We start from the raw sequence: 65,677 nt of genomic DNA on the forward strand, positions 1-65,677 counted from the left end.
CTGGAAATGTAAACATTGATCCTATTTTTGCAAGAAAGCCACGACCGGAGGATAATTTGTACAAAACGATCCCGCTGTGCTAAAAATCGCTGGGGCAGAGTTTGCCGTACCCAGAGTGCGTATTTGTCCATGTGGCGAAAATTCCTTTTCAGTGTCTAGCAAACACAAGCAGGTAAGCGGGCGTATTTGTGCATTATTGAAAGGAATGCAAAAGCTGGTTTCAAGTGTGCTTAAAGAAATCCTAAACTGCGGACACCAGCAGAAAACCACCAGAGCCCGACAACGTAATACACCCATTGCAGCGGCAACAATAGCCGGCTTGTAACGTTTATTAAAGCCTGTTAAGTACGATGTACAGATACACAGAGCCGGTTGCATACACACTTACATGGCAAGGTGAACATCAATGAACATGTGCTAATGTTAACCGCAATAATAATCATCGACAGCATAAGATTGCACTACTATCATTTTGAACCCCTATTACACCATACGGTTTCCTCGTACAAGCGGTCATTTGAGGAGAGACGATATGATTATCGGGTGTAAACATCGTGTTCGGTGTACGAGTAGAGTACACTGCTGTCTGATTGATGCTGAACGAGATTCGGTACGGTTTTCCACGAACTAACTGTCTGCGTGATGGGCTATTAGCGGCGCTCGTTATCGTTATGGCAACCCGCAAAACTGCCGACAGAAGATGGTTGCATGTAATTTACACTGTCCGTGCACGTCAGTGTTGATGTTTGTTGCGACGGCACAATTTTTTTTCTTCTCTCTCTCTTCCGTTCACTATCTGTATGCTCTTCCCTTTGTATAAATAACCACAATTACCATAATGCGTGCTGATCGATCGCGGATAATCTGAGCGAAAGGTAAGCGGGACATATGTAACACGCAGGCACTTGCGGTAATGGAACAGATGAGCACATATTTTTCAAGCCTGTTCCACTTTTTCTCCGTGATTATCATGCATTTCAATGGTACTACAAATGGCACTCTGGGAACTCCCTCTCTATCTGGACATTGTGCCGGGAATAAATTCTATCGAACGCGACGGGCGCCAGAGCATTGTTGCTGGACCGGCGAAGCGTTGTTTGCACAAAATAATCCATAGAGGAAAATTGCCAGAGAGCGAGTGCGAGCGCATACAGTGGAAAAAGTCTATCAACAGCAGAAACTTTGCCAGTAAATGCAGTTCATTGTAAACAGAGAGTGTGGCTGTAGTGTGTATGCTCAAGGGCTCTGCCGAGACAGCTCAGTGTGTGTGTGTGTATGCAGCGTCTGACCAGACAGATGGAATGAGACTGTTATGTGTGTCGCGTCCAAGGTACAAACGTTTTCCCACAAACCGCGCGCTATCGATCTCAACCGCCGCAGACGCGCTCACAGCATCCTAGTTAATGTTTCCGTCTGCCGCTCCGCGTCACGGCGTTAATTTGATTGCTAATTTTCCGCTTGGTGGCGCGGCGTGTGTAACCGTTTAAAAAAATACCACTGTGCGTGTCGATTGTTGTTGATGTCTTCATTTACAGTGGATTGAGAATGTGGACAGTGGGCTGTGTGGAGCGATTAATCTGCCGACGGAGTATACTGCGCTGTCTGGGTGTTGTGGAGATTCTGGCCGGATTAGCGGTGGTGTGTATCAATCTTCTCGGTAAGGATGCAAATACCGGCTTTTTCTTTCACCTGGCGTCCGACATACAAGATGCCGGCAATTGATTTGGGGCGGTTTTTACACGCGCGACTTTTGTTGCGGGGAGTAAATTGAATTTTGTACGAATACCTCAATGTACTAAATTGACACCTCGCGTAGTCCTGGCATGTGGCCTGCCAAAGACTTATTAGCGGATGATTGATGAGGGATGATGTAACCACGTTTTAAGACTGTCTTTCTTAAAAATCTCTTATCGGCCGACGCACGCTGCAGACTGATAACGGCCGGCGGAAAATTTGCATGCAGGGAAATTAGTGCATTCACTTGATTACCAACGTGCTTGGCATTATGAAAGGATATAAAGGTGAAAGCCGGTTATGGCAGTGGCATGGTAATTTCGAACTGTCATCTGACGATTTTATTGCCAATTTTACAAGAGCGGTAAATGTCCGAAAAGTAAATTGTGACGGCGTTTAATCGTCGCCTGCAGGTTGAGCGCGGTTAAAGGGGGGAAATGGTGGCAAATTTTATTGAGGCCTAGCATCGATCCGTATAAATTTATACCGCGCTGTATAACTGCGTCTGACCTTGTATATTGCAGTGGGCCGTCGCGGCACTATGGTGTTCACTTGAGCTAGTTTTTCTCGTTCGCTGAATATAATACAACCGTGTTCGTTATTGTCGGCGCTCGGCGCGTACAAGGAGTCGTAGCGGAAAAACTATCAGACATGTCTTCGCTTCGTTGAAGCGATGATTTACGAGTTTTTAAACATGGCTGCCCAGACAGAAAATGCTCAGGCCGAAACTACACCGCTGCCGAAATAGTTTCCAAGCTGTTATCAACGTAGGCGGTGGGTACAAGTGGCCATTCAATTATCAATAATAATTATCAATTAACATAAATGATTTTTCGTTTAGACACAGTTAACGATCGCACCGCGGTGTATATCGCGGCGTTGGCGTGTCGCTGCCGGCAAGAGTTTCCCTCCGATTTTCTATCGCAAATGTGTTGTCTGATCAGTGTAATCGATAGGGCTTTGTCCCGTGCCGGCCCGGGACGATTCAGTGCCGGAAAGTGGCAATAAAAAAAATCTTGAGTAAGATGTAGTGATACTTAAGAGATCGGCAGGCTAAGCAGAGCTACCGCCTTTTTATTGCAAGAAAACCGCCTACAATTTTGATTATACAGAGTATGTGCTATAAATATTTTAAATCAGTGGAGTGTGGTAACTTTGCAAGCTGATGCTGATCTAATTAATAATTTTATTATAAATATTCATATTAAAGGTGCCACTTTCCATTTGTGCGTATTCACTGGAATCTAGTTATTTAATTCTGAAAGTCTTTTGACTTGCAATAGTGCAGTTATCGTATATGAACAAGCGGGCAGTACTTGTTCCAGCAAACAAATCCCAATAATCGAAGTGAAAATCGAGCGAGTACTGGTACAAAGATTTCATTGCTTATGTATGAACATGGTAACCGGCATATTTTAAAAGTACCGTTCGCTAGGTAGGTACTCCATAAGGTTGTCTAAATACAAAAATGATGTGCAAGCACCGACTGCGGAGCATAGACATTTTTCTATTTTTGTTCAGTTCAGCAATATGCCGAATCGAGCGCTGCAGAGCTGCAGTATTTCTGCTCCACTGCAGTCAAAGCACTTTACTTTAAATGACGTCGATACTTCGGTGCTACTAATATTCAGAAACTTTACGCAAGCCTTTTTATTTAATTTTTGAGTTTTTTAAAATAGTTTTTAGGTGTCGATTACGCATCCATTAATTGTGACAATGTTTTACGGCAAATTTGGAGTGGAGCTGATATGCGGTTGATATACTCTGTATATTTGTTTTCAAATAACAAAGATTTCTGTTTATGAATTCATCATGAGCCATGAGGTTGTTCCAATACAGCATATATTAAAGAAATCGTAATCCTGACTCTATAATTTTGAAAAATGTGAGCGATGAAGTCTTTACTCAAATAATAGTACTGTTAGTAATTGAATCAGGATGTTATCGTGAATGTGCGAGCATAAAAACGTACCATCTTGAGCAAAATAATATTTTGAATTTGTTGTCCTTTTACAGTTGTATATATGATTCCGTACATGGACTTCGCCATCGTCCACTCCGCCATCTTCTTCCTCTGTCTGTTGACCCTCATTTCCGGCATCCTGGCCGTCGTCGGCACCCGCCCCGTGACCTCCCCGACGACCCTCTCCACCTGTCTAGCTATGCACACCGTGGCGGCCTGTATCGGCGTCATTGAGCTGTTGTTTCTCGTCTGCCTCCTGATCTTCAGCCATGGCTCCTTGTCCCTTTCACGCTACATGCTGGCCCTCATAAAAAAAGACCACGCGCCGGATGCCGGGCAGGAGGGGATCCTGGCGGCCTTCTATCTCAGTATCTCCGTCTCCCTGGGGATCACCGGGCTCCTGCTCATCGCCAGTGCCGTGCTGGGCTTTTGTTTATTGCAGAATAAATCAAGCAGCAAAACATCACGCAGTGATATCCACGCTGATGTCCGGCTGCTGGGTGCGACGGTGCGGCAGGAGACGCCGTATTTCTCGGTGGCCCCGCCCACGCGGGTTTGTCCCAAAACGGAGGAGGCCTCGCTCGTTCCCATGGTATAGACGCGTGGGAACCGGGCTACGCGCCAGTTCTTCGGGTTGTTTTCTTTTTTTTTTGTTTCTATGTCGTCTGTGATACACGCACAAGTGTAACTGGTGTTGTAATCAGCTCTATATACGTGCTTCGTTACGTTGTTATTAATTATTATTATGCTTTTTGATCGGCTTCTTCATTTTGCTGTGATTTATGTTGGCAATTTCGGATTATATTATGGTTACACTGTATGCCAATTTTGATGGAAAGTGCTGCGATTCTTTAGAGCGTTTTATTACGGGAATGGGAAGTGAAAGGCAAGGTTGGTGTATCCTGCGTAGTCCATCACATCCTGATTTTTCTTGGGCCAGATGACGGCATTAAATTGAACAAAACTGGTGCTGATTAATGTCAATCTGTTTGAAAAACTGCAACATTGGTCGAAAATTTGAGACACGAAAATCGAAAAAAAATAATATTTTATAAAGATGAAAGAACTAAGATTAGTTGCTACAAGTTTTAAAGGCTTAGAAACCATACAGTATTCATAGTAATTTTCTTAACCATCCCTTTTTGGTTTCATAGATTGCTTGACCCTTTATGCAGCAAAGCTATCATAAGAAGCAGCAAAGCTTTACAGCTCGCTTGAATTTTACAGTACACTGCACTAATTAAATACTTGTTTTTAGCATGCGCATTTTTAATACCACATTTTTTTCATTAACTATCTGTTATTTTAAATTGTACTTGGCCTAATGTATATTTTGTCCGTTTCTGTTCGAACAAGCTGGAAATCATTCCCACAAAGTTTAATAAATAATCCGCTTAGTTATATTCGGCTTTGTGGAGTATTAAGTACTAAATCCAATATAAACCCATATACGAGTTACATACATAAGACTCGTAAATCTTAATTGCTATGAGTTTCACGGTGATTATTCAACACATCCTCGGTGTTACGTATGCGGTTTTCGGGTCAGTGAACTACACGTTATAGATCGCATCCGTACTTAACCTACGCTAAGGTTAAGTACGGATGTGACGTAGCGCATATTGCGTATGCGTAATACGAGCTCATCATCCATGTTGGAAAGCCATGGGGTGAAGTTGCCGGCAATCCATTTTTAATGAGCTCACCATCCTCGATTGCAGTTTAAGCAGTGGTATTACATCGTGAGCATACAAACCATTCGCCGTACGTAGAACAAAAGTGCCCCACCCCTGACCCCCTCACGCAACGCAACCCATCGGCAACAGCTACAACATTAGCTTAATAATTAATTAAGAGAACATTCGCATCGGCATGAATTAAAAACTGTCTGTATTTGAATTGATGGGACGGCGACAATACGTTTATTTATGTTGATTTACTGATTACGTACGAAGACTGTGCCAGTTTTTGTAAGTACAGTAGTTAAGCAGATTTTTTATGTGCATAATTATGCTCGTAGATGCAGGCAAACTGAGCACCGTCCGTCACGGTTTCTATGTGACTTCAGCACTTTAGCTTGTAAAATACAGTAGCTTATGCTCTCATACTCGCAACAAATCCTAATTAATTAGCGAAAAATATTTACAATGACTCAGTTTTCATGCTCTTCTGAGCAATTTTTAACTACTACATAATTAATACCACGCGGTCTGCAGCCTTTACCGGCGAAAGGCTGCCCGACTACGTTACCGTATATCGCCTGCTTTTTGGATCGTGAAGGTCAAGTTTCTTAATTTTGCTCATACGGCGAAACACGTGTTTTCTACGTGTATATATAATTTCAACCAAAGTTACCAAACACACGCCTGTTATTAAAATTTATTTACGTTTGTGGCAGGATTACATATTTATAACTACTCAAGCGTCAATGAAATCACCAGACCAACTGATAATATTATTTTTCCAGTGTATCTTAAAGACAATCGATAACAGGCTCGTCATCAACTTTTTCATATGTGCATACTGCACTGATTCTAAGAATAATTTATTCAGTCCATGCAGATTGCCCAAATCTTATCGTCCAAATATATATTGGTATTGTTGCGATATAATTATAGCTCCCGCAATGAATAATCGCTCGTTCTTCAAGCGTTGCAATGCACACTCGCGTGCGAATGCGTGTGATCCTGTCCATTGTGACCGGAAACAATGCCACGCCATGAAAGAATTCGGATAACCCCAAGAATGTCGTACGAACCGGCACGGTATCTGTATGCACCGGAAGTGTAGGAGCCTCCACGACCTTGTACATGATTACACCGGAGCTGATAAGATTGGTTATAGTTTCGCGTCACAATCGGGATTCCTGTTTAATCCCGCAGGTATAAAAACTTTGGGCTTGACCTGGAATAAACATCAGCAAATCTCCTTTCCAGTCTTGTAGAAGTCGTTAGCGTGGCAATACAAACTAATCTGTATATTCACTGTCCTTTTTTAAAGCGATTGCTGAATTATTCTTCTAAAAATGAAACTCGTTATTTTGGCTGCAGCTCTATTACTCGGTAAGTCAAAATACCTGACTGGAATTTATCGAATTCGACGCACTCGATTTCTTTTAATTCATTCACGTTGTAGCTTTCTGTAACCTTAAGCCTAATTTAAGAAAAGTTTACATTGTCAGCTATTCTCTCGCTTCTTAAAAATATTTTTTGCTTGTATAAATTTACAATAACAGATAAACTGAATACAGTATTCTGTATGATAATTACATGTACAAAAGAATTTGAAATATTAGTTGGCAAAAATTAGAGAGCATAAAATTTTTCAGGTACGGTGTCATACGCCGCCCCGCCGAAAATCGTCGGTGGTAGCCATGTGAGCAAAGGTGACCATCCCTACCAGATCCACCTCCGCCGCACCATCACCTACTTTGGCAGTTTTGAGTCGTCCAGCTGGGGCTGCGGCGGCTCCATCATCAGCGCCACCTACATCCTGACCGCGGCCCACTGTGTCAAAGGAAACGACCGCGTCACCGATCTCCCGGCGTCCAAACTCCTGGTCCGTGTCGGCCAGCACAATTCCGGGCAGTTCGAAGCGCACGCCGCCAACTACCAAGTCAAACGCGTCGCCTCCCACGCCCTCTACAACCCCAATACCTACGCTCACGACATCGCCCTCCTTGAACTGGTTGACCCCATCGTCTTCACCGATCTGGTGCAGCCCATCGATTTGGCCACGGTCACGCCGCCGGCCGGTGCGGAGCTGACGGTCAGCGGCTGGGGTACCACCTCGTCGGGGGGATCCTCCAGCCAGATCCTGCAGTCGGTCAACGTGCATGTTGTCAGCCGGGCGGCGTGTAATGCGGCCAATTCCTACTACGGACAGATTGTCGATGGGATGTTGTGTGCGGCGGCCGACGGGCGCGACAGCTGCCAGGGTGACAGCGGTGGACCGCTGGTCTGCTCCGATGCCAGTGGGGTGGACACCCTGGTCGGGGTGGTGTCGTGGGGACGAGGCTGTGCTTTTGCCAACTATCCCGGTGTTTATGCTGATGTGGCCTATTATGGCTCGTGGATCCAGCAAAATATGGCTTAAACACGCTTTTTGACCTTTGTGTAAACCACGGCGATCCTTGCCAAGATCTCTTTTAGTTGCATCTGCATGTTCAGTTATGGAAACGTTGATTTTGTACATACAGAAGTTTTTTGTACCCTCCAGTCTCAGCTGAATTTGATTGTTGGGGAAATTGACAGTTCTTTCCTGAATCTGGAGGCAAATTGATATTAAATTTCACGTAAACAACCGCAAACCGACCTCGAAGCTTTGGAGCAATAAAACTTAATTGTTTCATCAGGAACGTGATAAGTCTTATTCAGCACTAGGTCACCGAACATGTTATCGTTTCATTGTGCGTGTATTGTGAGCGTGAATCATTGTTCTGCATATGTGTTGATTAATCATTTCCCAGATATACATTTCACAACAAACAACATTGTCACCAATCGCTCTCACCGCCGGTGTTGACAAAATTGACCAGTTGCACAGTCTTGTCTTAAATGTATACGTAGTTAAAATTGTACGTGCGTACGTATTGGAGAGCTGTGATTGTTCGGTAGCCGTCAGTATATGTACCTGCGGCAAATTTCAAGCTTGTGCAGCACAAAACCGCTTTCCATAAACAATCTGACCACCAAATTAAACATACGTATTATCTTGAGTCTTGACCTTGTTGGAATTCTGTATAACAAACAGTACAAGGTGTGCCAAAATATATCACGCGGCCTTCTCAGCTTTAATCTCAGCTTTAACAGCTTCGTTTATCACGGTCTTCGCATTGGCTTGGTGGACACAGCAGATCTCAGAGATGGGACTACAGGGTGCGCCGTCACTGGCCGCTCCGCTGGGACACTGTCCTTCCTTGTCGTGGTTGATGCAAATGCCGTCTTTTGCACCCAGAACGTTGGAGGCCGACAGCGCTGTACAAGGTCGTCCGGTGCCGCCCAGTGACACTGTATTGGAAGATGCTGTTGAGGTAGTTACCGGTACTGGAGCGCCGGGGGCACCGGGAGCGACGGTGGTAGGATCCTTCGCGCTATGGTCATAAAAGTAGTCGTAGCGGAAGTTGGCAAAACCAGTCGTCTGGTCTTGGGCTACTCCCATGGCGTAAATCGGGGAGATGGCAGATCTACAATTAGAAAAGTTACAGTATATAGGGGGAAATCGATTGCATACTATACACCTTCCCTGTACTGCTCCAGTCATCCGTATGGACTGCCACGTTATGGCTTAACAGGCGTTTTTAAAGCGCTACATTTATACTTGTACCTGCACATTGATGCAGGTATTTGTACAAGTACCGTGTAAGGCGGTAGTGATAAACTGATAATCAACAAAGTGCTGCAGTCAGTGCAGTGACAGTAGAATTTGCATTTTGTTGTGTGTTGCGCAGGCAGAATCGTTTGAGTGTGCACAAATCTGGTTCAAAACGGCACATTTACCACTTAAAATGGTTCCCGTAATTTATTCTTCATTTTGCAACCAAAGTTGCGCAGAAGAAGCCACTTTTTCGCCCGAAAATTGAAAATCAAAAGGATGGAAGATTTCGAAAGCTCTCAAAATGTGAGCCAAATGCCGCCAAATCACGCTGCCGCACCGGGCGGTGTCTCCTGCGTCACGCGCCGGAAGTTCACAAAATTCGTTTTCTATAACGTTTAACTATGAAATCTTTATGAAATCTCCATTTAAAAAACAGGAAAGAGATTTTTAAGGAATACAGGGCAGTCTGAAGGTAATCACTCATACGGATTTCGAGATACGCTTGCTGAAGCGACTTGTAACAATCAATGCGCAGGTATAAATGTAGCGCTTTTAAAAACCCCTGTTTACCCATGACGTGACGATCCATACGGATGACTGGAGCAGTACAGGGAAGATGTATAATATGCATTCGATTTCCCCCTATATAGTATATACTATATACTATCTTGATATAATAAAATTATATGATTTTTGCATAACAAACATCAGAAAAGTCCAGATGTGTTGTACTGTAGAAGTACATTAGATGTAAAGCTGGCGCTGGATCAAGCATTTCAAGATTTAGCAATTAAGTAGGTATAATTATTAGCAACAATTATACCAGTAAGCACTTGATTAATCTCCTGTACAAGCTTGCATAAAAAAATATTTATCACGTGATCAATGTCGAAAAGTGTTTGTCGAAATTATTCCGAACAAAACGTTGCGTGCGTCCATTTGACAGCCTGCATCTATAGTATACTGAGAAAGTACAGACTGTAGTTCTTAATAAAATAAGCAACTATACTATTCGCGACATTAAAATACTCGTATGAAATAGCGTACTGGACACCAGAGAAAACATACTATACTTTCTAACTGCGCTGCTCCACATACTGTACTCAATATATTTATATGACAACAACTTTTCAATAATTGACCCCGGGGTAAATATTTTTTATTCAGGCTTATACACGAGATTAATAAAAAAAATATCAATCCCTGTTATGTGGAACAACGCGGAGAATATTGAATCTCTGTTGTCCGGCACGCGGGTCCATACTGGGAAAGAGGAAAGTGTCCGGAATGCTAAAAACCTCGTCGAAGTATACTAAATTTATACAACTTATATGGACAACTATAGTACGCAGTACTACGCTCGCAGTTCAAAGTTTTTCAAGCATTCTGCAGGTACCTACTGTAAACTACTGAAATGGTTAACAAGTGTAAAATGTATAATTAATGTTTGCCGGTACGTACAAACTGGTTGGCCTGACCATCGCTGAGGAAACGTAAACCACGGAATTGCCGGAAATGCTGGATAACCACCACCGTATCCTCCACCCCCGTAACCTCCGTAGCCGTTGTTGTATGCCAAGCACACAGTGAACAACGCTGAAATGGTTACCAGCAGGAAAGCAATCATGGTCAATTAAAAACTAAATGGACACGCTAAATTTCCAGAGAAACGATGGGCAAAACTGCCGTCACCGCAAGCAATGATACCATATAGCGGAAGCGGCAAAGCGACAAAAAATATCAACTACAGTGTGCAATCTGAAATTGCTATCCTTAACAGGTTTGTCGATGTCAGTATAGTATTCGGCTTCCCGTAATTTCACAAAGATTTAGATCAAGATTTGCATAACGGGGATGTTAATCTTACGACCGTTATTGCACAGTAATTAATGGAGAACTTGTTTCAACTTTAAAAAATTTAGGCAATCGTATGACAAAATTGTGCAATGGGTACAAAAAAAAACTCTAACTAGTTAAGCAAACTGTCTTTTGATGCCGTAGACCACATATCGACTTATTTCTCTGCACAAGCAACAGATAGGACAGCGGCGTTATTTGAAAATAATTAGGACGTTAGAGTCAATTAGTCAGGTCGTTGATACACTTCCGGTATTGAAATGTATTGCAAAGCAATAATAATACGAATATTATCAGCTCCATCAAAGAAGAGTACTTGTATAGGTAATTAAGACACCGTTTTAATCTCTGCGTTTTTTGTACCGGCTTTTACTTATACGCAACCAAGTGAAAAAATTCCATCATTTACTTAGTCAAACAAAAGGTTTTCACAACACAATTCTAGATTCCCTTATATAATTACCTTAATAGGTTTGCAGCTGGATCGGCAGTTAGCCTAAATAACGTTTAAGAACAACTGCATCCCGTAAAGGAATAATCGAAATTTTTATCTGTATGGTGCTCAACGAGTTTGTATAATATACAGCGGAAGACAAAATAATATTTTGATTGTACAATAGGGTTAATCGCTGCGGTATTAGTTGTACTGCAAAAAAAACCACACCCGTCAAACAGGGCCGTAAATCTCAGTTCCACGGAAAGTAATTCGGCTAACATTACGCGTCCTGTTCAATGCTTCTGACATTTCCGCTTCGGATATCGCGGCACGGGCACCAATAGGATAAGGCAGTTGGCAGATTTTTATACACAACAGGAAGTTAGGAACAGATTATTTTCTCTGACGATCCAGATTCCTTTTGAGATTGTCTATTAAAAGATGATAAACAGAATTGTGACCCAGTGGTCATACACAGAAGACTTACAGTAGGTCCATGAAGACGTTTCGAAAATTTCGGCAAGTGTCTGAGCCCACGCCGCAAAATTGACCGCACTTAAACATACGGCAGATGGATATAATATGCTTGCTGCAATGCGATCGGTAAGGCCACACCTTTACAAAAATGTCAAAGTATCAAAATTTTGTAATACTAAAAATTTGTACAATAAATTTTGATCGATCTGCACAGTAAGGAATTAATTATAATTTTTTGTTAAAATCTTATATAATATTTTTTGTGTTTAATTATCTGGAAAGAATAAGGGTGTTCCACTATGAAATATTCAACAAACCTTTACTGCTACTCGTATTCAAACATTGGAGTGTTACCGTGTCACCCCGTGTGTGAACTTGCAGGAGTAAGTCTAATGACTGTGTACGTATAGTTTAAGCTGCATAATATTAATTTACAAGAAATAATTTACAAGGTAGTATGGGCAGTTAAACCTATATGGGATTATCGCATAGAAGTACAATGGACTTCATAAAATTAATGTGGTTACACATAGCCACCCGTATGCATAGCGCTATCGGCTTTAAGTGTAACCACATTTATGAAGTCCATTGTATGTGTAGAAAAGCTAATAAAAACGCAATACATATTATCGTCCGTTCTAAAAATACCATAACTGAAAACGAAAAAACAGCCGCACGGACTCTTTAATTTTTAGCGGACAAACAGAAGAAGTCCTGCCGCCACAAAACGTCTAATACTTAGCTTTTTATTTTCAAGGGCAAAGACAGACGTATTAAACTGTATTTCAAACTAATTAAATCCATTAGTGCAAAATTTCCATTTTCTATAAGCATATAGATACAGTCAAATTTATTATATCCACCCACTACCTACATGCATACTCATAATAAGGTGGTTACTGAATTAAATAAATAATAACCACTTTAATCATGCTTAAGCACACGATGTCAGCTCAGAATAATTTGGGCATGCGCCGCTTTGCATGCTAGTAATTGTTAAAAAATTCTTACGGCAATATTGATCTTAATTTTTCCCAGCAATCCTGACTGTTCCATCCCGAGGGCGTAAATAGCACATACCTGGTTAGTAGAAACAAGATTATCCGTGAATGCGCTCTTTGATTTAATTCATTCGTCATGCTGTTTCTACTGTGCCAGCGCCATCAATTTCCGCAATAGGCACAATACACACAACACTAGAAATCCCAGGTGCGCGGCTTTAGTCGAATCCAGCCCCAACACTCATAAATGTTGGTGATTGATGAAATAATACGCAAAAAATATCCTGAAGTTACTAGTTATTCGAATTTACAAACCACCACATCAGGATAGCTCATCAGGCAAATTAACCTCCGGCTACAAACGCTGAATATAAATTATGTACAAGCACTTACTAATTTTCAGTTGCCAACTTGCCGTCGCGATGTCGCCACAATCATGGATTACAACGGCACAGTTTTCGGTACAATTAGCAACTTAACAAAATTTGTGAAGTTGCAAACTGTAGTGAAAACTGTGTACTAATTGTACCGAAACTTAATATTCCAGTTATAATTAATGAACAGCACAACTATGGCCCGCATCATCTGAGAAGTGCCAGACAAATGTCTTATCCCTGGTGGGTTACCACATTTTGAAAGTTTTTTATTGTCGATGCTGACTGGCAGGATTTCAATTTTTTCACTATGAATGGCAGTCTTTTGCCATTTCTAGTCAAGAAATTGCCACCAGCATGCGGACGTGTATGGACCTGGAGACGTACCTGGATATCTGCAATCAGTACGCGGATACGCCGCTGGATACGTCGCTGTCTGGGTCTGCATGACTCTCCGCCAATGCAGGACGGCCAACAGGCCGAAGAACTGGAACGGCTGGATTCCGGGACCGTCCAGAGTCCAGTCCAGACATGCACTGCCCGTTCTGGCTAGCTGTCTACTTCTCGACGAGAAGTAGACAGCTAGCCAGAACGGGCCCCGCGTAAATTGAGGCACACCTTTTAACTGGGTGGTACACCGTAAACACGTGATTACGCCCTCGAAATACTCTCTTTTTTCTTTTAACGTATATTTAGCGCTCGAATCAGTCTTACCAAAATAGTCTTTAATCTACGTTTAGTTTAATCTACGTATAGTTCTGACAGCGATCGAAATGGCTGAGCAACAAATCAACAATAATGATTACGCTGCCTGGTCCATACTATCACAACAATTAAATGCATACCTGCCGACGAAGCGACTGTTAACGAATGGAACGTCCGCTGATTGGAAGTTCTGCCTCCTTTATATGCAGCCCCGAAGCTGTGTTTGGGTACGATCCGTCGCGCTTTCTGTGTGATATTTTCTTTAAAGCAGGTCATCTGTCAATCTATCCGTGACGGCGCTCGTTGATTTTGATGGTGCGCTGTGCATGTACTGGTTCTACTGTGACAGCGCCAACAATTACCGCAATAAAAACCTCACTGGAAAGTGGAAACCCCAGGTGCGCGACAACAATCCATCACTCGCATCCACCACTAAAAATAATAATTGTTGGTGATCCATGGATGCAATAATACAAGAACAAAATCCTGAAGTTACTAGTTATTCGAATTTACAAACCACCACATCAGGCTACTTAGCTTCCGGCTACAAACGGTGAATATAAATTACGAACAAGCACTTATTAATTTTTGTTATATACAGTATCAAGTACTTACTATAGTCTAGCTATAGTAAGTTTTTGGTTAATTTTATATGATAGGTCTTGGTCTATAGCAGCTTCCTTGGCCATCTTTCCGCTCTAAAAGCTATAATGCAGGAAACGGGAGCCGAATTTTTTCATTTTTTTCCGAAAAATCGCACTGCTTAACGAGAAATAATTATCTTCAGTCTACAATATTTTAAAAATGTTGGACGGTTGAGAATCACCAAGTTAGAAAGGAAGTTAGAAAGGTTGGTCCCTTTCTAACTTCCGTTAAACCACTAACATCTCGTCCAACGCAACCCGCGATCCAGGCAAAAACATTCTTCGAAATGTAGGTTTTAACATAAAAGTCTATGGGAGATACATCTTGTTTTGAACTCACAACGAGCAGTGATCGTGCTAGAATTGGTTGCTAACCGGTAACAAATACCTTTTATATAAAGCACTCGATAGTTTACTAAAAAGGTCACGGAAAAACACCCGTTACTGAATTTCTGAGAGGGGCCATTATAACCATTAAAAAATTGACGGTTACCCCCTCCCTTTTAGCCCCACCTGACTCCTTCCGGTCACACCAACAGATACCAGTTTTGGTATCATTGAATTCGCAATAAAAAGTTACACTAGAAAAAAGCAAAACATATAGCAAAACGATTTACGGCAGTATTTCATAATTTATTTTACGTAGCTGTCCACACATGGCGCGATAATGTACGAGAACATAGATCATACAATCATAGGACAGGAACCTGTACATAGAACAAGAGACTAGGTCAGTATATAATACTTGCGCACCTTTGCTGAGAGCTACTCAGTTTCCCTTTTAATCGTTCAATGTCTGAGCGGATAGTAGACAAGTGACAGATAAAAAACAAATTTTCCAAAGCGATCGTGATTATGAGATGCCAAAATTAATAATTTTTAGTCTTTATATATGTAGTTCTTTGAATAACCAACCTTCTAATTTTTATCTTTCACATCAGTTCAAAAATAGGTTCATATGAATAAAATATTATAATTTCCACACTGTTTCAAATGGCACGAAGATAGCATTCGCAGCATCCGACTATATATCGTAAAGGGCACAACTCACGTCAGCCTCACCATCCAAATATCAACGAACACCTTAATAATTCTTAAAGAATTTGTCTTAAAATTAATATTATTACTTAAGCAAGTTACGGGGCTGTCAGCTTACATTAATCATAAGCCTTGCGGTAATTTCGGTACTCGTATCACGTCAATTGTTGTGTGATTTATGCGTGAGAAAATGCTGACCATGAGTTATAAGCTCCGCACGCTACGCCTCCCTTTATCAGCTGCAAGCTGACAGAGCATCAGCAATTCAGCATCGTAGCGATTTTTCCATTTTCTGCGTTATCGGTTTTATTTGATTCTACTAGAACTGCAGGCTGCAGCCGTCGTCATTTTTATCTGTTGCGTCCCTTGGTAAATACCTTGTCACAAAGAATATTCGGCTGCTTTCCATACTGGTATCGGTGCCGCTGTTGGAGAATTTGGTTTGGTAGTTTGTGCTTTCTTGGTGTTGTGTGCCGCGCTTAAGCATCCAAGCACGTCAACGATGGGTCCACTGCGATGGGGATTCGTAGGAGCAGGAAAGATCAGTAACGATTTTGCATCGTGTCTGCAGATCCTGCCGCCCGATGAGCATCAGGTAGACAGTAGACTGGCTGCCCGGAGTGCACATTTTTGCTGAATGCATCGTGTTTAGATGGTGAGTGTGGCGGCCAGTGATGTCGGGAAAGCCAACGAGTTCGCCAACATCTTCGGCTTCAAGAAGGCCTACGGAACGTACGCGGCCATTGCCGCTGATCCCGATGTCGGTAAGAAATACGAATTACGGGTCATTGAATTTTCCTGTTGCCTGTTGTTCTTGGTCTGTGCGATTGCGGGATTATTGCGGCTTGAAAGTTCTGTTATTCAGTTATTCTGCATTGTAATAATTTATTCCAAAGCGATGACCGAAAATTGGTACCTACCGTAATTTAAAATTATTTTTCTTTTTGAAACTGAAAATGTTGTATCATAGAAATTTAATTTTTTTTGTGAGTTTGTGCTTGCGGATTTATTTTCCTTTCCTGCTTCATTTTCTGGAGTTTCAGTGTGCTTTTGAACTTTGAAAAATTGAATTTTTATTCATATTTAACTTGTTCTGTTTTAGTTCGATTAATTCATTAATCACAATGAATGATTTACGATAGTGTCTGGACGTTTTTCGGTTCTGATTTGTTTGTTACTCAAGAAAAATCAACCGTAACAACCTGAAAGTATTGCGGTTTAATTTGATTTATTTAGATAATTTGCAGATTTTTTACCTGTATTGAATGTGTGCATATAAGTATAGAATTATTTTGTAGATGTGGTGTACATCGGTACCATCAACAGCAACCACTATGAATTGGCCAAACTAATGCTGGAGAACGATAAACACGTCCTGTGCGAGAAGCCCCTGACGCTGATGCTGGAGCACACCCAGGAACTGATTGCGCTGGCTGAGAAGAAGAAAAAATTCTTCCAGGAGGTGCGTTAATTTTTGGAAAAGTTTTTTTCGGGGGACGAAAAATCACCTGAAAAAATAGAAATAGCAATAAATCGTTGTATTTTCGGTAACTTACAATATGAATGCGAATATATTTACTGGAGAATCTCGTTGTTTGCTGTTTGAATTTCATACTCTGTACAAAACTGAAAAATACTGAGGATAGAATACGGGTGATTTTTAGTCTCACGGGAGCGATTAGTATGATCGATGGTTGTGATCGTGCAAATTAATGTTTGTTTATTGTGGCAGGCGGTGTGGAGTCGCTTCTTCCCGTCGTATCACAAACTGCGCGAGACCCTGAAGGCCCGCTCCATCGGGGATGTGCGGCTGGTGTCGGTGCAGTTCGGCTTCAATGCGCCGCACGTCGACCGGCTGGCCCGCAAGGAGCTGGGCGGCGGCAGTCTAGTGGACATTGGCGTCTACTGCATCCAGTTTATCCTGGCCGTCTACGGGCCGGAAATGCCGGACATCGTCAAAGCGATCGGCAAACTCAATCACGAAGGTGAATTATGTCATTTATGTGAACTAAATATGCATGTACTTAAGCGAAATTTACTGTAATTGCGATTTTTAATGTTCTTCTATTTTCTTTACATTATATTAAATGAAATTATTCGTTTGCTGAACGCGTATATCCTTAATAAAACTCGCAGACAGTAGATTGATAATAATATTAATTGACCAATATTCGAAGATGAATTTGATAAGGTGATGGTAAAAAATTTAAAAAACTGCAATGTACAAGTACTGTTTCGGATTTATAGGCTGCGATATGAGCGTGAATGCCGTTCTGCAGTGGAAAGATGGGCGTTCTGCGCAGTTTGCCACGACATTCTTAACTGATTTGCCGAGTGAGGCTTACGTTTACGGCAGCGACGGCTCCATTAAGGTAAACCCGATAACAGGTTTCTCCGTTTAGAAATACATTTTGATATAATTTGCATTACTTCGGCGTGTTGGCGAACGGTGATAAAATTGTTTGCTATCATTTTTACTGAGATAGGATGCATTGTTATCTTTGATTTACCGCGGCCTTCTTCTCCGTGCGCGTAAGCAAATACTGTACAGTACATTCTGGTTGAGCTGGAAGGGGAAATATTTGCAGAATTTCATCGATAAAAAATCAAACCAAAAATAACTTAATTGGGAAATAAATTAATTGTAAGTCAATTAATGTACAGTTATCTGTATTGGAAATAATTGCGTTCTATCTTGGCGAAAACTCTTCTGTTACTTCGATAAAATATTAAAAAAAGGAAAAATCTGCAGAATTCTAATTGAAAATAATTTTTAAAACGATCAAGTAAATAAAGATTTTTAATGGATACTGAATTAGAAGCAGAAAGTGACCACTTTTTGTCCCGGCGAAAAATAAATGCAAAGTTTTTGATGAAAGGTCTAGTATAATACGGATGTAGGAAAAGACAGTTAAAATTTAACACGATAATATAAATTGGGTGATTGTCCCCTAGATGCCGCGTCCCTTTTGGTGCACCACCGACTGCCATGTCACCGAGCTGCGCGATGAATCCAGCGGGCCGAAATCGCACACGGCGCAGAAGACGGCGCACGAGGAGAAGCACAGCTTCCCGCTGCCGGTCACCACGCATCCGCTGGTGTTTGAGAACGGTGCCGGGATGGTGTACGAGGCGCAGGAAGTGCGCCGCTGCATCCAGAACGGTCTGCTGGAGAGCCCGCACATGACACACCAGGAGACACTGCTGATTGCCACCATTCAGGATCAGATTAAGCGGCAGATCGGGTTGTCCTACGATGAGCTGTATGTCGACGGGGGGCTGAAGATTACCAAGGCGGTGCCGTAAAGATTTCCCCGAGAGTATTTGGTAATTTAGTAGCAGCGTTGTCGGTGGTTGGTAGTAGTGATTGATGGTGTAGTTTTGATAGAATTTTCTGTACGGTGATTTTGATGTTCCTGTTTTATTTTGCTACATTTTTCTGCTGTCGGTTTAAGTCTTTTTTACTGGGAAATAATTTAACCGCTAATGTTAAAGCAAGTATGGTGAACTTAAATGATTTGTCGATAGTTATAAAATTGATGTTTTAACATTTGACACAGAACAGCGCTGATCAAATAAAAGTTTCTTTTTATTCGCATTTCAACTAAGGAACGTATTGCATACAAACAGGAATGGCATATCCATTACCAAGCAATGCGCGTCGCATTTCCCATTATAAAAGAGTCACTTGATTAATTATCATGGAAAAAGTAAGATCAGGCAAGCAAAAAAGAAGGTCACTAAAAAACATAAGCTTATAAAAGGTTAAAAACACCTTCGGCTGCTGCGTACAATAGCGCAAGTGAACCGCGTTAGTGTCGCTCAAAATAACCGATCTCGTCCGTGGCGGTGTGATTCTCTTCGATACCACTGAGCTCGTAATGACCCTGGAGATTTTTGTAGATGCGCGCATGGACATACTTGGCATTGGGATCAGCACCGATACGGATCTGTCAATTAAATCGAAGGCACCAGTTAAAAAAATTCAACAAATCCAACGTATCAGAGGCAGCTACAAATATAATCAATGGGCAGTATTAAGCATTATTATATTTTGGCATGGCAGTTTCGATCACAAAACAGCTACTGGTAGTGTATTTTTGCATAGTAAGTTACCGGGAAAATTTACAATTTGGAGTCGCTGCAACGTTAAAAAGATTAATCTGGTTAATAATTTCGCACGAGCGTATATTAAATTAATTTAATTTATATAAGCACAAAAATTAAAAACGTAGAGATACAAAGTCAGATAACAGACAATGTTAATAGGGAAAAAAATCGAAAAATACACCCTATGTGAAACTGCACAAAACGCATTCGTACCTTGACAAAATAGTTCTTCCCAGCGACGACCTGTGTGCCATAGGAAATGGGCGTCAGTTGGCTGTTGGCATCGGCGTTGGCTTGCGAGGCGATAGCACTTTGCACCTGCCAAATCACCATTACTCACTTTCAAGTTTAAATGCAGTACTCGTACTTATTATCGCTAATAATATAATTACTGAAAATGAATTACAGCACTGCAGAACATACACATTAATGAAGCAAATAAATGTCCGCGAGCAACAAAACTAATAAAAACACAGTTACTTATTCAAATTATTTATTAAAAGGATAGCATAATGACAGATATCACGAAAAGGATACAAGAACAACATATTATTACGCTTGGCAAAGATTCTAAAAAAATACAGTCTAAGAATCTGCCAAAAACAAAGGAAGAAACAGGGTGCATGATTTTGCTGCAGAAATTGTTGAACAAATTCCTTCTTAAGGTATTAATTTATTTCTGATTTCAATTACTGTAATAAGTGTAATTTAGTGGCTCTGCAGTCTGCACATGATTGCACGATGTGCGTATATGGACAGCAAACGTCGCACTTACCGCCTTGACAGCCTGCTGCACCTCCTCGTCCGCTGGCTTGGAGGCTCCCAATCCACCAGGTCGCTGCTGGCGATGCTGATCAGCTGCGTCGGCCATGGTCAACACAAAGCACAACAGAGATCTGCAAGCACAGAAGAGAAATTCCCTGTCAACTGCCTTCTGCGGACTGTGAGCTTCACTGGATCACGTTACACTGGAAGACCAGTTGGCGAACTACGGAATTATCACGGCTATTACTCAGTGATGATTAATCATCAGGGAATTACAGAGGCATGCAGAATAGCGAGAAATCAGAAATTGCAGTGTGACTGGTGACATAAAGCGCCCGAAGCGATAATAACACAAAGTATCGTACTCGATTGTTGCTTACAGTATGATAACAGGCTGCTGCATAGTGGAAACTGGAAAGTAGCAGACTGGATTTCGGAACAATGCGATTGAATTACGACAGCGAGGCAGAAAAAGAAACTTACAGAAAAACTGCTTTACAAAACAATCAAAATGTTGTATTCGTATTTATAGAATCACGTACCTTTGGGAAAAGAGAGAAAATCCGATATTCCAGCAACTACTTATAACACGCTTCACAGTCCAGAATGTGAATCAACACACGCAAGATGGCATCGACTGACAAGCAAACTGAATGGAGGGCGCAAATTCTGAATTTCCTGTATTAGTCACTGTGTTTATTTCTTTACTTCCGTTTATCGTTCGTGCAAAGTCTGCAGACGCATCATGTTGCAAAAAGTTATTAGAATTCCTAAACGGATTTCAACACGATAGTGACTTCGGCGTTTTTTTCATGATTACACAGCGGCTACTATAGCTAATTGCCGATAGCATCACGTCATGAACTGGGACATAATTAAATTTTACTAACTGGTAATTAATTAGCACTTATACCAGTGCATATGTTCTCGCACACATAAAAATTAATTAACGATAAGTAATAGATACTTAATTAATTTCTTATTCACGACTGCCGGACTGCGTTCAGCCACGCCTACGCAGCAATGTAAAAATATTCATGTGCGAGGATTTTTATTGGGTTATTCACATTAACATACGCATATGTGCACTTACAAAAAGCGATATAAAAAATAATAATAATATATGATTAAGTTATTTTTGTCAATTACTTAAGAATTTAACGAAATCGGGCGGCTTAAAAGTACAAGCGCGTAATAAAACGCAAATTAAGAAATACATGAGAATAAAAGTATACATAAATAAAAAAATTAAAAAAATAAGCAGCAATATGTAAAATATTCGATACTCACACGTGCTCCTACAAAAAGTACTGTACTGATTTCGCAGCTACGAATACCAGTCGATCGGTTCTTGAATCTTCTGTGTAAAATAAATGTATCTGTAACAAATATTCAGAGTCGACAGGGTAATTAATATCTGTACCACAATGATTGATGATAGCGCAAAACCGGTACCAACCAAATTCAGTTTGTACAAAAGCCCTGAAACTATTTTCAACTTGATACAGAATTAGTAATTGCTACAGTATATAATATGGATTTTGGAGTTTCTATATAAGTCGCAGGATATTCCAGACGGCTTTGATAAGTTCGAGTGTTTGTTATACTGCACAGCAAATCAAGCTACCAGCAGCTGCGTTTTTAACCAACCGACTTTGGCAAAATGTCTCGTGCCCTTTTATACCTGTAAGTCACTGAAATGCATATTTGGATTTTTATTTTTATTTGAAACAATCATTATGTACTTTATGTGACATGACTGTCCGTGCTTTCAGCGTTTCGGCCTTGCTGGTGGTTGGATTCGCTGCAGCACTCGAACCGAAAGGCGGACTCGGAAAACCCAAGGAAGCCGATAAGGAAGTGAAGGACGCCGTCAACGCGGTAAGTGCGAACGAAATGGCTACTGTATCGATCAGCAATAAGCACTGGCGCAGCCGCTTTCCCTTCGACACTATTACTCTTAATCAAAGCTACGACAATATGTTGGCGATCGTTTTTTAATTAATTGTGGATTGCGACTGTATATAGGTTTCCCGCCAAATTATTTCCAAAGCTAGGGTCAGCAGCAATACCATCCTCATTCCGGTGTTATACTCCAAGCAAACCGTTGCCGGCACTAACTACTTCGTCAAGGTAAACCCTTGATGTTATTACACAACCAGCATAAGTACGGGGAGCATTTAACGCTCACGTCTATGTTCATTTATTTATTTAGATAAGACTCGGAGCTGGTCAAGGCGGACAGTACATTCACGCTAAGATTTTCTGGGATCTCAAGGGCAAATACACACTGGTCAGCATTAAAGACGCTAATGGACCGGATCCGATCACATTCTTTTGAGCTACCGTTATTACTCATTGCTAATTGACAAGTTCTGTCCTTAACAATTATAATGCCGATGTTCACTCTCTGACGTTCATTCTCAAGATCCTAATTTCGCACGAACCAAAGTACTACTCGAGACGAATACGGTGCAAGTTTTTGGGTGTAAACTCCGTGCATCTATGTAATTAATGTCGACTTTCTAAAGGGTCCAACCGGAACATAAATTAAAGCTGAAAAAAGAACAGCAAAAAGAATTTAAATGCATCAACCAAATTAGGAAATGCAAAAAGAATTTAAATGCACGTCAATGGCAATCATCAAACTAAGAACATTAATAAATGCAAAAAACAATTGCGAGAAAATATTGGCACATAAACGGCAATTTGATTGATTTACGCTTCCGGTTGACGGGGATTAATCATCGTGCAGACTATAAGCAGATTCCAAATATTGCACGTGCTTAACGTGTGCGATATTAACAATGAGCTATATTTACAGCCTTGTTTACATTAAATTTAGCATAATGGTTTTAGTCTAGAAGCCAGTGGATAACAAGTTTTTTTATTGGCCAGCAAAAATTGTGAGTCAAACCCTCCTAGCGATCGTCAAGTGGTGTCATCGTCGAGTACTCTGTATATCGGCGTGTGCTGATGGTATTAGGCATTTAACCAAACACCAGATATTAAATATTATTCATCTTTACTTTATAGAAACAGAATATAATGATGTATTGTACTGCACAAAGGTTTTTAGTGCGCAGCTTCGTTCAGTTACGGTAAGTACGAACTGTTTTGTCGACTTGAAACGAGCCAGATTGACTGACCCAAGCAAATAACACTATAATTATTTAAACCATCGTACCATCGCTTAAGTTAATCAGAAAAATAAAGCTGATAGGAACAGAACTGCTTAATTATTTGTGTTAAATTTGACTATGCCAAGTCCTTGCAGAGACGTTTTAATTTGCATTTGTATCGTGGTACCGGTTTATAGCCATCATAAATCTATATGTGGTGCCATTATACTGACTCTGCATAAAATTAATCGAGACAGTGTAATTCAATTTGGGCGCGTCTATATATAAGCCGCACAATATTGGTCAATTAGACTGTTTCACTGTAAAAGTAAAGCTAATATCGCACTGACATTGACAAGCTTTCACGGCGTACACACAAAACTTCCAGCAGCTGTACTGAAGCTGCCCCCCCAGTTTTGCAACATGTCTCGTGCCCTTTTATACCTGTAAGTTCTTCATGGTGTTTAATGCTCCGTAACAGTCACCTTTTACGCGGGTGTACCATGTGCGTACCTTTCCAGCATTTCGACACTACTTATTGCTGGATTAGCTGCCGCAGCACCCGAGGTGAATGGCGGACTCAGCAAAACCAAATTAGTCGATCCTGAAGTGGAGGAAGCCGTCAATGCAGTAAGCACTTCAGAAATACATAACTCACCATCAGATAGATACTATGCAGTCGCTTCTGTTTCGGAACAATCTGAATCATAGCACTGACATTATGAAAACGTAACGTTTTATCTGTAAAAACAACACTTTTTCCATGATTATTATATTTGCAACCTCGCGTTCGACGCTATTCGCATTTACCTGTACTGCCTGTACAATACTGTTATACAACCTCGAAATACAAACCAAATGTAGGTTTCCAGCCAAATAAAAGCCAAAGCTAAAGTCCCTAGCGGCACCACGCTCCTTACGGCCGGATACGCAACACAAACCGTTGCCGGCATTAACTACTTCGTCAAGGTAAACCTGCAACATATTGATTCTGATCCCAATACTCGGACTGTCAAAAGTGTTTCACGCGCCACTATTTTTATTTCCCGCTTAGATCATGCTGGGACCCCCCATCGGACGCTTCATCCACGCTAAGATTTTTATGGATCTTAAGGGCAAATACAGTCTGGTGAGCATCAGAGAGAGTGGTGGAGGGGATCCAATTACGTTTTTCTAAGCGCCTATTAGATGTTAATTAGCTATCTCTGGATGGTAATTGGTGGCAACTGACCAAATTACAAAATAACAATTATTATGCTGCTGACTGCGCGATTTTGAGATTTTTAAGATACTTAATAAGATCTTCAGACTGTGAAAAAACCACACTCTGGTGACCTTTTTAGAATGCGCTATCGCCTCTCTATTCTCTGTGACGTTCCGTACAAGTATTGAGTTAACAACACTCGAGAAAAGTCAGAAAACCGGCACAGGGATGCCGTTTTCACTGGTTTACGCTTCCGGTCGGTAGATAATTATTCAGTTAGCAGGTTCTCCAAGGACATAATTTTTGCATAAGTAATTGTCTCTTGCAATGTCAGCCATCTCCTGAAGAGCCAAATTGCCAATCAAGGCATTACATAACAAGGTTTTGTATTTATGGGCCATGTGACATGTCATAGACTTATGTAATAATAGCATGAAACCAGTCCTATGCTTTAAAGGAGTTAAAAATACAGTTAGCGATTTTTTTTAAGATGCGGATCGTCTGGTCTCTGCGTTCCGCTCTACCTCGTTCTGCTGATGACCTTGTTACATCATCATAATTGGACTGTGTTGACTGGCGTCTTTCACATTGGTCAACGTAAAGTTTCCCTTTAGGTCTTGAAAGATGGCCACATGATAGTAGCGATCGAGGTTTTTTGCTCCCCAACGGACCTACTCATGAAAACGCAACCCGTATATTACATTTTCCGTTGAGGTCATGATTCTGCCAATTTGTCCGACATATCTGTATATGGTATATACTAGTACTACATACCTTCACAAAGTAGTTAAGTCCAGCGACGACACCTGTACGGTATTCCACCGCAATGAAACGGTTATCCGTGCTGCCGGTCGCCTTCTTAATTTGATCGGCCACCTGATTGGCGCACCATTTGTAAATTATTTTATTCAGACCAGCTAACATACCGTGCACTATAGCAGGCGCGAATTCAAGCGTACAAATGGAGATTAACAGCAATCGCTACACAAACTTACAAAAAAAAGAATGTAACCGTACGCTTATAAAAATACCTGCCAAAGCTATTGCCGTAAAAATTAAAGCTTGTTTATCCTTGCAAAAATTAGATTACTTTGGCGCCATATTACATCGTAAAAAGTATTTCTTCGAAAACTGCTGTATACTGTAATTTACGCCCCATTAGGTGGACTTGTACTTACTGCATCTACGGCCTTCTGAACGGTTTCATCGGCCTCTTTCTGAACAGACAGACCACCTGTGGCTAGTGGTCCTTGCATAAATCCTCCTGGTCCTGGATATCCCCCCATCCAGCCCGTGGGGGGTATCAGCGGACGGTTAAAAGGGGAGGGTGGGGATGGGGGCACGGGTAACGGGCGATTGTAGGGGAACGGCGGGGGCACGGGCAACGGACGGGCATAGGGAAATGCCAAAGACGAACCCACTCCCACCATCACCGCCAGTACACTGCCCAGACAGCATTAATTAACTCATACAGCAGTGAGTAAGGGAAAGGTCAACATTCACACCATAACAATGTATGCACACACAAGAGACCCTTCCTCGACTCTGAACTTACAAGCCCATCGCCAACGCCATTTTTGGTGATCGTAACTGGAAACTGCAGGTTTTGCTGTCGTTATTATTGCAAGTTCTCAGAAGATACTACAATTTCCTTAAAAACGTTTTAGTCTATAGCGAACGCACATTTCCAATAAAAAATACTACTTGGGACTACAGTGTTGTAGCTAAGTACTACTCGTATTATAATATGGCACTGTCTTAGCTTATAATAATTAATTTTTTGTCTTTAGTCTATTGTATGTGCCCAATGTCACATTCAGTGCACGTATAATAATTTTTTATGTTCCTAATTATGGTAAGTTGTACGTGCTGTATTTCCTTCTTTAATTACTGTAAGACTGCCGCCAGTACAAAATGTTCCTTCGCCTTGATGTGGTTAAGAAAAAAAAAGCACTATAGAGGTTTTTTTGTGTGGCTGAGAAATAACAAGCACGATACTAATGTAAGCTAAAAACTTTTAATCTCAAATTTATGACTAGGGTATTTATGTGCTTCAATGAGTGCTTGCATTGACCTTTATGTGGTTGTCAGGCAAATAAGTACATAATTACGTATTGTAATTAAGTACTGTAAAAACTAGTTGGAGTACTTGCACTATAATACACTACATTAAAAAGAATACGTCTATTAATACTTATGTGTTTTTCGATTTTTATTGTACAGTACGTAATTGTGCAACTCGTAAACAATCTGCAATCGTAAACTCGTAAACAATCGTGCAACTCGTGCAATCTCGTAAACAATCGTGAGAAATTTACTTAGAAAAATGTATTTTCCGTTTGTAGTTGCCCAGGACACTTTGTATTCAGTAATAATACAATTGTTCTTCGTAAAAAGTTAAGCTTCCCTAGTCTTAGGTTTGCCGCATTACTGCGTTTTTTTGCGTAGTTTGCCGTTATTGCACAAATCAGGCGCCAGTGCGTTCCGTATTCTGTATTTTCCTTAATATGTATTGCAGTGCCTCTAAATTTAAATAAGTAAGTAACATGATTTGCTTAGGTATTGAGCACTTTGAGCTGAGAGTAATCGATCGTTTATAAGGCTGGGCAGTGAAGAAAATTAATGGTAAATAGGTCGACGTTAGCTGAGATTACGGATGTATCTGCAAGTATCCATTGAAGAAAGGAAGTCACGAAAACAGTACGAACATCAGTTCGAAATAATTAAGATACAAGCCATTCGACACAGTCCATCGTCTAAGGACAATAAGAGATGGTTTGAGCGGATGCAAATCAAGTGCTTACCGTGCAATTGTGTAATCAAAAAGTAGGTGGAGAAGTTCCTTTAGAAGACCTTATGCTAATGGGCAGGGATGATCATTACAGTAATATTGTGAAAATACAGTGCAACGTTCAAGCTTTAGTAGCATTAGACGGTCTTTAATTCGACCTTAGCCGTTCGGTACATCGCTTAAGTTACTCGTACTATGGCGGATTTCGGTAGCGCTAGCAAGGACAAAACTTTATGGAGACCATTCCCATTGCTACAGCCACCAGTGGTCTGAGAAGTTTGAAATTTTATGTTCAGATGTTACGGAAAACAGAAAACTAGCTTCCATGTTGTCCTCTCGCCGTATTCATATACGTAAGTAGGGGTAAAGTATGGATGAAGCGACCGCGCCAGAAATATCAGCGTACGTTAGTCATGCTTCTAGTTCGTTGAATGCCATCGCTCATATAGCGGCGCGGACGTTGTCCATGACGGGCGAAGCCGAAATGGAGGAATACTTATATGATCGTACATATATGATACGTTATTTACGATAATCGGACGACTCCTTTTAATCACCATGCTGGTTCTTTTAGGCAACGATTCCATTCGAAGTTTTTTTGCGTAGTTTGCCGATATTGCACAAATACCTAAGCAAAATATACAGACTACAGAGCAGCTAGAAACTTGAGGTTCAATGGTAACAGATACCTGCTACGGTATCTTCAGTTTACCGTGTTTCAGCAACATTAAACTGGTTGGCGAATCGGGAATCTAAAGCGTTGACTAACATGTTATAATTTCACTGCGTAATTTTCTTGCCGCAGGTAAAGGAACCCGTGCTTTGCAGTGCGACGTGGTTACGTGGGTGTTTGATTGAGCGGTGCTGAGATGATGCGTTATATTAAGATACAAATGCCGTTTCGGTACCAGTAGTTTTTCAAACTTTTTTTCAAAGGTATCAAGTTCTAAGGTAAAGGTAAAATCATAGGAAGTACTGCTATTGTTAGAGTGTGCTTAGAACACGAGAAGAATATAAAAAAACTAACGCAAATGCATGAAACTGCCAAAGAATTGGCATTGTGCCACAAATACCACTTTAATGTGGTTCAGTGGTCGTATATCATCAATACTGGAGTTTTTAACGCAAGAGAAAGAATTCGGTACTATGCCATGTGCATTGCGAAAGTAAACAGTGTGGACGGTAATTAAAACGGCCGATTATTCAAAGGTGGGTAATGGGATCGTCTTCGCTAGCGTTCCTGATACGTAGTAAACTGTATGTGCCGTCGTCATGCCGGCGGATCTTGGCGTGGATGTACAGATACCTTCCTAGACAGTAGATACCGTAGAGCAGTTGCCAGCCAGAGCTACAATTAGAAAATCAACCCAGGCACCGATACAAAATTCGGTTGGGCACTATGCTTCTACAGTTAGTATCTTGCAGCGTTTTGCCTTGACGAAGTATTTTGGAACGATTTTCCCAGTGATATCTGTTCTTTTGGCGTACGAATCCGGATCGAGAACGCTGCCGCTGATGACCTTGGCCTTTATTTCCTCAGAAACCTACGCAACTTGTTTTTTACGATGGTTACACAAATATATTGCAGGAGAAGTGGTTGTAGAGTTTGGCATCCCGCGGACAATTTTCGGATTTAGGAGGAAATTGTAATTAGTAAAGTTAACCGCGTTAACAGCACGTTTCGCTTCCTCGTCAGCGACTCAGCATTCAGCATCTTCGGTTCTCGCGACTGTCGGTGGACGCGGTTCGGAACTTCAAGCAACATATCCAATTAATCGTAAAGCCGAAGCGCTGAAAGAAAATACAGCTGCCGGAAAATTATGGGAAAGATAAGGGAAAAGGGCAATATAACGAAAAAAAAGTTTCATATGAATCTTACCGATATAACAGAAAGCGAGACATTATGTGCCACAGTCTGTATATGTAACTTGTAAAGCAGCTGTTGGCAGCCCGTTGTGCACGATTGTTGGCTATGAAAATGCCGACGCAGACTGCCAAACTCACCAAAATTTTCTCGGTTTTCTCTCACTTATATAAAGGAATGCGTAACCTCATAAAGCAGAACCAATTATTAATTACTTATTGACATGTGTACAGGCTGAAAGAAATGCAGGAGGGGCTAGATGTTGTAACCGGCAACAGTACCGGTTCAAGGCCACTGTTACTCATATTAGCTAGTATCGTCTGATAACATTAGTTATTACGTCTTCCAAAGAACTGATGCTCAAGATTTTGATCGAGTTTCAACTTCTAGATCTACAGACAGAAAATAACAACTGCCACATAACTGACATCGCATTTATGCTCAAACATGGCGTTAAGGTGGTTCTAACAAACTGAGTTCCTTGGTCGCATTATGGATGTCAGCACTGTTTTCTGTATGCCGAAAACGAAATGTTGCACTCTTGCTTGTTTCAGTATGCAGTGTGGATGGCGAAACACTTGTTCAGAAAATGTAAGCGAACGGATCTTCTCGGTGAGCGTCCTTCACCCTCTCCAGATAGTATTTGCCGTCGAATATACCATGGTAGATTTGGGCATGGACGTATCTTTCGGGTTGACCAGCCCCCAGTCGGATCTAGTCGAAATATACAAACTGAAAACTTTTTAATACGATTCGACATTACGCTTGTGCGGTGGCTGTGAGTATGTATCAGCCAGACCTTTACCTTGACGATGTAAACGGGGTATACGACGCCCAAGTAATCCTTCTCTTTAGCATACGACACTGGATTCAGAACGGTGCTGTTACTGACCTTGGCCCTGACCTTTATTTCCTGGGAGACCTGCACAGCTTGTTTTCAACGAAGGTAATATAAATAATTTCCAAGTGGATCTAACAAACGGGTTTACGAAAAGCAGACAACTAAAAAATTTTGCTAAAAAACCAATTTATTTTTTTGACAGCGCTCACCGCGTCCATAGCCTTTTTGGCTTCCTGATCAATTTTTTTTGTTTCCGTGACTTCAGGTGCATGTGGTTCGGAAGTTGCAGCAGCAAATCCGGCAATCAGTAGGGCGGAAACGCTGGAAGAAAACGCGTACACTGGCACACACTGTCACATTAGTTATAAGTGGAGCTATAGTGGATATTTTTTGTATGAACTGACTTACATGTATAAAAGAGCACAATACATTTTTTGCCTCAGTCTGTGCAGCTACTGGCAGTCTGATGCGCTGTGCAAAGCAATTGATGAAGAATGCTTTAAAAAGTGCCGACCTCAACAACTTTTCTCGGATTACATGTCACTTGTACAAGAACACATAACCTCATATTAGTATTACTAAACCGATTATAAAGAACTCATTAGCACTCTGTACGAGAAAGTCGCCAAAAGCTGCAGGAGTGGCTCATTGCAGAACCGGCTCACTAATTCCTCCAAGCAATATCAGTTTTTACAAAAGAACTTCTTCCTTGTGGGTTCATAGTATGATACTGTACTGATGAATCACTTTAATTAAAAGTTTCGCGAGAGACAATCCTAAGTGAGAGTTGCATCTGGCCTCCATTACATTGTACGCACAAACGCAGTGGATCTGTGACTGGTTGTTTTGTATTGACATCTTAAAACTGAAACAATGAAATAAGCGGCGTCTGGTAAACTGGTAGCTTAACAATTCGCAAATTTCGAGTTATGTACATAGTACATACATACCTCTGACTGTGACTCTATGAGTATTACTGAGTACTATCGTGTCGTATGCTTCGGTGTTATAATTATTATATCAACATTTATCAGTTTTGTGCGGCAATCTATACCTAGAACAATAAATATTTCTTCGAACCTGAGTAGTTAGTACAGATAAAAAACCGTCGAAGAGTCGCTTAACCCGTCTTTATAACCTCAGTTCCTTTGGTTGCATACTGGTACAGTATCTCGGAAATATACGGTAGTATCAGAGAAATTCGGCTGTATTACTTATTAGAATCATGGTAATCGTCAGACCGTTGTTTATTCAAAGTAGACAATGGGATCCGCTACGCTAGCTTCCTTGGTATTCTCCAAGGAGTATTTGTCCTTTTGCATTAGAAATTTGTAGATCTTCGCGTGGATGTACTTTGCGCTTTCACCAGCTCCAAGTCGGATCTACGGTAATATTGGAAAACTTACAGAAGTGCCTATTACATAATAATATTATAATATGTATGGTTTGCCTTGACATTTTTGCAGGAAGTATCATGCAGGCCTTTACCTTAACAAAATATCTGTTTTCCACGCCGATTTGTACCGTGTATGACACTGGAACGAGAATGGTACCGCTGCTGATCTTAACTTTGCTTCTTAATTCTTCGGAAACCTAGAGTACACAGATAACTTTCCATGAAATTTCCCAAATTTGAGATTTCTTATAACTAGAATTTGTAACAGAGGCGGGTTGACGGATTTTGTTTTATTAAAAATCGGAGATGTTTGCGGATTGTACAGATAAAACCGCAGTTGCTGTTTGGACAAGGCTCACCGCATTGACAGCCTTGGTCGCTTCCTGATCGATTTGCTTGGTTCTGCCGGAATCCGGGGTTCGGAGGTTGCAGCAGCAAATCCCGCTATCAGCAGAGCCGAAAACCTGGGAGAAAATACAGTTGTAGACAACAGTTTTGTCTCAGGAGGAAAGTAAATGTTTCTCTGGGAAAACTCACAGGTATGAAACAACACGAGACATTTTGTTACAGTTTGCTTAATTAACTTAACAAGGCACCACTTGGAAGTGTGATACGTTATCCGAAGGAAGCAGACGGCAATGAAAACTGCAACAATTTGCCAACTGCACCAGGTTTACTGGGTTTTGTACCAATTGCCACGATCACACATGAACTGAATAACATGTTGCGTGATATGATCGATCTATGCTTCATCGATTTTGATTACAGATACTTGTTAGTTGCTAATACGTGTGCAGTTGAACTGAATTTTAGGAGTGGTGCATGGCTGCATGCCATGACCGGCTTAAACTAATATCCGCCTGCAAACCACACGGCACACAGTCGCATTAGCTAATGCCTCGGAATTATAGTGTTTTTCTTATAAACTGCTGGGATTGCACAATTAAGTACTTAACCCGTTTGCAATCCTTATTTCGGGAGAATGGCTTGGTGCATGCACTGCAGGTACCGATTTGTTCTGCATCTTAAATCTTCGCTTCCGTCCATGTACGGTAGGTAGCAGACAGGAAAGTGGATGGATTGAGCGTTGTTGTTCAATGAAAAAGCATTCACCTTTCTGTCGCTTGTAGAAAGTTGAATGAGGCGTAAACTCTTCTGTCGGGATTCACGGGGTATTGCCCTCTTCGGCGTCAGGTCTACAACGATGCTCACAAGTTACAGCACAGAGTGTGCGCATCGCCGCGAATGTACGGAAAAACAGAAATTCAGAGCAGTTTCCGTGTGTGGCAGAGTAAGCAATAAGCACTGAAACACAGTAACCGTTCCGGCAAATGGCAAGAGGTTGGTCAGTAAAAGCGTCGAGCTCGGCTGAATCGTTTTCATAATCGGTGGGTGAAACCGTGAAACGATTAGATACCAAATGTTTGCGTTCACCGACGCTCCTTGTAACGAATGCAGTGCAATGAAAAGTCGTGTAAGATAAGGCAATACGTATTCCAGCTTGCAGTTCCAATGGTTATAGTTCCAACTTTCAGTTAGGTATTTCAGTTAGCTCGATTCACTATAATCTTTGCTTGTGTAATTTCACATGCGTCGGAAAGATTGGCTGTGCGCCGCCGTTACCATAGTCAGCGCAAATTCCTAGTCAGACAAGCACTGCTGTCGTCAACATTGCAGGGATGATACTCCGAAAAGTTAACGTTGCTTACTGTCTTGTTGGCTGTCGGCAGTTTATTGTGAATAAATTTTAATTATGGTCGGCTGAAGGGATGGAGAACCAAATTTCAATGCCGTTCTAAACTTTACATACTGCATCTCCACGGGCGTACTTTTACGAATCCTTCGAAAGGGAAGTCTTTCGCCGCAATTTTAGGCTAATGTATGTAAGACGTCATGGTTTTTGATCATGCACCGTACTGAACTACCATTCTCTCTTGGACTATGACCGTATTTTGTCAATATGGGTGTTCATCTTGTTTTATCATCTTCCACCTAAATAACTTGAGCTTCGGCAACCGCTTTTATCGAAGACTACTCAACTTACACATTCTTATTCTGCCATGGATAGGTCGTTTTTCTGCTACGGTGTTTACTTATTTGCAACATGTGTAGCCATTTCTTACGCGCTGTCGTGTTCATATAAAGAAAGCCAAATTTTGCTGGTTTCTAAATCTGCTGCTGCCGCGACTTGTGCTGCGGTGTCATTTGGCAGTAACTGCATCTACAGTTACCAGAAACATGATCGTATAGGTTGCGGGTCTTTCGGAACTGTGTACAAAGCAAAGATTCGATTCCGCGGGGACTTTCGTGGACCGGATGACGTTGCAGTAAAAGAACTCTATTTAAGGGGCAAAATAAACCCGGGTCCGAACATTAATGGAACAACTACCGGCGAACAGGCTATGGCGCGAAGGTGGATTACTCTGTTATCGCTCAAGCATAAAAACGTTATTGGATACTACAAAATCACGATGCAGCAAGTTGCCAAAGGAATGCTGATTGAACTGATGATGGATTATCTTCCGGGTTAGCAGAATAGATTAGAGGAAGTTTCGGGACTCGTGTAAATGCATTATGTATTAAATTTGTATTCGCGCTGTCTTCTTTTAGACGGAGATCTGGCGGACATGATTGCATGCTTAACTTCGTCATTTCAAACGCTGTCGTTGTGCAATCTCGTTGATTTCAGCCAGCAGATAGCAGAGGGTGTGAACTATTTGCACAGTAACGGAATTATACACGGCGATCTGAAACCGGCGAACATACTACTGAAGCGGAGTGCGAAAAGCTCCGATGCGTATAGCCTGCATATCGGTGACCTCGACGACGTAATTTTCATGCAAGATAGCCAGACGCTGACCAAAGACATTACTCGTCTGTACGGCACTGCACGCTACACCTCCCCCGAAATGGCGGCGACATTTGTTGCCCATAATACTGTTGACGCGCGACCCGGTCGCAAAACGGACATCTGGAGTCTTGGCTGTATTATGCTGGATTTGGTCGATTGTCATACGGGAAATGCCGAGAAGTGGCTGCATCGGCATGGCACCGCGCAACGACTGCGCATCGATAAAATGAAGGACAACTGCATTTTGTTTCACATCGCGGATGGCTTCGTGCCGCTTATTACCCATTGCGTAAACCAAGATATTACAGGAATAATTGAGAAATGCTTCTGTATGGACAGTAGCAACCGCGTTAACGCGGCAGCCTTAGTAACATCCCTCAAAAGAATCCAATTGCCCATCAACGGTGAGATAGATTTTTCTAGCTAGTAAAAAGGTTAAAACGTTAAAACTTAGGTATTTCTATATGAGCAACAACAGTACTGTACATTGTATAATATGCGCTGTGCATTGTGTAGACATCAGTTTCTGCAGTAATATCTTATATCTAATTGTTACAATGCGATCAATGGAATCCGTATAAGGGACTAATGATATCTAGCTTTCCTACTCTTGTTTTCTTGCATGTTTCTAAACTTGCTCTCCTTTTCTTGTTTCTGTTGAAGGCAGTAATAATCCGGTCAAGCTGCTTTTGACTTTTTAGAAGTTGGTGTACACAGTACAGTGTATATAAATAAATCGTACCACGTATATTTATTAATTTCCACTCTCGTTATGACCCATACAGATAAATGAACAATTTAACATGGTTGCTATGAAATCTATTGGAGAAGCCCACTCAGCTACAGTAGCACATAGTCAGCTGCAGAACAAGACCCTTCCACACCACACGCTCCTTTAAGACATCAACGGAGCCGACCAGTTCGTTCGATACATCGCAGTAAGGTTTACCGTATCTACTAGGCGATTCAGTTTAGGTCGCGCTCCGACGCTTCGCGGAATGCGAAAAGGACAGGTCTCGCTTTGCAAAATACCGGTATGGCTTCAGGTGCGGGTGGGTTTTGCATTGTTTTCCATGGCCCAACAACACCGTATTGTGCTTTTCCAGCAGCTCCTCCATTGCAGTGCCGGAAAATGACGGATACTAAGATTCAGATTAGCTAACTTAGTTATATTCCCTGGTACCGCCAGGACCTATCAGGAAAATTCTTGTCGCAGCACTTATATTACAGGTACCTTCAGTGCTTGAAATGTGCACCCATATATATTGAAAGTATCAACAGTACGAGTAGTGATGCGGATGTGCAAGCGAAAGCAACAGGCGACCAGACGGGATGTCATTTGTTCCCGTACATAATGGTAAAGCCGTTGTATGGGATGCTACATGTTGGGATACGGTAACCGCTTCCCACGTCCGGGAAGTTCGACGGCGGCCGGCAGCGTCGCCCGATTGGCGGAGGTCAGTAAAAGACACAAGTACGCGTTCCTCGAAGAAATGGGCTTCATTTTCTATCCTCTGGCGATCGTGACTCTTGGTATATTTGGTTCAGCATTTGCGGAGCTTATTCGTTTCGTCGATAGAAAGATCCGTTGTGAAGGCACCGGAGAGCCTCGGTCTACTGCCTTCCTCAAGCTGCGCCTAAGTATGGTTGTTGTTAGAGGAGATGCTGCAGTGCTGGGTGCATTGAATACGCGTCCTACGAGTAGGATTTTCGACGGCAATAATGATTTTGGATGTTTTTTAACGTTCAAAATTTTAACCATTTTGATTAGTGTCCCCAGCGCAAGCTTTTTTGTTACATGGAGGGCTATTGCCGATTAAACACAACAGTACTGATAAGAAAACATGGCGTACAGTACATGTCCCGGATATTTATCTGATCGTGAATTCTTGATTTACCGTAATAATGCTTTGTTAGTACCTGCCATGCACTTATGTTGAAGTAAGTAACCTTGTGCTACGTTGCTGCCAAACATTTTATTTTCCATGGTGTATCGGAGCAACGGTGTTTACAATAGTAAAGTAAACGTATAAAAGCTAGTAGGTATCAATTATATCTGTAAGCTTCGAAACTGATATTTAATAAATAACGATGCCGTATCGTTCAATTAAAATGAGTTTAAATTTTTTCCCACCTCTTTATGCTCTTTAGAGTCACAGTATTTAAATTATTTATAGTGTTTAGTGTGCATTACGAAGTTTTATAGACTTTCTTGTCTCAAGAACAACAAATTATTACAAAAGAACAAACGTCGACAAAGTACTGTACTGTAGTTATAATTTTATGCCTTCAGGCTTCAGACAACTAGTGTTGATAGCAAGGTGTGACGCCCATGTTATACGAAAACAACCCGGCGTTTATTTTGAAATTTACGTTCCTCCGCAGTGAGAAACGTCAGTTGGTTGAGCTAATGACGTAAAAACTACCGCTGATAATTATTACGTTCATACGTTGCGTAACTCCAAAATCTGCTTTTGTTGATTACCCTAGGATTTTGCGACGACCAGGCGCTACATTAGTCGTCTGCCGACTGCCGTAACTATCTTCTATCAGGATTGTTCAAATGAATGAATGTAGAACCATACTCGTACAGTTTACTCGTACAGTACATGACCCTGTATAACTTCCACCACGTCACCAGAAGTTTTCAGTTTGGTACCACAGCACGTCATTTTGCACAATCCCTTATTCTTATTATAAATCATCCACAGAAAAAATAAATACGTACGAAAATAATTATTCTACCGCCATTATAAAAAAGAAAACATCCACTCTGTACAATTGGCAATTAGGACACTCCAGGAAAAAATCACAGCCCCTTCGTTCAATGAAAAAAAAGAAACTGCTCCGCATATAAAAACAAATCTCTAAACCAGTAACAAAACACCCACGTTCCATATTTGCCATTATAATTATCAACATCATCACTACTCCGCATCGACATAGTTATCCGCTTTGTACTTGCCATGTATCCGTGAATACTTAATATTCAAAATATCACCCACATCATTGGCCGCCGTGAGGACCTCATCCAGCATGGCTTTGCTGTGCGCTGCCGACATACAGAAGCGCGCCCGCGCCAACCGCAACGGGGTGGCGGGAAACCCCACCACCACCACGGCCACGCCCCGCTGCAGCATGAACCGTCCGAAACAGGCCACTTTGGTCGGGTAGTACAGCAGCAGCGGCACCACCGGCGAATCCTTATGTCCGTAGACAATAAAACCGCGCTTTTTCAGTTCACTGCGGAAATAACGCGTGTTCTCCGCCAACTGCCGGATCCGCCGCATCCCCTCGCCGGTGCCGTCCTTGTTCATGATGATGCGCATGGACGTGATGATCTGCTGGGCGACGGGCGCCGCCATGGCCGAGGAGTAGATCATCCCGCCGGAGGTGTCTTTGAGGTGTGCGATGAGGTCATGCGAGCCGGCAATGTAGCCGCCGGCCGCGCCGAAGGATTTGCTGAAGGTCCCCATCATGACGTCGACGTCGCGGGAGTCCAGGCCGAAGTAGTCGACGATGCCGCGGCCCCGCGGGCCCATGGCGCCCACACTGTGCGCTTCGTCCAGGAACACGTAGGCTTTGTATTTCTTCTTCAGGGCAATGATTTCCGGCAGTTTGCAGATGGAGCCCTCCATACTGTACAGACCTTCCACGATGATCAAAATCTGTAGAAAACCAACATTAACATAATAAGATGCGTGTTAAAAATTATTCCATATTGATATACCTTTGCATTTAGATTTTTTGCTGGCTGTATGGCGATGAATTAGGTACATAGATAATATGACATCTTACACATTGTATTTCCGTAATCTGTACTAATGATATTATTCATTTATCTAATAACTGGTTAATGGCAACACATGAGTAATATTACGCCATAGATTATTTCCGTTAATGCACTGCAACCTGATCCAGGAGGAAGCGCTGGTAACAAGAATTAGAAAACCACTAAGACATTACAGTAGCATTCTCGGAAACCTAGACGGCTGCCAGTTTTTCCCACCGGAAGAATCTCTAAAATTAATGCACTAGCGCCGTTTAGTATGAAAAGATCATACAGTCATGTAATTTAAATACGCAAAAAGGGGATTTTCTTAGCGAAGAATATCCAAAAGTCTCAAAAACGTTAACACCTTAACTTTATGTCTAATCGTTCAAAAAAAATTTATCATCATAATTACAAGATTTTGAGTAGTACAGACTCTGTACATGCAATGTGGTGCCGGTACTTACAGAATGATACGTTTACATACACGTTCATAATTAGTCATCATACTTGTACAAGAGGTAATTACAAGACGGGCATTTTTTTCTCCCGTCTAGACTCTAGACTGTCAGTGCACTTAATTCAATTAGCCAAGCAAGTGAAGCAACGCTTTGTTTTCAAGGTTGTGTTTATCCTATGAAAATTTAATAAGTCACACACTGGCACAGTAACTGTTACGCCATGTTTTGAGTACTCATGTAAAACGTAGAACAGCATACACCACCGGCAAAGAGCGAACGTTAATAAAACCTAAAATGCACCGGGCGGTACTACGGTGTACAAGTACAAAATAAAATGAAGCTTTTTTTACGACATAAACAATGTGGTATAACGATTTTGCTTAGAACTGTTTAGTGTTTACCTTTGCGCGTGCAATTTGCAGATCGATCGTGCTAGCGTAGTCGAGTAACTTTTGACCGCGATGAGTACCGTACAAACGATACCTCGTACAAACGAGTATAATTGGGCTTTTAATAGCATTTTCATTGTACTTACAAATAGCTGATGGATTACCTGGCGTTGTTAAATTAAATATACAGTAAACAAGATCTCACCAAGCTTAGTTGATTAATTTACAATCAAATGCACTGGTACTATACTGTCGGCAAAAACAAGCTGTTTTTCGATTTTTATAGCAAATTTCGAATAAAGTTTTTTTGCTCGTCATTTTATCAACATAAAAAAAAACTTCCGGATCCTACAGATTATTTGCCAGGCATGTGACGCAGGATCATTCGGCAGGCGACCCCAATCCGTAAAAAAACGCTATAGAAAGTTGCACTTCCTGTTTCCGTTTTGAAAAGGTTGTCAAATCGGGTAACCATGTTTTCAGTGAAACGGTTTTTCTTAATTTTACAAAATCGTAGAAACTGTAAGAGAAAGTACAACAGATTGCGAAAAGTCATCACTCTAAAAAAAGTTTGTGATCACTCTAAAAAAAAATAAGACAAGCGGCGAGAATATAATATACATGAAATATACATGTATATGAAAATTTTGATGCAACATGATTTTTTATGCAACAGAATCTCGTGCCGCAGAACCCGATGGCAAATTATCTCTAGTAAAAAAGGAGACGAATTTAGGCAAACGGATGTCTGAGAAGTTTTTGGAAAAAGCTTTGTTAAAAATTTACTTTGGACATTGTGCAGTAAGTGCGTAACAAGCTGGGTGGCTCATCTTTGGTAATCTACGCGTACACATGTCAGGGTGAAAAATTATGGTGATGCAATAATGTATCACCTCCGATTCGCAGTTCTCACAAACACCAAGCCATGAATTCTGATGAAAACGGCTTACAAAATCCATCCTTTAGTGTGCAACGAAATCTTTCATACAAAATTGGTCGAATTCAAAACCTACAGAAACCGGGATCGGAGAGCCAAAAAGAAAATCTCGCGATCAAGGTTGCAAGGGCTGCGATACAAAACGAAAATTAACAGCAACCGTCTCCGGATCCAATGACCAACTTGGTTACTATACGATAGTCTTTTTCAAACCAGTTTTTATTTCCTCCGCCTTCCGGGATTTAAAAGAAATGATATTTTATATGAAGGAGAGAAAAAACTGTACACGTTACAATTTGATATTAATATTCTTTAACTAGAAAGTGCATTTCTGAATTCAGTGATCGCTGTAGTATTGCAAACACTATATTTCGTGAGATGTTTTTCATTATTTAAATTTCAACATTTTTAATGAAAAATAATCAAATTAGTGTAATCAAATTTTGTGTGCGTAACCGATTCTGAATATGAGAACTTGAAACAATATAACGCAAGGTCACCAAACCCTCGAAAGCGCAGTCCAGAACAGCATAACATCAATCCCGATCATAAATTTTACGATTTATCATTTACAATTTATCTGTACATACATACAAGTATCTCTGTTATTGTATTATGTAAGAAGCAACACTAGACAGATATCAATCATACCTTCTTGAAAGGTCGTCGCGTCCGCGGATGTCCCAGTATGACCAGCTCCCGCAGACGCTTCTCCAAATCCTGCATATCGTTGTGCTTGAAGGGCTTGACGGTGGCTCCGGACAGCCGCACACCGGTGACGATGGAGCAGTGATTCAGTGCATCACTCAGCACGGCGCACTCCTTATCCACCAGCCCCGGTATATTCATACTGTTCGTCGCAAACCCCATCCCGAACGTCACCGCCGCCTCACACCCCAGGAACTCCGCCACCAGCTCCTCCAGTTCCACATGCACCGGCTGCGTCCCGAGGTCATCGCGGGGCGTGCAGTTGGCCACCCCGTAGGTGCTGATCACGCGGCCGGCGTCCTCCGCACACGGACCCACCTTATCGGCGAACCCCAGATAATTATACGACCCCATATTGATCGTGTCCAGTTTCTTCCCGGTCAGCTGGAAACTCCACCCACTATCCGGGGTGGAGCGCTCCATCACCGTGACCTTTCCCCCCGGGACACTGCAGATGGGTCGGTTCCAGCAGTCGCGGATGCGCATGTAGATGTTGCGGGTTAGGAAGGCCTCCCAGTTGCTGTACAGCGGGGTGAAGCCCTCGTTCCCGTCCTCCCGGGCGATCATGCTCTTCTCAAATCCCATCCGCCGGCACAGGTCCTTGAGGTAGCCGAAGACCTGCAGGAGGAGGTAGCCGAAGATCACGAAGACGTCCACGTACGGGACGACCTCCTCGAACTCGATGTCGTCGGCGACGTTCTCCCGGCAGGTGGGCGACTGGTCCAGGAGGTCGGGCGCTTGGAGGAGGACGGTCTCGGAGGGGGTCCGGGGGAAGAGGGACGGCGGGGAGGAGCGGTGACGGCGGTGGCAGGCGTAGCTGTGGTCCCGGTCACCGTCGCTGAGCAGGAGGGTCGGGTCCAGGATGGGCGTGGCCGCCGGGACTTCGGTGAGGAGGATGGTGTTGTGGTTGGTCATGGTGAGGGGTGAAGAAGTGCAGAGGTCGCTGTTGACAGCGGTGTTACAGATTATATTGGCGGTGGATCGGTCAATAAACCCACCTACAACATTATCGTTGTCATAAAATTATTCTCAGGAGAAAAAACAAAAACGGTATAACTAAATTACGGAGAGTATAATCCGTGTGGGCATATAAAATTATTAACGGTGATCACAACACCAGCAACGAGCGCTCTCATCTTATTTTGCCAAAATTTCCACGGCATCCTTAAAATATTTATTTTCCATTATACAAATCCCTGTGCCGGTACAGTTGTATTTGCTGCTGAATTAAAATGTGCGCTTTAGCTTAGAAACGGTGAGAAATTATGTCAAAGTATTCAAAGTTAAAAGCGATAGATTAGATAAGATAATAAATGCGTATTTACCTTGGTTAAACACGCACTTTATGACGCTTAAACGATTTTCTCAATAAAAGCCGGGAAATTTGGATCTATACTTACTCATACAGATTTTCTGTACAGTATAGCAAGATAAGTACACTTTGCCCTGCCCAGCGAACGCAATTCTCCACCGTACACAATTATTTTTAAAATAATAGAAATTTTAACAATGGTCTTAAACTCTGCACTCGTAAAATTACTAAGTAGATCTGCATGTTGGATAGTTTTAACATCGAATTTGATAATTTGATAAATTGTCCTGATTGTACGAAAAAACATCAACAAACATATTGTACGTAAATAAGACATTCAGGATCTTTATACTGTACTTTACTAAGCGCATTGCGGCACATCATCATGGGGTTTCCCCGCTTTTATTAATATTATCAGAAAAAGATTTTTAAACGTGTCGGAATTTTAAAGAGAAGTCGTAACAGAGTACAGGAAGCCAGGAACATAATTATTTATGAGGTTGCACTACATTATTGCGTAAGAAAGGCGAATTAAAGCGGTGTTTTTCAAATTTTAGGTAGCAATTTTGCCATATATTTTTAGAAATAAACTTTTAAATATTTCATCACAAAAATCAGTTAATTATCAAGCTGATAGTCATAATTAATTTCCAAAATAAATTCCTTGAAATAAAAATTAATTTTAGCATCTTACAAGCCACACCAGTAACAATCAAAATAAAATAAAAATGCGTTATTTACCCAGGACAAACCAAATAAATTCCAATAAATCGGGGACCAAATTACCATGGTGTCTCAGAAAATTATTCTAGCTAGAATAACGCGCCCGTCGCGACCCGGCGGACAGCCCGAGCAGAATATGACAAGCCTTCTTCAAGTTATTATCATCTTTTGAGCACGCTTCATAAAAATTAATTTATCCCCACAGCGTTTTTCTTGAGGACACTGCAGAGAAAAATAAGCACCCATAAAAACATCGATTTCCACGAGCATCACAGAAAAAGACGACAATTATTACAGGTTGGACATAAATGCGCCGTTTACACACACTGCTGTATGTGTCATCAATTCGAAACGTCTGGGCGCAACAATACACAGACGTATGAAGGAATTTCTGCCCCAGCAACTGTGCGCCGGCTATTAAGACGCGCTGTATTTTCGCCGGTACAACAACAGTTTGTATGACTGTTGTCGAACGCGCCGGATTCGATTGGCTCAGCGTGGATCGTATGATTGTTGTAGTCAGGCTGATTTAGAGCGGATCGGTATACAATAGGGTTTGGAGTAATATTTGTTTGAATAATGCTGATTCGGAAAGTTTAAATTCTGCAGACAGGAAAAACGATATATTTCAACGCACGGAGTCATTTCCATGTTGACAGTACCCATGCAGCGCGTGCGCTCTGTGCGGTGCCTAATGAATCACGTAACAAGGCGGATGCGTGGACCGTTTCTAAATGTACTTACAATTAATGCTTACTTTTTTACGAGTACGTGTTATCCATTTTATTTTGTACGAATCTTATTAAAATTTCGCATCCTTAATTTAATCTGGATTTTTTAATAAAAATTGTTTATCCTTAATAAAATTTCTGATTTAGCTTCTCAGTTCTGAAATTTTAAAAAATATTACAATTACCAAAAATATTTCTCATATGGATTTGTTTTCTTATAGATAATTTCTTATATGAATTTTTAATCTAATATTGCGTACCCTGCTTGTTAATGCAACAGTATCTGTAAGTAACTATTTCTTGATAAATTTAATTATGTTTTCGACATTTACTCCAGTCGAGTGGTGTTAATGAAATAAACTATAAAAATATTTTTATTGCCAGCAGTATATTTTAGTGACTTTTTATAGTTTCGTAAAACTTGAGAGCGTCTTACTGTCGCTTTTACGGGTTGTTGCTGTGTGCAGATAAATACCTGCTTCATGCATTCTGGCAACAAGTAAAATTTTTTTCACATTTAGTGATATGACAAACTCACAGAAAATTAAATTCTCGAATTTTGCAGAATTTTTTGGCAAAAGCGGACAGCCACGATACGAATGGGTTCGGGTATTTACAAAATCACGTAATATACAGTAGTACTGTACCAACTCTCTACATTTGCAGCAAATGAATTGTGCTCACTGAACCACTTCGAGAAAAACAAATAAACCTGAACATAATTGTTGGAGATATTTTTCTGGCAAAAATCACACACTCCTCCACTTAACAGCATCGATTGGGGATGGCTTATACAGCAAGGTGTGGGATTTATCGGGGAAAATGTTCAGCCGGCACTTTGCCGGCGCGCGCGTTAGCCATGCACCTCTCGCTGCGGAACACAATACACAGCGGAATATATCATTGCCATCGTGCGGCGTATGGACGGCGCGCGGCTGTTATAAAAATAAACTAAAAAAGGCCGGCATTTCATAATTGTAATCAATAACACAAACCCGCGGGCCCATCAGGCCCACGTCTATATAGTAGTGCCGACCGCCGGCGGAGCAGCGACGGATTAATGCACTTGTTGTTAAACAGCCGTTAATTCCTGGTAATGTCGCAACCCTATTTCCTGCCGTGACGTCATTGCGAGCAATTAGTAATTCGATCGGATTTTATTCTCACGCCGTGATGCGCGAAGGATACGGTTGCCCGTGTGGCACGATACAAATAATAATTAAGCGGTTTAATTACCCGACTATACAGGCGCAGTGCGCAATCATCCCGGCGCGGCATGTGCCTCCTCGTGTCCGCCATCTTACGTAATTATCTCGAGTATTTTGCAGTGCAGTGTAACGTTATCCCTTATTCATAATAAAAAAAGGGAAAAATATTCCACGAACGTATCCGGCAGTAAAGATTTAAAGACTATTTATCCTGCAACATGCTGATGAAAAGAATATAAATCAACATCAGAAATTCGCAAAAGATTTTCTTATTAAAATATGTAACCTGATAAATTATTTAGCCTTTTTCGATATTGTACCGTAGCATCACGCACCGTAATAATCTGCCTAATAAAATATATAATTGCCTAAATTATTTAGACGTGTTTTTATATTACAGCATCACGCATTGAATTTCTTGGCACCGAAACCTTAGCTTGGTATCACTTCCCGGAAATTCAAGTGCGTACATATAGAAATGACGTAAAACCTCAGGAAAAAAGTGGTAGTTTCTTCAAGCGCCCGGAAACCAGTAACAAGCTTCGATTACGACTTTTTTCGGTACAATTTTACTGAAGCAGCAGTATAACGAACCTCCGCGACAGCGACTGGAACAATTATCTTGAACAATTACGCAATAATCCCGTCGGAAACGCTTTAGGACAAAATTACGAAGATCCACGAAATTTAAAATGATATCATAATTAATCCGCACAGCTTTCGGCTGATCCACATTCCGGCGCGACGTATAAGCGATCGGGACGAGAAAGCGAGAAAATTACCATACAACCTCGTGATAACCGGCAATAGCGGTATTATGTATAAAGAGTCACACCGGGTCCACTCACAATCCATATTATCCGCGCTAACATTTTGCCCTGAATCAAATATATTTCATCCTTATCAAATCGCCGCGACCATACACGGCGGGTTTTTATCACTACCACTGTATAATCAGCATTTTCTCCACCTGCAGTGGCTGGTTAAAAGCAGAACATTTACGCGAATACCGCGCGATACGGAGGTACAGGTACACCGTATATAGATATACACGATACAGAGGGGAACACTGTTGGGTATTATTGACAATAGCCGGCACCGTAATCCACAGTCCAATGCTGATAGTGCTGGGCAAACAATTGCTCTCTGTGCAAATTTTCTCCTGCGCGGCGGTGGGACGATACACGCTGTAGGTTTGGTTGTATAATATTAAGCACTGTCGGGTATATACCCATTCGTATACTACCGGCAACAACCCGCTCGAGGAGCCAGCAGGTTTATGTGTTGTCTACACACATGTGCACACCGCATGCTTGCGCTAAAATCCATCGACGGAACGCCGGTGATGTGTGCGTCACTCCGTGCACACACTGCAGCGGGCCTGTACCTGGGTGCGACGGAGGATGACTGCATTGTCAGAGAAGGTTCAAATTTCCGGCATTTGCGGCGCGCACTGGCAAATCACTTAAGCGTGCGCTTTCTTTCGGTCTGTGTAGTGTGTAGCGCACAGCCCGGCTTTAACGGGGTGCACAAAACAACCCCATTCATTTCCCAGATGCTACCCACCCCAGTGACCTTTCTGCCGGGAAGTGAGCTTATATATGTCCAGAAGGTAGTAAATGTACGGATATATGTAGGTTCGCCATACGGACTTTCACTAACTCGGTTAATTCTGTGCGTAAGATATGCTTTTATTAATTTTATATTATATGCATATTCATTATTAACTCACACTTTAGCCACGCCCCAGCCTTTAGCCACGCCCCAACGCGTTAAACCAGATAATCCATCTGATAACCATGCCCGGCCCGTGCAACACGGGCAACCACCCAGGTTTGTCAGTGCTGGTAAACACATCACATTTTCCGTTGGCTGCACACAGATGCAGACTTAACACTATGAAAAGAGGAAGACTAGTCTTCGCATAGGAGTAGTGTTAACGGCTTGTTTTATGTTTGTCTATGGAGATTTGTGACCAAAATGTTACACGCCGTTGATTTGCCCATTTTAGGGGAGTAGTTTAGTATTTTCCGGAGGGCAAAACCCTGCAGAATGCAGTGAGTTATGCATACATAACAACAACAACAACTTTATTCCCCCAGATTTCTTCTGGCAGGGGCACACCATGCGTTGTGCCATATATACTTAAACATTAGATACAATACAGAACAAATCTTTACAAGAGTATGACAACAGACAATAGTGGTAATAAAAAAGAAAAAATTAGATTTAAATAGTTATTTTAAACGTTGTTCAGAAGAAGGTTGTAGTTCACATTTGAATGCGTTCGCACATGTATTAAAATTATGGAGGTAACAACAAAATCTCCTCGCCATATGCTTTGCGACTATCCTTCAAGATCTGGTTAAGAAAATTGCTAATATAAAAAAACAACATTTTCTCGTTCTCCGTCGGCATATCTTTCCTCCGTAATATGCCCTGTATGATTTCCAGCAATCCACCATCCGGTACTGTAATGCCCAAGGAAATAAGACGCTCCTTCAGTTTTTCTCTATGTAGGAAATATGCTGGACACTCGTTCAGGGCATGCTGCTCATCCTCCACAACTTCGCAGAAGGTGCACACTAGCTCCTCCCGTGGTACTCCACTCCATCGTCCTGTCTCTACAGCAAGATGGTGGTTTGAGGTCAGCATCTTCATCCAGTGTTCACTGTCCTTTACAGGCATACTTTGTAAACGTAATGATACTGTAAACGTTATAGTATATACGGCTTGTTTTCGAACGGTTGATACCATTATAAGAGAATAGTTTAGCATTGCTGGCAGTGTAACTGTGCAACCATCCACAGTTGCTGGTTAAGTTACTTAAGTAAGCCGCTGACCGCTGGTTGTGTTCCACACTATCGACTTGAACGCTAAGTTTGAGTGCTATCGACTCATTCAATTTTGCTGAATCTCCCAAGCTTGGACTTTATAAGGATATTAGCAATTACATTTACCGCAAAAGCCTTATATACTTGCACAAAGATACAGGATCAGAAATTCAGCAAATTTTCCAATTTAGAATATGCCTTTTAATTTGAAACCGGTCAAAGCAAAATTCTAATTGCCGGTTCCCGAGCACCAGAGAAACTTCAGGCGGCGGCTATGGAGTAAAACGTACAAAATCGATTTTGCATTCTTATCACTTACGCAAAGTGAAATAATGTTTCATAAGCGTGTTTCCGCATGTACTGAAATTTCTTAACAGCGACAAAAAGTGTCACAGAAGGCAGCTTGTCCTAAATTTTTGAAGTTGGTTTGGTTTAAACAATAACCGATTGAGACGCAAGAATTGGAGTTATCTTGCAAGTCCAAAGCAAACAACCAGCCGTCAAAAACTGCATTAAACCGTCGCCTTTTTGCGGTTGCATCAGTTACAATGCGGCTGTTAACGGCTTTTTCCATAATAATAATTTTTTTCAATTTTGGTTCAATCCACACACACCTAAGAGGCTAATTTCAGAGATGAAATGGGTGCTAGAATGAGCGCGTTCTCATTCCAGCAGCACGCTGCTGGAATGAAAATCTTTGAAAATTCGTAACTTTGTTATTTGCCGTGCAAAATGTTTTTTGTATGCGCTTAAAAAATATAAAATAATGCATACTATTAGGCAGAATAACCGATTTTCTGGTTTTGTCTCAAGGTTTGGCACTGTGAGCATACGTGCTTAGCATAGTCGCCTATGATTAATCTAGAATGAATCTTCTATAGACAGGTGTGTTAACAACAAAGGCTCACAATGAATAACCAAAAATGAAAACGAAAAATCATTTGTTCTGCCTAATGGTATGCGTTATTTTGTATCTTTTAAGCTTATACAAAAGAATTTAACACGAAAATTAACAAAGTTACGAATTCTTGAAGATCTTCATTCCAGCGGCGTGCTGCATGAGCCACCGCACGCGTACTTCAGCTACGTTGCTGCTAGACAGCTGGCAAAACTTTCCCAGCAGTATGGCAAAGAAAATCGACAATGAATTACTGCTCTGTAAATGGTATGCTCTCGTCGAACGTTGTATAGTAATAACCACCCTCCAAAATTGTTGCAGTCAGGAGCGTGTCACAATTTGGTTACAGACTCCCGTACGCCGTTCAGAAACAAGCCGTATATAGACAATAGAAAGTCTCATGTATTCTCGATATATACCACAGCCAACGGAACTATTTCCGCGAGGAAATGCCACGAAGTGTTTTAATACAAATAATCACCCCAGTAATACCGCACACTTTATTTCGTACAGTAAAACTTTGACTTTGTAGAACCACATGTGAAATTTCAGAGGACTCACTTTTTACCCATTCTGAAAGATTTTTTAATTTTAGTCAGAGTATTTGTCACATCGCTAAGTCCGGTACGAGTGTTTCTTTTTCGCTTATTTTTCTCATATGTGCGCCTTTCTTTTCGTACGCACGCCCTTCAGTTTATTCCAGAACGAAGAGTAAGGAACCTTGTACTTTTTCGCTGCAGCGTACTGTGACAGGTTCCCCGTTCTACAAGCCTTCAGCGCCAAGGCCATACGATCATCGTACGCTGCTGGTAAAGGCACGTCGCTGGCAGGTTCCTCCACACAATTCTCACTCAACGGTAGGCCCGAAACAACGCTGATACTCGCGCAAGAAATCTCCATCGCAGGTGCAGAAAACAAACTGGCAGGTAGCCGTACGTCGGTGATATTCTCATCGTAGTACATCTCGCCAGATGAATCTTTATATTTAGATGGTAATTTTATAACATTATTATCAAGAGCTTGGTTAATTAATGTCAGTCACTGGTTACTGGAAATTCTGCGGAGAAACAAAGTTATAAAACCAAAACAAAATTCGCATTTAAATTTTAATACGAGTGTGCGTTACAGTAAATAGCAGGCCGTGTTCAGCTAACGGGTGCGTGACGGCGCGCGGCTACCGCCAGCCTAAGGTGGCTGACAGTGTTGCACAGCACGCAAATGGTTATCAGATTCTCTCGCTACCCTAGTTTTTTTGTCTATCACATGTACTAAGCTCGTCCTCGTATCAATTGTTTTTCTGCTGGGATTAATTGCGGTGTTGCCGTAAATTGCGGAATAGTCGGAATACAGAGCAAAGCGATATACATACTCACATTGTCACAATGTTAATGAGTACTACCGTAATACTTACTTACTGACAATGAAATAGGCATGTACAGACTATAGACCAAATTATATAAAGTATACTTACTCGTATGAAGGATATTCCAAATTGTATTCTCCATGAATAACCAATTCAGAATACTCGGTGCGTTTCCTATATCACCCAAATTTTTGTAGTTGTTCTGCCTGCAACATAATTTCTGCAGAGCCGGGATGTCTCTGCAGTCCAATATGCTGAATAATATCCCATTTCTGTAAAAAGCCGGCGATTTTAAAGCAGAATATTGCAACAAAAGCACTTTTGGAATACCTCACGTGTTTTATATAAAGCGGGCATGGGGATGATTGGCATTGTCAACCCGAGAGCGAGCGACGACGGTGTTGCCTCCGGAAGTGGTGAAAAGAGTGCGTACAATTAATGCAAGGGAAGAGAAGATCAAAGAGTTATTCCTTGCCACAAAGCTAGACGAAACTTTAACACTACATGTCCGGATTTAGTTCGATGCTACACCTTGGAATTCCCATTTTTTCACCTGCACCGAGCCGCACACTGTAAAAGACGTACTCTTGAATTTAACGAAGTAGTGTTTTAACGCTCTTATAGCCTCTACCCTAGCGCATATTCACCATGTATCTGTACTGCGAAATTAATTTCACTTTATTGCACACTTGTTGTATCTCCGGAGAAAAACAAAGAACAGTTTTGTTGTGTGCAATGAACCTGTATGTCATTCCGTCTTCATACGTAGCAAATCGCGACTACAGATACGTCATCTAAAGACCAATATCATAAGCGAATTCGATAATATGTAATTATTATTGGCCTATTGTCAGTTTGTTATTGTTATTAGCCTATAACTGTTAATCGTATAACTATTAACTATGCACCTCACAAATTTCGAATTACGAGTATAATAATTCAGTTTTCAGTAATTATAGTGTGGTTTTCTGATTACATTGTTAATAAATTATCTGTGGAAATGCGATTAAGAACAAAAATGGCCATGAGACGACGAATGTACAAATTAACCGGAAGACAGCGCAGTTTCGTTTGTGATAAAGAAACACGCCCAAACATTTTATTTTACCACATATGTATTATTTGTCCAACACGCTAAACATTCTGCTGTACAAAACACCCTTCACTGGCGACTGCAACACAGTCAACTGTCAAGACAAGTCAAACGTGGAATAAAATCAATTAAATTAACTAGTAATCAATTTTAAACGGAATTAAACCGGCAACAACCGCAAACAGAGAAAACCACCAGTGTGCATTGTTTTACCGCCCGATCCGCTGCTCGACCCGCGAGTACCGGTACAGGGCCCAGCGGAATTCTTGGAAAGACACAGAGTCCCATCGTGGACAATATCTGCAGAATATAAACAACGGAATTCATTAAAAAATTTGTTATAATTATTTTAATTGAATTTATTAACAAAATTTGTTAATATTGTTAAATTAGTAATATTATTTAATAATATTATCGAAAGCAATAACAGCGCTCGACAACCACTAACACGAACAGAATTAACAACGAAAAAATTCTTAACATACACTGTACCCTGAACGATAATTGCACAGTAAATATTCAAGAAATAAAAAAAAACATTGGAAAACACAAAACAATTATTGAAACGTCTGGTGTCAATATCAAAAATTAAATACAGAAACGGGAGGAGGAAATCAAAGAACAATCAGCAAATTTCAAACATACAACTAAAAAAACGCTAAATTATACGGTTTACAGGGTACATTATAAAATGTTACGACGACTTACATAATTTCACTTAATCGCACGTGCCAAGGCAAGTATCCAGCAAGACTGTTGGTCCGCCCGATTTTCAATATTAATTCCGGATCCGGAAAAGGCTGCTTATCTACAACGCAAAAGTTTATTCAACTTTGGTGCTTTCTGTTGCAGACTGAAAGATTAAAAGCCAAACTGCAGACAAATCTTGGCAGTACACTGCACGAAAAACAAAACCACGCGCAAACACATTTTAAAAAAATAAAAGCGTCAAGTCTGTTTATCCGTGGGCTGAAATGCACATAGCCAACGTATAGAGATGCGAAAAATAATACTTAAAACGCGCTAAAAGATGCAAACATGTATGCGAAATAGGCAGCGCAGAAATTAAAACCAATATCCAGGTTGACCAAGTGAGTACCGTACCTGAAATGTACGACTGAAGTACATTCTGATCAATGTCCTCGGTGGATAGCGTTCCATTTAGCACATCCCGACAGACATCCTCGGCACATTTGGCAATATTCGATTTCCCATCCGACTCCGACAGAAATATCACATTGACACCTGCAATAAGCAATCAAAGCCACACTGCTCCAGTATTCCTTCAAAATCAAAACATAAAAAATTATAAATATTCGTAACTCACCGAAAACAGCAAATAAACATTATCAGCAAAACTAACATTAACTCGTATCCAAATACAAACATGCTTAAAAATAAAAAATATTAGACAAGCTTTTTGAACTGCAAGGAAACCAAATCTAAATGCAGCATCCACCAAAACTTAAAATCATAGCACACAAAATTATTTAATATACAAAAATACTAAATAGCAAATTTCTTCGTCAGTGCAACTTACCATATCATAAATTTTTAAAATAAACAAAAATATTGGAAAACAAAATTTTTCACACGGAAAGAAATAAAGCCTAAAATGTGGAGAAAAAAAGGAATATTTTACATCATAAAGCTCAATTTATTATGCAGTAATAGTGTAATACTGTACAGTATAATAGTTTTTAATGACGATGGAGCTTCCACGTCATCACGCTGAAACCCCCAATTCCGCGTAAAACCACAAAGTCCATGCAGAATAAATGACTTACCGTTAAAATTAATCATCTTTTCGTCCACGGCGACAGGCTTCTTAACACCGTTCTTCCGTACCCCATCCCGCAGGAGAAACTGCGACGCGGGAACCTCCTGCATCAGTCTGCTTCGCACTTCCCTCACCCGACTCATCCACACCCCTGCAACACCCCGCAACATCAACTACCGCCCCCCTGCAGCAAAACTATCACGCAGCCGTACCCTGTGCATCATACACACTGACGTAGGCCACGCCAAAGGCGGCGGACCACGTGACGAGCTCCAGGAGGTTCTCCAGGGGAAAGCGCGACGGCGTCGCGGCGAAGACGATGCCCAGATGCACGGGGATCTTGGACAGGCACTGGCGGTCGCGGCGCGCCGTGTCGGCGTAGTCAGCGGGGTGGATGGTGTGGCGGGCGTGCCGCCAGCGCCAGATGATGGACACCGTGAAGGTGTACGCGGAGATGAGGAGATGTAGCAGCTGCCACAGCAGCAGCAGTACGGCGGAGCGCAGGGGACTGAAAATACCCATGGACAGCTGGAGATAATACAGGGATTTCAACATAACACTGTTAAAGGATGGGCCAGGCGTCAGCAATATCGATATCACCACCATGAGCAAAACGTCCACAGGCCACAAATATACAACCAATTATTAATTCTGAAAAAGATGATCACTGAAAATTTCAAGTCTACAACTGGAAACACGTCTACATACACGAGTGACGATAGCCGTGCGGTCAATCCCACTGTAAGTGGCAGCATTCCATTTCCAGTGACACCAATTCCATTTCCCTGTGTGATTTTTCCGCTGCAACATGAAGTACTGATTGTGCAGTACTTGCTTTACCGGTGTTTTTGCAGGTTTAAAGAAAAAGTAAAAAGAAAACCTTACTTAATATAATAGGCCTTTTTTAAAGAATAAGTCAACCGTAAAACAGAAAAGTAAATAGTAAAGCAAAAATACGAGAAGCTGATTGACTCGTGACCATGAGAACTAAATAGTACAATACAATACACTACATAGCAGTGAATATTTTGGTTAGTAAATTGCACAGTTCAATGTTATATTTGTTTTTCACTGTTATATTTCTTTGCAACGAATTTAAATGCTAATGTAATTACGTCTTACAATTAAATATACATAAGTACATACGTTGTACTTCGAAGCTAGCAATTTTTGTAATTAGCACCATTATACGAGAATGCAAGTATTTTAATTCATATTCGGTGGAGTATCAAAACTGATGTGTATGCTATCAATTTAATATAGAAAGATACAACATGCTTTGATTGCTTTCCCCCTTTCCAAATTAACATGTCAGCTACAGTCATGTGGCAGCCAGGTTATGACTTTATTTAAAAGAGAAGTTTCTGCGATCATAAACCGGTAAAGGTGTATTTACAATATTCCACAAGAACCCTTCACCACCGATATCTCCGGCTATTGGCTGTCTGCACGAAATCTCTGGTGGCCGAAATGAATGGACACGGGTAGGGGCACAACAACCTTCTGATCGGCTGGAACCTGCCAACCTGGGAGACGCTGTGGCGCTGCGCTTACGGTTAGAAGTAAGTACCAATACGAACACCGCACCAGTGTATACGATATAATTATGTGTAGCGATATTCGTATTTGAGCGGATGACCCTGGCTAGTGGCTATTACGGCTCGAGCTGTAAGTTCAGCACAGAACGGAAACGGGCATGCACATACGAATCGCTCTCCGCTGTTTTTAAGCGCTCCTTTGCGGCGGCTGGATTGGGAATAAGACGGGAGCTCACCAAAGTGACGGCAAGCGAGCGGACGGTGTGATATTATTAGCCTATTTCAGATTGCACGGTTTTGTTAGTTTCGGCTCCGGTTCCATGTGGAACCTTCCGTTCCGGGTTGTTTTACGTCCGTTCGCGACGTTAGCAGCTGTAACCTAGCGTCGTGCGGTGACGCGTAAAAACTGTCTGCCTTACGCGGATGCTTGCAACGGCTCAGACACATGAGTGAATGGCAGGCCAGCGTATGCTGCCCGTGGATCTTTTTTGAGCACTCAGACCGCCGACCGTTAGCAGGGTGGTCACGTCCTCGCGCGCACTCGACTCGATTAATTTTTTCGTTGCTGTACGTGACCAAATTCTAACCGCACAAAGATCTGAAGCAGTTTTCATCCTGCCAACGTACTGTACTGCTTATCTGACGCCGTGCGATTCTATGTACGGAGCCTCTACCGTATGCAATCTGAAATAGGCTATTGACTGACCTAATACAGGAAAGAGAAAGCACTTAGCTGGGAAGTAACCTATCGAAGACTGAACGCTCTGTCATGTGTTATGCCACCGTACCCGTTCGGTTTGGTTTTTGGCTCACTGCATCATTCTGCAGACGTATACATTCTCCGTCGTACAGTAATCTGTAGCTGCCACTTGATTGCCAGCATTTGCAAAGAAACGGAATGTTTTCTTGTCCGCTGCTCGTATGTTGGCGGAAAGCAGACAGTGCGAAGACAATTTAAGCCGACCGAAATCTTCGAATGAAGTGTAGCAAAGGTCATTCATGTGTCCATGGCGTTTTTAACAGCATGATACTTATCCATTCACGACAGGCCATCGATATTAGTGATAAAACGATAATGAATGGCATTTGTTATTTTATGTGGTCCATGCCAGGACTCAAGGACCACATAATAATTTATATGTGGTTCATGTAAGAACTTAGTTAGCGTCGTTAGTACCACTCGAAACACACGATAAAGTGCTCTGTAAGTTAAAGTGAGATTTTGGTTTATAGAAACCAGCCACCAGATTCGAAGTTTAAAGTGTTCTGTAGTTAAAGGAACCCTCTGGGTTCTTTTAAGATACAGAACATCCATACTTTAGCGCGCAGTCACAAAACACAAGCTAAACAAAAACGCTCTGTAAGTTACAGAACACTTTTACAGTGCGTCTCGAGCGCCCCTATTGATACACCGATATCAACGACATATACACCTATCCACCACATACTGGTCGTTCAAAAAATGTTGCGCTAATAACTAACGTCTTCTGTTTCTGTCATATCGGTGATGGCCGGTTGGAGAAAAATGAGAAAACAGATTTGGACGGTAGGCGACAGATTTGTTTGTTTGCGCTGGTAACAGTGCGGAGAATGCTCACGCGGCTACGGGTTTCGAGAATAGAGAGCAATCTCGGTTTGGGCGCGACGCAGTTGGGCATTGAGAAAGCTTATTTCCTGCCACTTCATCATGAGATCGTGAGCAATGCTTTTATTTTACTTCACTTTTTTTAATTTCATACGATGATCTGCAAGCGCCACTTGAACCCGGCTTCCGACTGCTGCAACTGCCCTACCGCTTAATCGACAGTTTACACACTTTTGCTAGAATAGTATCTACTGTTTACTTACTATGCGCGCCATTAATTCTCGTCTCGTAGCAACGTATGACGAAATGTGAGTAGTTTCATAATTCAAAAAACCTATGGAATTTCGTGTACTACATTGTAGAACTATGTACAAGTATGTTTTTTTAGTCAGCTGCTAACCTGCTACCTGTGAGCGTCAAGGAAAGGACTGTGTGTATGTAAGTATGTTCTAAACTGTGAACTATTTAGATGACACCGGCAGCTCTAGAAAAACGCGAATGTGGTAGGCACACATATTTTTATTCTTTGCTACCTGAATACAAATCGGTTAACATTTGCACATTTCAATAGCCCTAAGTAATTAATTTACATAGTAAACTAAAGAGCTACGAGTAGTTTGCAAAAACTGATCATGTGGTGTGTGGAGACGGTCGCAGTTTCTTGTGCCATTACATCCACGGCTCGAAATACTGGCACTACCGGTAAATATTAGTCTACCGAAAACTTTTTCTTAATCGCTGTCGATTTATCGGTGATGTAAATTGTTTTCTGACACCATCGATTTCAATAACTGGATCCTTACGCCCTTCTGTACTGTTACACGTTTTCGCCATTGCATAATCAGTTCAGCAATTTTTTCCCACTTACGGATACTGCATCAACATCGATATGACTATCGTAGACTAGTGGCTGTCTATGTAGAGTCCGGATTTAAAGAGTACTTACTATAGAGCACAATTTTGTCCAGGAGACTGCAGTTATTAAACGCACGAAATAAATCAAGACCAGTTCAAAAAGGCAATTGGAATTTTGAAAATGTTTTCTTTTGGTTGAAATGTACTTATGGAAGTTTTGAAATTACTGGCCCGAAATACTGGCACTACCGGTAAATATTAATTTACCGAAAACTTTTTCTTAATCGCTACGGTAGTCATAGCCCAATTGAGACTACATTCCATTTAACTCGTGCAGCTTAATCTCAAGTTCAACCGTAGTTCGTAGGCAAATAAAGCTCCACTTGATGTTGTTTGCGGCAGTTGAATGATAACAGTTCTCAATATGGTTTTATGGTTTTATGCCAATGAACGCTTTGGCCGGGATCAATTTCAAACGGAAAATGTGGCGTTATCGGTACAGTGTACATCGCGTAGCGTTTTACAGTAAGATACAATACGAGGAGCGAAGTAGTCGCTTGGGTAGCGCATGTGCGCAGTTCGTTGTCAACTTCAGAACTTTGAAGTTTTAAAATTGTGACCGTGACGCAAGTTAAAATTTATCGACTGACTACTGCTATATGCAGTTGTACAGTGCAGTTGACAGCTGTGATGCTTTTCTAAAGGCATTACGGTGTTACTTTTTAATTTTTTCGTTTGGAGTGGAAGTTGCAACATACGAAGTAACTAGTTATTTACGACAGTGTGGATACTGTATCGATCGCAGTCTGCAAATGTTCGTCCCGAGAATTCGCCATCCTTTGTTGCTTTTTCTGGCAGTCATATTTATCTTGGCGACGATCTATTATTTCTTGCCCTCCTACCAACAACCTGAATCGCATTTGCAGAGTATTCACTGCGACAAACCTTGCATGACTTCTTGCGGCAATCAGATTATTAAGGTAACGCCACAACAACTGCCTCGATCCAGTGTTGCTCTTCGATGGTTCCATGTGACGGATTTCAATCTCATCTGTGCAGTCGTCTTGGAGGAAGCATGGGATTCGTATGCCGATGCGTTTGACGAACAATTTCGCAGAACTTTCCTATCAGATTCGGTAAAGCTGAATTCCGTACTCTTACTGTAGTAATTCGGTAAAGCTTAATTCATAAACATGACCCGCAAAACTGCATTACATTGCCGGATTCTGAGTGCCTAACCAACTACTGTATTTGTATCTATTTTGTAACACTTTATTGGGACTTGAGAGTTCAGCTGCTCTGCGTTGCGGCACTGTTGTCTCCATTCTGCCTCCACTTGCAGTAACAACGAACGAGTAGCGGAAAAACTATAAGGGTTAGCGTAACAAGCAAATGGTTTAGACAGTACACCTCGAGTGTCCTTTAAGGAACTAGCCATCGCAGTGGACTGAAAAGACCACTTGAAATGCATAAATATGGTATCCGGTTAATAGGTTAATTGTAAAATCACAGCTTTGTTGATCTGTACAGAAGTGGAGCTGGCATAAGTAAAGCTGCGCTTTGACGTCGAAGCGCAACGCTTACACGGGCACGGAGCAAGTAAATTGATACCTCATCCTAGAATAATTTTTATTCACGAATCACGTAACTGGCTCACGCGCCATATACTTTTAACTCGCTCTTTTTTTCGTGACCGGTGCATTCCGCGCCGCGTAATGCTTACATTATTAAGTTTGCATCGAGCAAGTACTATATATTAGAGTTATTCTAATCAAATGAAGAAATTTACTTCTATCTGCCTGCTTTCAGGTTAAGCGTTTTATGATGACATACAGAGATAACTGTCACCCTAGCCGGCTACTTTTCGGTGCCTTTCTCGGACATAGCCCCGGACTGGGATTCGGTTCCATCTTGAGCAATGGATTAGGAGCATTTCACATCGCGGAGTTGACGGGGCGACGCTACCAGATTGTGCATCACGAATGGCCGTACGAAAAACTGAGCACATTTTTCGACGATTTTGCCGGTTTCACTCCGTGCCCTTTATTTGCTGAATTGTCCAAAGAACAAGCTGAGCGCTTGCTGAAAAACGCGGGCACTTACAATGTAACGTACGCCAGTAACACCGTAAAGGTCAGCCGCGATGTGGATGCCGCTCCGTTGAATCCGTCCAATGAATTCAACGCCATGCGCATCGTTTTAAGCGAATTGTATCGAGAAGACTTTCAGGGTTCCTTCCGCACCAAATCCCTGCTGACCAAATCGGTGTGGCAGTTGAAGCCGCAATTTCGTGAATTTATTAAAGTGCTGCTATCGAGTGTGCTATCCCAAGGATTTGTCGGAGTGCACATGCGCCGCACGGACAAAATTACCAACAAGGAAATGGCGGATATTCCCATTGAACGGTTTGCTGACGCAATCCGCAAGCTCGTTGTAACGAAAGCGTATCCACGATGTGCCGTGTTTGTGATGACGGATGACGAATCTGCTTGTGATTTGCTGCGTACGCTTTTGCGGAGGGATGCTTGTGCGGTGTACACGATTGTGGACTTGACGCAGCTGCACGGATTTAATCCAATGCAGCTGTTTGTGGATCCTTTAAAGCAAGTAAAGCACGGTGTCCCGCGGCTAAACAGGGCCTACTGGACCAAACACACCACGCAGCTGATTATGGAGCTCACCATATTATCCCTCGCCTCGGACGTTGTCTGCACTTTAAGTTCTAATGCATGCAATTTGGTGGCGCTTTTACGCGGCTCACACAATGAAACTGTTCATTCCTTGGATCTAGACTGGTGTCCTTCGAATTACACGGGATATAACACATCCTGCGTGCTGCACACGAACTGAGATTTTACATTGATGTTTTGCGGCCAGTGTAATGTATCAGATCTGGCTAGTATGCTGTATGTACAGTTTTCGTTTTCCTAATGTTTTCCTGATGATTCCTAATGTTTCATTTTCCTAATGTATATTTTATTTCTGGGTCAGCATTTTTTGTTGGAAGCGCTATTGGTGTAAAAGTATCAGATCAAGTACCAGATCAACACGAGGAGGCTGTCTCCACTATTAAACAGTTGGAGCTACCTGTGCAGTGTGCAGTAGCAAAAGTTACGCAGTAAAACGAACGTTATCATATTATTGAATCGCCAAGATTTGTGAATGTTTCGATTCATTGCGCCGGCTCTGACTGTAGACCACAAGAAGCGCGAAGGTGAAGCGTTTTTTTTCAGTTTACGTACTTAAAAACTGAATGGAAAAGACCCATGTAAATTCTTACACTACAAATACCGTATGCGGTATAATTCGAAATATACCAGCCTTCTTGGAGCACCGGTATTAGACGATGCAATCGCCCCGATGTTTACCGAAAAAGCAACGACACTTCTTTCGGTTTGTGAGGGAATGCAGCTTCTCCCGCGACACCAAGCTTTATACCTCCTGAGACACTGTCTCGGCGCGCCTAAAATTATTTACATGCTAAGATGTTGCAACGCGTGGAGGTATCCGCAGCAACTGTATCAGATAGACGAAACGCTACGCTCCTGTTTCCAGCAGCTGTGCAACGTCCGAACCAATCATGATGATTACCCTAGTTGGCGGCAAGCCAGTCTCCCGGTCAGCAGAGGGGGTATCGGTATACGTGCTCTAAACCTGTGGAAGTTAAACGCCCGTCAAGTAGAACTGCCCGAAGCTAACTTCCGGAAATTGCAGAAAACCTGGGATTTACCGATATGCAACGTATCTTTGTCTACCTTGCTGGATGTGTACCGCGACGATGAGATTAATAAAGCGCGCTTACTTGCCCAGTCACGGCCGGAAGCAGGCATTTGGCTGAACGCTCTGCCCTCCGCCCACATTGGGAATTTACTCGACGACGACACGCTGAAAATTTCGGTTGGCCTCAGACTTGGCGCGGTTATCTGTGAACCACGTGAGTGTAGGAAGTGTCACAAGCCAGTAGACCGTTATGCACACCACAGCCTATCTTGCGCTTTCTCAGCCGGCAGGCACCCACGGCACGGCGGGCTCAATAACACTGTACGCCGCGCCCTGGTTTCTGCCGGCTTCCCCACTAAACTGGAACCACGCGGCACCTCACACACGAGCGAACGACGCCCAGACGGCTGCACAACGTTTGCATGGCAGAGGGGTATGTGCTTGGCGTGGGATGTCACTTGTGTCGATACGGTTGCTGCTTCCCATTTAAGGTCTACATCGTCGACTGCCGGATCGGCCGCGGTACAGGCAGAGGAAAGGAAAGCCATTTTGTACTCGTATCTGTGTGGGCAATACATTTTCGCAGCCATTGCCTTCGAAACAATGGGCCCATGGGGACCGTCAGCTACCGCCATTATCAAGGAAATCGGGAAACGTTTATGTAATCAAACCGAAGAGGCTCGCTCCCATGAGTTTCTCCGGCAGCGATTGTCTTTGGAGATTCAGCGGGGAAACGCGGCTTCAGTTTAGGAACAATGGATGGAGTTGAAAAGTTTATTGAACTTTTTCTGTTGTGATCATTGAGCTTTTTTCATTGTTTGGTTAAATTGTAAATGTTTATTGATTTGTACTCTGACGTCGTTTACAAATAAAAGCCTATTTAGCCAGTCGTTAGTGCAGAGTCCTTTTAGTGAACAACGGATACCATTTCGTTAATGGGCGTAAGCTGCATTGCGTTAAACGCAACTACTTTCCATGTGTTTCCCATTCGGGTTGGCACAAAGTATTGACCCCACAAGGACTCGCCTCGATAGATGTACACCGCCGCACTGGAATCCGCCATGCCCCAACTGGTGAGGTTAGTCTTGTCCATCTTGTCATATACGCTGACTTCGTAGATACCAGGCAGTTGCTTCTTAATCACTGTGCTGTCGACCTTATTTCCAATAAAATCGTTATGCACGAGACTATCAGCGCTGACAGGAGAGAGAGCTTCGACATGACCGCGGAGAGCGCTATTTGCCAGAGGACACTTTATGTAATTCATATGCATGGTGCGGATGCATGTCCCGCATGATGACCCGAATTTCGTTGCTACTTATTTGCGGATGCAGTATTCCAAAAGGGTACACCTTCGTTTGTCCACCAATAACGCTTATAGTGAAAAATGATCCGTTTCCGTTGTGCCCGGATACACTAGCGGTATAGTACCCGGTGGGCAGCTCAATTGTCCAGTGTCCGGCGTTGTCTGTTGTGGTGGTCGCGTTTGTCAAATCGGTGAAGTTATATAAACCCGATCGGAACTCGATGCTGGTATGACTGGCACTCACCGCTCTTATCGAGGTGTGTCAGATGCCCACTGGCTCTACCCAACCCAGTGAAACGCTGAGGGATAAGCATTAGCGGCTCCATGAACGTTTCATGATTCAGATTGAACTGATGTTGAAAATTGCGTACGTTGACTGGATGGTAACCAGCTGTTTCGAAGACAAGACTGTAGCCTCTTCGTCTCGGCAACCGCCCTGAAAATTCTCCAGAGGAATTGGTAGTAGCGTTGATTCTCTTAAACGGCACACCACTTTGGTCGAATAAGGTCACCAATATAAGTGTGTAGTTCATCGCCTGGCAGGTATCGGCATTCTTTGCACTCCAGAAGCAAAGAACGGACAGATCTACAAAGGTTTTTGTTTAGCCTACAGATAACTAACGTGATGCGTCCCGAAGAAAAAAATGCGTCCCAGTTCACTCTGGTACGAAACATTTCCGATATAATAATGGTTACTGCTGCTAAAAAGCACCATCACGGCAGTACTTACTGTTGTTAGTCTGGTTGTGAAAGAAGGGATCGGAGAAATTAAAGTTCCACTTGGAATTTCTGGACAGTAATGTTGAAAATAGTAACGTTATATTCTGGTATGATCGACGAAATCGTTATTTTGGCGCTGAGATTCTGAGCTGATGCCACTCCCATTCCACAGAGAATATGAAAACTAGCAAAGGAATTGTTACTCTATCCATTCTAGAAATTGTTTCATTAAGCCACGAATCGCCACAAAATTGTAGGTACTGCTTTACGCAGCGGGAGTAAAGGTCACAATCGCTTCGGTCTTTGCCTAAACTCCAGAATACAGTTTGCTGTGCTCGTTTAAAAACGCTTATAAATCCACTGGCACGCGTACCGGTGACGCTGTTACGCACTGGTGATGAAATCTAATTTGCAAACAGAGGGTTTTTCGCCACCCTTTATAACGTATACATGTATAACATGAATCAGGCTTTTGTTCACTTCACCGTGCACGGCTGCGCCGACGCCGCCGAGTACAGATAATAAATATATTATCGTCTTTGTCGCCGGTCGAATAATCATAGAATACGCGACCTGGCGTCTGGCAAATATGAACGCTTAGACTAATATGTGGAAACGTCCACTCACTTTCGGCATTTTCGTGGTCACTGCATTACCGCAGCGTATCAGGAAAACCGTACGGTTTTTTTGAAAGGTGGTTTGTGGAATACATTTTGTTTGTTGGCATATGAATAGTTTTGCTGACGTGAATACTAACAGCCGGACGGTTCCCTAATACGCTCTGACAGAACCGTTAGAGAGGAAATCCTGCTGACAGTCCTCGTATCAAAAGTGCAAAAAACTTCGAAAAATCGAGTGATCATTTGTGACGACGGGCAGCTTTTTTAAACACACAGACAACCGTATTAGCAGTGCGACATCTGCACAACACTGACACCAGGCATACAAAATACGAGTACAAAAAGACTTCTATCTGTATGACTGTATCTACAACTGTATATGCATAATAACGGTACAAAGTCTACCACGAAACGAAATAAAAATCAAAAATAAGGCAAATTTATCTGATTTAATCGTAACCCATTAACCCATCAACGTACAACCCATCAATAACTGATCCCAGGACAACAAAAAAGAGTTACGTACAATAATTTATAAAATCCAGAAGAGTCGATAAAAAGTATTTTAACTAAAAACAAGAAAAGGAGACCGCATTTTGGGATTGTTTAATTCGCGTTGTTATTTTAACAACGACAAACCACTATTATTAACAATCCACGCACAGTAATCCACAAGCGACACGACTCACCGTACCATGTCAATTAAGTACTCCCATAGTCCCTTATTCGCCAAAACATCGCGAAACCGCTCAGAAATTACTAAAATGCAATTAGACACTGGATGTAAATGGTAAAGTGAAAACAATCAAAGTGTTCTCTTTTGACTACGACGAAGTGAGCCAATGCTCATTGGTAAAATTGACACCAATTGCTCCTACACGCCACGCGAGAACACCAAAGGTGGGCTCGGAATTTACTTCCTTTGGGCAGTTATGCCGAACATGGCCGGAACCGGCCCCAAGCCATCACAAAGACAACAAAAACAAAAAAATTTTTACGAAGCAACTGACACATGGTAGCGCTTAACATTTCCCAATTTATACCAATTCACACACACACGTACAACTGTAACAGAGAGACTACTAGAAAGGGGGCGTGTCGTGTGTCGCAATACCCGGATTCCTGCGTCCCTCTGAATCCAATCCATTGCTCCTACACGCCACGCGAGAACACCAAAGGTGGGCTCGGAATTTACTTCCTTTGGGCAGTTATGCCGAACATGGCCGGAACCGGCCCCAAGCCCAAAAACCCAAAACGAAAACACGAAAAGGACACAAAAGAAGATCCAATGCGGCGTGATGATGACGATCATTCCTAGGATCGGTTGCGACGATTATGAAGACTGATTCCATTGATTCAAGGGAAACAGTTACATGAGCGCGGCTAGTGAGGTGCGGGATTCCGCACATCCCTGCGCATTCACGAAAAAATTGGCAAATTAAGTGATCCATAGAAATGGCAAATCAGTACGGCTTAGGGCGCTATTCCACCGAGCGAAGTACAAGAGTTTGCACGAAAAATGTAATAAAGCCGGTTGCAAGGAAGTCCTGCGCATCCGACGGCAATAATGCAAGGCAGACGAACGATCTTAGCTAGTCTGGGAATTCCACAGACTGACCTAAATCCACGACTGAATTTGGACTGAATGCTTATAATTTAAGTGCTGTTCCGGCGGACATCACGCCAAGCACAGGATAACTCACAAAATTAATGTCCGCACTCAAAGAGTTGCGTACACAAAGCAGGTAACGACGGAATTCCTGTCATCCTGCGGCAATGACAATAAGATAATTTACGGCAACCACGAAAACGGTGCTATAGAAGATTAACGTAAGATAACGGCGCAAAACTGGAAGGTAAAGTGCTGCTTTTGCGAAATTACATGATGTAGTACTGCGCATAGGAACGTACACAAGTGGAATTTGTACATAAAGCAGGGCGCAATGGAATTCCTATTGCTCCAACGAATTAAAGGCAAAACGATAAACAAGTTTCCAGTAGATCTGGGAATTCCACAGGTCAGATGCAATAAGGACGAATCCGCAAGTAAACAATGGTTAAAGGCCAACTGAAGGTTGCACAATACGACGATAGGGTCGAAGATCCGGAATGTGAAAGGCAGACAGGTCATGCAGCAATAGCGGTAACAATTCAATGATAACAGGACACGTCAGCGAACACGATGAATCCGGGTCAGGAAAAATTTTAAGTAGGAACCAGACAGAAGTAACTCTCCAGGAACATAATCCAGGTCATGTTTGGAGGTGGTACTGGCTCACCGGCTTTCCGGTGAAACAGGTCTCGCGGCGATGTCTCCGGCAAGGTTTGCGCAGGTAATCTCGGCAAGTGCGTGCGGTAAAATGCGGAGGCAGCGGGCAAAACTTCCTGGACGACTTTGACAAATGCGTTGTGGGTGTTTGAAGGTTTGACGGGATTCCGCCAAGTGGCATAAGCCATAAAACCGCGTCCACAAGGCTGAGCGAGTGATGCAAAACAGGTAGAATACTGGCAAAACTACCGTGGCTGGATCCAGAAGGAAGTCCGCATCAATCTTCGTGTTACAGGCAGTTGTTCTTTCCATATAATAAATGCTGCGTTTGACGTGTTGCCGATTCATGCGATCCAACTTCTTCTT

General features: G+C 41.9%; 13 protein-coding genes and 1 long non-coding RNA gene across 28 annotated transcripts; 7 read left to right on the forward strand and 7 right to left on the reverse strand.

Annotated features, from left to right (window-relative positions):
* Positions 1-15: 15 nt before the first annotated feature.
* Positions 16-4,656, forward strand: LOC129601608 (uncharacterized). Of its 3 annotated transcripts, none has more exons than XM_055500463.1 (3): positions 16-172; positions 1,536-1,657; positions 3,751-4,656. In XM_055500463.1, exons 2-3 carry the CDS (start codon positions 1,546-1,548, stop codon positions 4,293-4,295), a joined length of 657 nt encoding a protein of 218 aa, XP_055356438.1. In that variant the 5' UTR covers positions 16-172; positions 1,536-1,545; the 3' UTR covers positions 4,296-4,656. The 3 variants fall into 3 exon arrangements, with proteins under 3 accessions (XP_055356438.1, XP_055356436.1, XP_055356435.1); XM_055500461.1 differs by lacking the exon at positions 16-172 and adding an exon at positions 336-875; XM_055500460.1 differs by lacking the exon at positions 16-172 and adding an exon at positions 895-1,330.
* Positions 4,657-6,601: 1,945 nt separating this feature from the next.
* On the forward strand, positions 6,602-7,999 carry LOC129601595 (trypsin alpha-3-like). Its single transcript, XM_055500437.1, has 2 exons — positions 6,602-6,759; positions 7,026-7,999. Exons 1-2 carry the CDS (start codon positions 6,723-6,725, stop codon positions 7,790-7,792), a joined length of 804 nt encoding a protein of 267 aa, XP_055356412.1. The 5' UTR covers positions 6,602-6,722; the 3' UTR covers positions 7,793-7,999.
* Positions 8,000-8,128: 129 nt separating this feature from the next.
* LOC129601596 (uncharacterized) lies at positions 8,129-15,558 on the reverse strand. Of its 4 annotated transcripts, XM_055500438.1 has the most exons (5): positions 12,795-12,814; positions 11,794-11,921; positions 11,535-11,737; positions 10,475-10,609; positions 8,129-8,882 (listed from the first exon to the last, which is right to left on the reverse strand). In XM_055500438.1, the coding sequence occupies exons 3-5, from the start codon at positions 11,585-11,587 to the stop codon at positions 8,471-8,473; spliced, it is 600 nt and encodes a 199-aa protein (XP_055356413.1). In that variant the 5' UTR covers positions 11,588-11,737; positions 11,794-11,921; positions 12,795-12,814; the 3' UTR covers positions 8,129-8,470. The 4 variants fall into 4 exon arrangements, 1 of the variants encoding a protein (XP_055356413.1); XR_008692255.1 differs by lacking the exons at positions 8,129-8,882; positions 12,795-12,814 and adding exons at positions 14,004-14,295; positions 15,423-15,558 and having other exon boundaries at positions 10,491-11,737; XR_008692256.1 differs by lacking the exons at positions 8,129-8,882; positions 12,795-12,814 and adding exons at positions 14,004-14,295; positions 14,749-14,829 and having other exon boundaries at positions 10,491-11,737.
* Positions 15,559-15,780: 222 nt separating this feature from the next.
* Positions 15,781-19,137, forward strand: LOC129601609 (trans-1,2-dihydrobenzene-1,2-diol dehydrogenase-like). Its single transcript, XM_055500464.1, has 6 exons — positions 15,781-16,140; positions 16,198-16,309; positions 16,844-17,007; positions 17,278-17,530; positions 17,793-17,917; positions 18,501-19,137. The coding sequence occupies exons 1-6, from the start codon at positions 16,048-16,050 to the stop codon at positions 18,849-18,851; spliced, it is 1,098 nt and encodes a 365-aa protein (XP_055356439.1). The 5' UTR covers positions 15,781-16,047; the 3' UTR covers positions 18,852-19,137.
* On the reverse strand, positions 19,122-21,111 carry LOC129601610 (cystatin-A2-like). 2 transcript variants are annotated; one of them, XM_055500465.1, is made up of 5 exons: positions 20,963-21,062; positions 20,801-20,831; positions 20,431-20,551; positions 19,869-19,973; positions 19,122-19,495 (listed from the first exon to the last, which is right to left on the reverse strand). In XM_055500465.1, the coding sequence occupies exons 2-5, from the start codon at positions 20,821-20,823 to the stop codon at positions 19,358-19,360; spliced, it is 387 nt and encodes a 128-aa protein (XP_055356440.1). In that variant the 5' UTR covers positions 20,824-20,831; positions 20,963-21,062; the 3' UTR covers positions 19,122-19,357. The 2 variants fall into 2 exon arrangements, with proteins under 2 accessions (XP_055356440.1, XP_055356441.1); XM_055500466.1 differs by lacking the exon at positions 20,801-20,831 and having other exon boundaries at positions 20,963-21,111.
* Positions 21,112-21,959: 848 nt separating this feature from the next.
* Positions 21,960-23,000, forward strand: LOC129601614 (cystatin-A2-like). The gene is made up of 4 exons (XM_055500476.1): positions 21,960-22,106; positions 22,196-22,301; positions 22,449-22,553; positions 22,636-23,000. Exons 1-4 carry the CDS (start codon positions 22,084-22,086, stop codon positions 22,759-22,761), a joined length of 360 nt encoding a protein of 119 aa, XP_055356451.1. The 5' UTR covers positions 21,960-22,083; the 3' UTR covers positions 22,762-23,000.
* An 828-nt stretch (positions 23,001-23,828) lies between these two features.
* On the forward strand, positions 23,829-24,806 carry LOC129601607 (cystatin-A-like). Its single transcript, XM_055500459.1, has 4 exons — positions 23,829-23,988; positions 24,064-24,172; positions 24,407-24,511; positions 24,597-24,806. The coding sequence occupies exons 1-4, from the start codon at positions 23,966-23,968 to the stop codon at positions 24,717-24,719; spliced, it is 360 nt and encodes a 119-aa protein (XP_055356434.1). The 5' UTR covers positions 23,829-23,965; the 3' UTR covers positions 24,720-24,806.
* A 163-nt stretch (positions 24,807-24,969) lies between these two features.
* LOC129601606 (uncharacterized) lies at positions 24,970-26,538 on the reverse strand. Its single transcript, XM_055500458.1, has 5 exons — positions 26,302-26,538; positions 25,925-26,189; positions 25,521-25,622; positions 25,271-25,417; positions 24,970-25,087 (listed from the first exon to the last, which is right to left on the reverse strand). Exons 1-4 carry the CDS (start codon positions 26,319-26,321, stop codon positions 25,292-25,294), a joined length of 513 nt encoding a protein of 170 aa, XP_055356433.1. The 5' UTR covers positions 26,322-26,538; the 3' UTR covers positions 24,970-25,087; positions 25,271-25,291.
* A 3,246-nt stretch (positions 26,539-29,784) lies between these two features.
* Positions 29,785-30,945, reverse strand: LOC129601599 (uncharacterized). The gene is made up of 4 exons (XM_055500441.1): positions 30,651-30,945; positions 30,452-30,563; positions 30,207-30,323; positions 29,785-30,115 (listed from the first exon to the last, which is right to left on the reverse strand). The coding sequence occupies exons 1-4, from the start codon at positions 30,671-30,673 to the stop codon at positions 29,984-29,986; spliced, it is 384 nt and encodes a 127-aa protein (XP_055356416.1). The 5' UTR covers positions 30,674-30,945; the 3' UTR covers positions 29,785-29,983.
* Positions 30,946-31,305: 360 nt separating this feature from the next.
* On the reverse strand, positions 31,306-33,485 carry LOC129601600 (uncharacterized). The gene is made up of 6 exons (XR_008692257.1): positions 33,348-33,485; positions 32,595-33,279; positions 32,176-32,498; positions 31,998-32,102; positions 31,731-31,835; positions 31,306-31,624 (listed from the first exon to the last, which is right to left on the reverse strand). It is a non-coding gene; the product is annotated as an uncharacterized LOC129601600 (long non-coding RNA).
* On the forward strand, positions 31,972-35,231 carry LOC129601597 (mitogen-activated protein kinase kinase kinase 3-like). 2 transcript variants are annotated; one of them, XM_055500440.1, is made up of 3 exons: positions 31,972-32,177; positions 33,889-34,164; positions 34,249-35,231. In XM_055500440.1, the coding sequence occupies exons 2-3, from the start codon at positions 34,041-34,043 to the stop codon at positions 34,914-34,916; spliced, it is 792 nt and encodes a 263-aa protein (XP_055356415.1). In that variant the 5' UTR covers positions 31,972-32,177; positions 33,889-34,040; the 3' UTR covers positions 34,917-35,231. The 2 variants fall into 2 exon arrangements, with proteins under 2 accessions (XP_055356415.1, XP_055356414.1); XM_055500439.1 differs by lacking the exon at positions 31,972-32,177 and having other exon boundaries at positions 33,136-34,164.
* Positions 35,232-37,068: 1,837 nt separating this feature from the next.
* LOC129601601 (serine palmitoyltransferase 2-like) lies at positions 37,069-45,971 on the reverse strand. 2 transcript variants are annotated; one of them, XM_055500444.1, is made up of 3 exons: positions 45,325-45,971; positions 40,700-41,754; positions 37,069-38,157 (listed from the first exon to the last, which is right to left on the reverse strand). In XM_055500444.1, exons 2-3 carry the CDS (start codon positions 41,669-41,671, stop codon positions 37,417-37,419), a joined length of 1,713 nt encoding a protein of 570 aa, XP_055356419.1. In that variant the 5' UTR covers positions 41,672-41,754; positions 45,325-45,971; the 3' UTR covers positions 37,069-37,416. The 2 variants fall into 2 exon arrangements, with proteins under 2 accessions (XP_055356419.1, XP_055356420.1); XM_055500445.1 differs by lacking the exon at positions 45,325-45,971 and adding an exon at positions 42,810-43,148.
* A 4,945-nt stretch (positions 45,972-50,916) lies between these two features.
* Positions 50,917-53,372, reverse strand: LOC129601613 (dehydrodolichyl diphosphate synthase complex subunit nus1-like). The gene is made up of 5 exons (XM_055500474.1): positions 52,911-53,372; positions 52,706-52,849; positions 52,023-52,163; positions 51,627-51,726; positions 50,917-51,218 (listed from the first exon to the last, which is right to left on the reverse strand). Exons 1-5 carry the CDS (start codon positions 53,302-53,304, stop codon positions 51,128-51,130), a joined length of 870 nt encoding a protein of 289 aa, XP_055356449.1. The 5' UTR covers positions 53,305-53,372; the 3' UTR covers positions 50,917-51,127.
* Positions 53,373-56,140: 2,768 nt separating this feature from the next.
* Positions 56,141-59,747, forward strand: LOC129601611 (uncharacterized). 7 transcript variants are annotated; one of them, XM_055500468.1, is made up of 3 exons: positions 56,145-56,259; positions 57,459-57,812; positions 58,486-59,746. In XM_055500468.1, exons 2-3 carry the CDS (start codon positions 57,489-57,491, stop codon positions 59,524-59,526), a joined length of 1,365 nt encoding a protein of 454 aa, XP_055356443.1. In that variant the 5' UTR covers positions 56,145-56,259; positions 57,459-57,488; the 3' UTR covers positions 59,527-59,746. The 7 variants fall into 7 exon arrangements, with proteins under 7 accessions (XP_055356448.1, XP_055356443.1, XP_055356444.1 ...); XM_055500469.1 differs by lacking the exon at positions 56,145-56,259 and adding an exon at positions 56,344-56,523; XM_055500470.1 differs by lacking the exon at positions 56,145-56,259 and adding an exon at positions 56,344-56,523 and having other exon boundaries at positions 57,603-57,812.
* Positions 59,748-65,677: the final 5,930 nt, after the last annotated feature.

Source organism: Paramacrobiotus metropolitanus, unplaced genomic scaffold (genome assembly GCF_019649055.1).
Source record: "Paramacrobiotus metropolitanus isolate TYO unplaced genomic scaffold, Prichtersi_v1.0 Parri_scaffold0000254, whole genome shotgun sequence".
Lineage (NCBI taxonomy): Eukaryota > Metazoa > Tardigrada > Eutardigrada > Parachela > Macrobiotidae > Paramacrobiotus > Paramacrobiotus metropolitanus.

Excerpts from the sequence above, each read along its gene's own strand:
- LOC129601599 (XM_055500441.1), bottom strand. The coding sequence starts at position 30,673 with ATGTATTGTGCTCTTTTATACAT. Across the intron at positions 30,564-30,650 it reads TATTGTGCTCTTTTATACAT|CGTTTCCGCCCTACTGATTG; the intron begins GTAAGTCAGTTC and ends GTTTTCTTCCAG. Across the intron at positions 30,116-30,206 it reads ACCCCGTTTACATCGTCAAG|ATCCGACTGGGGGCTGGTCA; the intron begins GTAAAGGTCTGG and ends TATTTCGACTAG.
- LOC129601606 (XM_055500458.1), bottom strand. The coding sequence starts at position 26,321 with ATGGCGTTGGCGATGGGCTT. Across the intron at positions 26,190-26,301 it reads ATGGCGTTGGCGATGGGCTT|TGTACTGGCGGTGATGGTGG; the intron begins GTAAGTTCAGAG and ends CTGTCTGGGCAG. Across the intron at positions 25,623-25,924 it reads TTCAGAAGGCCGTAGATGCA|GTGGCCGATCAAATTAAGAA; the intron begins GTAAGTACAAGT and ends TGCGCCAATCAG.
- LOC129601596 (XM_055500438.1), bottom strand. The coding sequence starts at position 11,587 with ATGTTAGCCGAATTACTTTCCGTGGAACTGAGATTTACGGCCCTGTTT. Across the intron at positions 10,610-11,534 it reads TTTACGGCCCTGTTTGACGG|CGTTGTTCACTGTGTGCTTG; the intron begins GTGTGGTTTTTT and ends TAACCATTTCAG. Across the intron at positions 8,883-10,474 it reads ATGGTCAGGCCAACCAGTTT|ATCTGCCATCTCCCCGATTT; the intron begins GTACGTACCGGC and ends TTCTAATTGTAG.
- LOC129601595 (XM_055500437.1), top strand. The coding sequence starts at position 6,723 with ATGAAACTCGTTATTTTGGCTGCAGCTCTATTACTCG. Across the intron at positions 6,760-7,025 it reads GGCTGCAGCTCTATTACTCG|GTACGGTGTCATACGCCGCC; the intron begins GTAAGTCAAAAT and ends AAAATTTTTCAG.
- LOC129601607 (XM_055500459.1), top strand. The coding sequence starts at position 23,966 with ATGTCTCGTGCCCTTTTATACCT. Across the intron at positions 24,173-24,406 it reads TGGAGGAAGCCGTCAATGCA|GTTTCCAGCCAAATAAAAGC; the intron begins GTAAGCACTTCA and ends AACCAAATGTAG. Across the intron at positions 24,512-24,596 it reads GCATTAACTACTTCGTCAAG|ATCATGCTGGGACCCCCCAT; the intron begins GTAAACCTGCAA and ends TTTCCCGCTTAG.
- LOC129601597 (XM_055500439.1), top strand. The coding sequence starts at position 33,699 with ATGGATAGGTCGTTTTTCTGCTACGGTGTTTACTTATTTGCAACATGT. Across the intron at positions 34,165-34,248 it reads GATGATGGATTATCTTCCGG|ACGGAGATCTGGCGGACATG; the intron begins GTTAGCAGAATA and ends GTCTTCTTTTAG.
- LOC129601608 (XM_055500460.1), top strand. The coding sequence starts at position 1,233 with ATGCTCAAGGGCTCTGCCGAGACAGCTCAGTGTGTGTGTGTGTATGCA. Across the intron at positions 1,331-1,535 it reads TTATGTGTGTCGCGTCCAAG|TGGATTGAGAATGTGGACAG; the intron begins GTACAAACGTTT and ends CTTCATTTACAG. Across the intron at positions 1,658-3,750 it reads GGTGTGTATCAATCTTCTCG|TTGTATATATGATTCCGTAC; the intron begins GTAAGGATGCAA and ends GTCCTTTTACAG.
- LOC129601601 (XM_055500444.1), bottom strand. The coding sequence starts at position 41,671 with ATGACCAACCACAACACCATCCTCCTCACCGAAGTCCCGGCGGCCACG. Across the intron at positions 38,158-40,699 it reads CGCGACGACCTTTCAAGAAG|ATTTTGATCATCGTGGAAGG; the intron begins GTATGATTGATA and ends GGTTTTCTACAG.
- LOC129601609 (XM_055500464.1), top strand. The coding sequence starts at position 16,048 with ATGGGTCCACTGCGATGGGGATTCGTAGGAGCAGGAAAGATCAGTAAC. Across the intron at positions 16,310-16,843 it reads TGCCGCTGATCCCGATGTCG|ATGTGGTGTACATCGGTACC; the intron begins GTAAGAAATACG and ends ATTATTTTGTAG. Across the intron at positions 17,008-17,277 it reads AGAAAAAATTCTTCCAGGAG|GCGGTGTGGAGTCGCTTCTT; the intron begins GTGCGTTAATTT and ends TTATTGTGGCAG.
- LOC129601614 (XM_055500476.1), top strand. The coding sequence starts at position 22,084 with ATGTCTCGTGCCCTTTTATACCT. Across the intron at positions 22,107-22,195 it reads TCTCGTGCCCTTTTATACCT|CGTTTCGGCCTTGCTGGTGG; the intron begins GTAAGTCACTGA and ends CCGTGCTTTCAG. Across the intron at positions 22,302-22,448 it reads TGAAGGACGCCGTCAACGCG|GTTTCCCGCCAAATTATTTC; the intron begins GTAAGTGCGAAC and ends GACTGTATATAG.
- LOC129601611 (XM_055500467.1), top strand. The coding sequence starts at position 57,336 with ATGCAGTTGTACAGTGCAGTTGACAGCTGTGATGCTTTTCTAAAGGCA. Across the intron at positions 57,813-58,485 it reads GAACTTTCCTATCAGATTCG|GTTAAGCGTTTTATGATGAC; the intron begins GTAAAGCTGAAT and ends GCCTGCTTTCAG.
- LOC129601610 (XM_055500465.1), bottom strand. The coding sequence starts at position 20,823 with ATGCAGCAGCCTGTTATCATACT. Across the intron at positions 20,552-20,800 it reads CAGCAGCCTGTTATCATACT|ATCTCTGTTGTGCTTTGTGT; the intron begins GTAAGCAACAAT and ends CTGTGCTTGCAG. Across the intron at positions 19,496-19,868 it reads GGAAGAACTATTTTGTCAAG|ATCCGTATCGGTGCTGATCC; the intron begins GTACGAATGCGT and ends TTTAATTGACAG.
- LOC129601613 (XM_055500474.1), bottom strand. The coding sequence starts at position 53,304 with ATGGTGGTGATATCGATATTGCTGACGCCTGGCCCATCCTTTAACAGT. Across the intron at positions 51,727-52,022 it reads ACTTCAGTCGTACATTTCAG|ATAAGCAGCCTTTTCCGGAT; the intron begins GTACGGTACTCA and ends TTTGCGTTGTAG. Across the intron at positions 51,219-51,626 it reads GTGCGATTAAGTGAAATTAT|ATATTGTCCACGATGGGACT; the intron begins GTAAGTCGTCGT and ends TATATTCTGCAG.